This window comes from Gopherus flavomarginatus, chromosome 11 (genome assembly GCF_025201925.1).
Source record: "Gopherus flavomarginatus isolate rGopFla2 chromosome 11, rGopFla2.mat.asm, whole genome shotgun sequence".
Taxonomy (NCBI): domain Eukaryota; kingdom Metazoa; phylum Chordata; order Testudines; family Testudinidae; genus Gopherus; species Gopherus flavomarginatus.
The window spans coordinates 21,252,343-21,313,290 of NC_066627.1; the positions used below are offsets into that span (position 1 = coordinate 21,252,343).

General features: G+C 41.1%; 1 protein-coding gene across 3 annotated transcripts; it reads right to left on the minus strand.

Annotated features, from left to right (window-relative positions):
- Positions 1 to 4,155: 4,155 nt before the first annotated feature.
- Positions 4,156 to 52,870, minus strand: RBM39 (RNA binding motif protein 39). Of its 3 annotated transcripts, XM_050918627.1 has the most exons (18): positions 52,649 to 52,870; positions 46,124 to 46,240; positions 43,428 to 43,490; positions 41,583 to 41,632; positions 32,781 to 32,975; positions 31,335 to 31,400; positions 31,173 to 31,226; positions 29,365 to 29,482; positions 28,501 to 28,653; positions 27,576 to 27,713; positions 24,519 to 24,584; positions 23,085 to 23,289; positions 22,849 to 22,926; positions 19,271 to 19,303; positions 17,282 to 17,357; positions 17,039 to 17,144; positions 5,246 to 5,324; positions 4,156 to 5,166 (listed from the first exon to the last, which is right to left on the minus strand). In XM_050918627.1, exons 3-18 carry the CDS (start codon positions 43,476 to 43,478, stop codon positions 5,066 to 5,068), a joined length of 1,569 nt encoding a protein of 522 aa, XP_050774584.1. In that variant the 5' UTR covers positions 43,479 to 43,490; positions 46,124 to 46,240; positions 52,649 to 52,870; the 3' UTR covers positions 4,156 to 5,065. The 3 variants fall into 3 exon arrangements, with proteins under 3 accessions (XP_050774584.1, XP_050774585.1, XP_050774583.1); XM_050918628.1 differs by lacking the exon at positions 46,124 to 46,240 and having other exon boundaries at positions 31,173 to 31,223; XM_050918626.1 differs by lacking the exon at positions 46,124 to 46,240.
- Positions 52,871 to 60,948: the final 8,078 nt, after the last annotated feature.

The window sequence follows — 60,948 nt, forward strand, 5'->3', positions numbered from 1 at the left end:
ATTGCAGTTCTCACTAACAAAAAAATCACAATTAAAAATTTTAATAATGATTAATTGCAGTTTTAATCACTATTAAGCATTAAATATTTTTTGATGTTTTTCTACATTGTCAAATATATTGATTTCAATTACAACACAGTACAGTGCTCACTTTACTTTTTTGATTACTAATATTTACTCAAAATGATAAAAGGTGGTCTTTCAATTCACCTCATACAAGTATTGTAATGCAATCTTTATCATGAAAGTGTAACTTACAAATGTAGATTTTTTTTTATGTACCTGCACTCGAAACAATGCAAAAAACTTTAGAGCCTACCAAGTCCACTCAGTTCTACTTCTTGTTCAGCCAATTGCTAAGAAAAACAAGTTTGTTGACATTTATGGGACTATGAAAAGATAGCCGATGTTAGTATGGTGGGTCCTACACTTTTCTTGGTGGGGGCTAAAATGCCACCCTTGCCCCTGCTCTTTGGGCACTGAGGGCCCCGCTAGTGAACCAGGAAGGTGGTAAAAGAGGGAAGCAGGGGAGGGGTCTGCTCCAAACTCTGAGCCCCAGCCCCTCTCAACCCCTGCGGTTTCTTACCTTCTTCCCCCTTGGATGGGATATCTTCAGGCCTTAGACACTGGGGGAGGGTCTCTCTTACTTCAGTTCTCTGGTCTTTCAAATCTCACAGCACACTTCCAAGCTCCAGTCCTCTATCCTTCCTCCTCCTCCTCCCTGACTGCCCGAAGCCGGGGGGTTTATTAGATTCCTGACAGGGCCTTAATTGACTGCAGTTTCTCCAATTAGTAGCCACCCTCCCTAGTCTAGAGGAACCATACCTTAATTAGCCTAGGGCTTATATATTTCCCCTCTACTACTCTCCCACTGCTCCCTAGCCCTCCTGTATCACAAGGACATAATGCTGCTTGATTATTTACATTACCTGAAAGTGAGAACAGGTATCTGCACTTTTGTAGCCAGCACTGCATGGCAGATGAAGGGGTATATGAATGTTTGGCATATCTGGCACGTAAATATCTTGCAAGGCCAGTTACAAAAGTGCAAACACCTGTTCTCACCTTCAGGTGACACTGTAAACAAGGATCAGAGGGGTAGCCATATTAGTCTGTATCCACAAAAACAATGAGTCCGGTGACACCTTAAAGACTAACATTAATTTGGGCATAAGCTTTCATGCGTAGAAAACCCCACGGAAGCTTATGTCCAAATAAATGTTAGTCTTTAAGGTGCCATCGGACTCCTTGTTGTCCAAAACAAAAAGCAAGCAGCATTATCTCCTACAAATGTAAGCAAACTTCTTTGTCTGAGCAACAGGCTGAAGGACTGAGTGAATTTTTTAGGCTCTGAAGTTTTACATTTGAATGCAGGTTTTTTTTGGTTACATAATTCTACATTTGTAAATTCAACTTTCATGATAAAGTGGTTGTACTACCGTATTTGCAATGGGGGAATTGAAAAATAGCATTTATTTTGTTTCTTTACAGTGCAAATATTTGTAATAAAAAAATCAACTGAGCACTGTACACTTTGTATTGTTGTAACTGAAATCAGTATTTGGAAATGTAGAAAACCTCCAAAAATACATAAAACAGTATTCTATTAACTGCACTATTGACAGCCCAAATATAGAGGCATTATGATATTTTCTTATTATCTACCCCCTTCCTAATGGTTCTGAACACTGTTACCTTTTTTGACTGCTGCTGCACATTGAGTGGATGTTTTCAGAGAATTATCCAGTGACTCCAAGATCTCTTTCTTGAGTGGTAACAGCTAATTTAGACCCCATTATTTTGTATGTATACCTGGGACTATATTTTCCAATGTACATTACTTTGCATTTATCACCATTGAATTTCATCTGCCATTTTGTTTCCATCACCCAGTTTTGTGAGATCCCTTTGTAACTCTTCGCTGTCAGCTTTAGACTTAACTATCTTGAGTAATTTTATACTGTCTGCAAACTTTGCCACCTCACTGTTTACCCCTTCTTTCCAGATCCTTTAACAGCACTGGTCCCAGCCTACCATCTATTTCCTCCATTGCCACTAACCTGCAGTTTTTCCAGCAGGATCTGGATATTACCTCCATGGGACAGGGCTCCACTGAGGATCCGACCTGTGGCAAATTGCCAACACTGTTGAGTCCCACACTTTCTCCTCTTGGGGGGGGGGGGGGAATTCAGGGTGCCGTTTCTCACCCCTGAACTGGGCTATCAACTGTCCCACTAGCGTCCCAGAAAAGGGGAGTCGAGAGGGAGGGACCTGGGCCCACCTTCTACTCTGGGCCCCAGCCCAGGGGTAGCAGTAAACCACTTGAACTAGCGATGCCTTCCCGTGGGCTACTTCCCTCTTCGGCCCTTCAGCTTGTGGGGCTTCCTGCCCTCTCTCCGCCTGGGCCTAGTTTCTCCCAACCCCTTGTGTCTGTAGAGTCTCTCTGCTCTGCACAAGCCAGGTTTCCCTTTACCTAGGGTCTTGGTCTTCTGGCCCGCCACAGCACTTCTCCAAACTGCTCTCTGCTCCAACACCAAACTACTCTGCTTCAACTCCTTCAAACTGCTTTCTTCAAATGGGCCATCTTTATTATCACTACAAAAGTTTTTTTTCCTCCTGCTGATAACAGCCCACCTTAACTGATTAGTCTCATTAGAGTTTGTATGGCAACACTCATTTTTTCATGTTCTCTGCGTATATATTTCTTCCTACTGTATTTCCACTGCATGCATCCGATGAAGTGGGTTTTAGCCCACAAAAGCTTATGCCCAAATAAATTTGTTAGTTTTTAAGGTGCCACAAGGGCTCCTCATTCTTTTTGCTAATACAGACTAACACGGCCACCACTCTGAAACCTGTTAAAAACTAGTAACTCCTAAAACAAGGGGGAAAAAATAATGCTACTAAAGCTACAGTTAAAACCATTTATAACTGTAATCAGAGATAAGGACACTGAAGGTTCTGACCCAGACCTGTGATGATGAGAAGGGACTGGAGATGTGGGTCCCCATCCCTGTCCCCCCCAATCGCCTTGATTGAAGCACAAGGCAAGTCAGGGTGCATGCACAGATCTACCAACACTTTCAAATTCTATAACCCCGGGTGCACGGTGTGCATGCGTAAACCACAATGGAGTACAATAGGGACCATCACTCAAAAAAAACCCCAAAACAGTCCCCCTTTGCTCTTCCTCATCTTTCCCTCCCATCAGTTCAGTTTCTCTCTCATTTCGTCCAAATGAGTTTGCATCCATTTAACTTAAGGCTGTGGTTTCTTTTTAAACTGATTTGGTTAAATCAGTCCTAAACTAAAATCACTGTCCACACAGGTTAACACTGGCTTACTGTGGTCCAGCTTAAATAGATTCCTAATGAAGCAAGCCTGCTAGAAACTAAAAATAGCATCCACAGAGCCTTTTGCACCTCTTGCCTTGCATAGACGAGCCCTTAGCTGGAAATGAGGAGCACCTCTACTACATAACAAGCCAACTCCACATGCTCCAGCAGACCAGAGCCCAAATTTACTTCTATTGCATGTAATAGGTATCTAAGTTACAAAAAAAAAAAGGTCCAGTGACACTGCTACTTTTGGAATTTGAAATGCTACTCCATTTCCCTATGCAGTACTGCAGCATATTAATAAAAATTATTAGAGTAAGGATCAGTCAAAACCAAGAAAAACTACCATGTTGTTAGACACTCGTGGTGCCTTCAACTCAGTACATGAAAGGCGTGTTTGGTTACCAAGGTCGACTGTATTCATCCCTACACTTACAGCATGCTCTTCACTGTATCTTATAAACAATCCTCAACACTCCGACAACTAGTTACTCCGGGAGAAGAGAAATGTTAGCGACTTGCCTAAATCCACACACTGTGTCAGTGGCAGAGCTGAGATAGGAGTGCAAGAGATCTTGACTCCCAGACCATGCCCCAGTCTACAAAACCTTGAAGCCTCCTCAACTATAGGGTGGTTGCGTAATTAACACATACTAGTTGTTGACATACCAACTTACACCCAGGGAGAAAATACTTTTAGAGTAATGCTAATTTCCTAGCATTCTGAAAGAGAACGTCACCATCCTCATTCTAGTTTTTCAATTTATGCTGCTTATAGCTCTAAATCAGATTGAGCTGAAAAATAAAGCTTCTGGAGGCCTTTTTAAGAGAATTTTATTTTTGAGTGGTTCTTACAAAGATTGTTGCAATATGAAAGTCATTTGTTTGATAGAAATATCAAGCTGTCTTGTCAAACACACTGAAGTAACCCAAAAATATATTTCAGAGCTCACAGAGCTTAAAAAGAGCAAAGATTATATGCAACCAGACAAAACATCTTTCTGCATTTTCTACTTATTCTTAGACTTTGATGAGTATCATTGAACTGTGCACACTATCTCTATTCAATTCAACTTTTCTCTGGAAATGCAGAGAGTGTTTTGTTTGGAACCCTAGACACACCTCACACAGTATTTACAAAGAAACTTTTACAGATACATCAATCAAAAGTTGCCATCAAGAAATAAAATGCTTGAATCCTCCCATTCTCACCAACTGTTTGGCATAAAACAAGCTGTGTAGCTGACCAAAACCAGCTCCTTCAGTAGCCTTTTGAATTCTCCATTTATACAAAACACTAAATATGTCCCTTCATAAATTCTATCAGATATTGACCTTTAGCAGAGCACCTATATTTAGTGAAATGTAAAATGTAATTCCTGCATTAAAAGAAAGGCTTGTGAAACATTAAAAATGTCATTATGTCCCATCTGCCTTTTACAGAAAATTCATTTCTATGAGCTACTTCTCAGTTCCTACAGAACACCTCAGTAAATGTACAAGAATTACAAGGCAGAACAGGAAGTCAACAGCTTTGTACACAGTGGGAATGCTAGTCAGGGAGAATGAGCACACTGCATTCCTGCTTACTCAGGTTTTATTTTTTAAAGGTAACGAGAAGTGTACACAAAATGACATTAAACCCTTTCCTTTAGTTTTATCTAAATAAAAGATAACTCAATCTTCCTCCAAAAAATAGTTATATACAAAACTGTTGAAATCCACCTTCATCGTCGAACAGGAACCAGTAGCTGGGTTGCAGTCATGGAATCAGGGAAAAGATTGTGGTATGTTGGAAGAGGAACATATGCTGCTGTAATCATTTTACCTAATCAAAAGATAAAAAGATGTTTTTAATGTCCTGAGTCTATAATGAGAACTCAGGTCTTTTAGCAGCCTTTACTCACCTGCAAACCACCTTCCATGCAATGCATTGACAGCTGCAATGGCAGCAGCGATTGAAGGGCATTTGACATACACATTGCCCTAAAATAAAATAAAAAAAACACAAAACAAGTGTTAGTCTCTGAGGTGCATGACAACTCCCCCTCCACCCCCCAATGACATTGGTTTTTCACTGTTTATGTTTAAAGAAACCTCCCACACACCTACTGGAGAACTAGCAACATCAGTGTCAGCAGGGATACTCTTAATTCTTGGGAAAAACGGTTACCCACCTTTTTTGTAACTGATCTTTGAGATGAATTGCTCATGTGCATTCCATTCTAGGTGGGTGCATGCCCACGTGCACAGTTGTTGGACACTTCTGCCTTACCGGTATCCTCAGGGTCAGCTGTGTTGTGTTCACGCGTTGCTATATCAGGCGCCAGCAGCCTTATGCCCTCTCAATTCCTTCTTGCAGGCAACTCCAACAGAGGGGCAGGGCAAGAGGGCGGGGAATAGAATGGACATGAACAACATCTCGAAGAACAACAGTTATGAAAAAGGTGGGTAGTCGTTTTTTCTTCAAGTGCTTGTTCATGTCGATTCCATTCTAGGTGACTCAAGCAGTATACATGGAAGTGGGCTTGGAGTTCACAGTCTTGTGGCTTTCAGTACTGCTCTAGCGAAGCCAGCATCATCTCGAGCTCGCTGGGTAAGCGTGTAGTGAGATGTGAACGTGTGAATGGACGATCAGGTAGCAGCTCTGCAGATACCTTGCATGGGCACTTGGGTCAGGAAGGCCGCTGATGAGACTTGCGCTCTAGTTGAGTGAACAGTGAATCACCGGCAGAGGTGCCTTCGCCTGATCATAGCAGAAATGGATGCAAGCGGTGATCCAAGATGAAATTCTCTGGGTGGACACTGCACGACCTCCAATCCTATCTGCCACCACAACAAACTACGTCGACTTGCAAAACGGAAACAAACAAAAGGAAGTATTTCTTCACACAACGCACAGTCAACCTATGGAACTCCTTGCCAGAGGATGTTGTGAAGGCCAAATCTATAACAGGGTTAAAAGTAACTAGATAAATTCATAGAGGATAGGTCCATTAATGGCTATTAGCCAGGATGGGCAGGGATGGTGTCCCTAGCCTCTGTTTGCCAGAAGCTTGGAATGAGCAACAGGGAATGGTTCACTTGATGATTACCTGTTCATTCCCTCTGGGGCACTTGGCATTGGCCACTGTCAGAAGACAGAATACTAGGCTAGATGGACCTTTGGTCTGACCTAGTATGGCCATTCTTATGTTCTACATTGAAAGGACCAAACTGTAAGAAGACTAGCATACTCCTGACATCCAGGGAGTGCAACCTATGCTCCTCCTCAGACTTGTAAGATCCGGCCAGCGCCATTGGAGACTACACCAACAGGTCCATAAGTGTGCTGAACCAGTACTGGTGATGCCAAGCTGGGCAATCAGGATGACCTTGGTCTTGTCCTGCTTGACCTTAATGAGGACCTTGTGGAGCACCGGCACCAGTGGGAAAGCATATATCAGAGCTCCAGACCACAAGAGTAGAAAGGCATCTGACAGGGAGTCCCTGTTGATCCCCCGGAACAAGCAGAACAGGTGGCACTTCCTGTTCTGGCAAGTCGCAAACAGGTCCACACCTGGGGAAACCTCCACTTCTGGAAGATCTGATTGACCACACTGGGGTGGAGAGAGAACTCGAAGCAAGATGAGAAGATTCTGCAGAGGCAATCTGCCAGAAAGTTCCTGGTTCAGGTGCACTTCAAGATGAATGGCATGCTGCACAAAGAAATCCCAGAGCCGCAGAGCTTCCTGGCAAAGGGCTGATGACCTGGCTCTGCCTTCTTTGTTGATATAGAACATTGTGGAGGTGTCGTCAGTCAGGACTTGAACCACCTTGCCTTGCAACTGGGAGCGAAAAGCCTGACAAACCACCCTGAGCTCCCTGACATTTGTGAGTTGAACGGTAGGCCCTCCCACCCCACCCCGACCAGTAGCCTTGTGTACTGAGCCCTCCCAGGTGGGGGCTCCCCATCCTAGGCCCGAGGCATCGGACACCAGAGTCAGTGATGGGGATGGGGCCACAAAGGGAACTCCCTACAAGACTGATGCAAGGTTCAGCTTCCACGCCAGAGATGCCTTAATGTGGTCCTGCACCTTGATTACCAGGTCCAGGTTGTGCCTGTTGGGGATGTAGACCGATGCCAACCACGCCTGCTGCAGGCACAGATAGAGCCAGGCAGGGCACCACATAAGTACAGGCTGCCATATGACCTAACAACTACAGGCAGGTGCGGACAGTGGTGAACATATCCCCTCACATGGGAGATTACATCTGACATGGCTCAGAAGTGGGACTCTAGAAGAAATGCCCTTGCCCACCTGGAGTCAAGAACCACCCCGATGAACTCTATCTGTTGCAATGGTACAAGGATTGACTTCTTTAATTCACGAACAGGCCCAAACTGCGGCATGTGGCTCGCACCAGACCGAGGCTGCTCTGCATGTGATCCTGTGATCTGCCCTTAACGAGCCAATCATCAAGGTAAGGGTAGACCTGGACCTCCTGGCACCTCAGTTAAGCGGCTACTGGGACCATGCATTTTGTAAAGACCCGCGGGGCCAAGGATAGGCCAAAGGAAGCACCGCAATTGAAATGGTGCTAGCCACGAAGTGAAGGAACTGCCTGTGTCCTAGGAAGATAAGAGATGGAAATAAGCGTCCCTGTCTCCCAAATCTAGGGAAGGAATGATGGAGGCCAGGGATACCATGTGAAATTTCAACTTCTTGAGGTATTAAGCTATCGCAGATCCAGAATGAGACCCCCACCCCCTTTTGCCTTCTGGATCAGGAAATAGTGGGAGTAGAACCCCTTCCCCCTCAGTTCCTGAGGGACCTCCTATGCCACCCCCAATTGCAGTAGGTTGTTTCCCTCTTGAATGAGGAGTTGCTCATGAGAAGTGTTGCTGAAGAGAGACAGGGAAGGGAGGGGTGGCCAAAAATTGGAGGGTGTAGACTGATGACATGAAGTCTAACACCCAACAGTCCTAGGTGACCCTTGACTAGGCTGAACGGAAGGGCTGGAGATAGTTGAGATAAAGGCGAGAGATCTGGGGAGCTGACTGGGATGTCACTCTTGAGCACTCCCTCAAAACAACCGCTTCTGGCCCCTGTGGTGTCTTGCTGGGCCAGGCTGCGCTGGTGAGTGGGAGGATGAAGGGTGGCAGCAGCTAAAGCCAGCGTTCCTTCTCCTTGCAGGTCCCTGCTGAGGCTACCACTGCCCTGGCAATGGGAGTGGCCCAAATGTCCTTTAGACTGTGCAGCCTTGTGTCTGTTTGGTCAGAGAACAGCCCAAGTCCATGAAACAGGAGATCCTAAATAGAGGCTTGCATCTCCTGGGACAGTCCACCAGAGCCTCTAACTCTTGGGCTGCCTCCTGGGACATGAAGTCCTTAAACTTGAAAAGGGAGTTCCACAAGTTAAAATTATAATGCCTCAAAAGGGCCTGGTAGTTTTCCACCCAGAACTGGAGACTGGCCGTGGAATAAATTTTGCATCCAAAAAGGTCCAGTTCTTGGCCTCCTTATTTTTGGGGGTGGAACTGGCCAGTCCTTGGTTGTCCTTTTTGTTGGCTGCTGACATGACCACGGGTGGGTGTTTAAGTATTCAAAATCCTTTTGTGGGGCAAAATACTTCTTTTCTGCCCTCTTGGAAGTGGGCGGGTTGGAGGACAGGGTTTGCCAGATGGTCTTGGCAATATTCAGGACCCCTTTGTGCACCAGGGGTGGACGCAAAGAGCACACCAAATAACGCGTACAATTGCTCCACCATTTCCTCCCCCTTAAGGCCCAAGTTGGCAGAGCAGCGCTTGATGCTCTCTGAAGTCATCCGGAGAGCTAGCCCAGGAAGGCCCGACCATGTCTGGAGAGGAGGATGACTCGACTACCGGGGGAGGACCCGAGGAGTTTTTATCCACTGGATAAAGGATGGGTGGGCATCCGTTCCTCCACCGCAGTGCCCATTGGTGCATCCTGCACCAAGCCTGGTGCTGACTGTGGTTTGTCAGATGCAGCGACTGAGGACTGGTGGGACTGTGACATCGGTATAATGGATATGCCCAAGGGGTTCCAATAGGGCTATTGTGTTGGCCACTGGCCCTGCTGCAAGGTCTGCATCACTACAGCAGACGCACCTTCCAGAGCCCAGTCACAATGCTGTGTAGGTGACGGGCTGAACTCCCTCTCTGTGCCAGAGAAGTCCTCTTCCTCCAGAGACCAGGGTGGGGCTGTCAAGGCTGGGGTCTGGCGGCTAACTACCACCATGGGTGACCAGTGCCTGGAATGGTCCGACCAGTGTTAGGAGTAAGGGGAGCAGCGCCGAGTTGGGGAGCATCCCCAAGGTCTTGGTGAGGGTCGACGCTAAGACGACCAGTGTCTCTTTCTAGGTGAGTCCCAGTGTGAGGGCAGAGACCAGGAACATGGTGCCAGAGACCTGTAGAAGCGAAGTGACGACTTGGGCCAATGTGGAGACCAATGGTATTGAGACACAGGGCTCTGCAGCCCTCACTTGCCTTCTGGGAGGCCCTCACAATAAGCCTGCCTTTGTGGGGAGCCTTAGCCAGGTCCATCATCGCACATGGCAACAGCGAGAGTGCCTGTTGCTCTCCAGGCACTAAGAGCTGAGCAGGCACTGACTGTGCCATCAGCCTGGGTCCCCTACCACTCCCTGGAGTTGGTGGCAGGTCCCTTACGAGGGTAGTACTCAACAAGGCAAAGCCCCCTTGTGGCTCCAGTGTGGGTGGGCAGACGGCTCAAGCAGGGTTCTTTGCCCAGTGCCCCTTAATCCGGCTTGTTCAGTGTCAAGTCCCTCTTCTTTGCCTTCTTCTTGAGCACTGGCAATGGGGAAGTGTGCCGGGAAGAGCCCGGTGACACAGGTGCGCTACATGCCATAGCCAAAATAATGGGTGCTGCATCCGGCCGTGCCAGCTTCAAGGCTGTGCAAAGATCAGCCTCCATGAAGAGGACCCTCAAGTGAATGTTGCGTTCTCTCTGTGTCTTGGGACAAAAGTTCTTACAGATGCGACACTTCTCTTTTAAGTGAGATTCCCCATGGCACTTCAAACAGCTGCCATGCAGGTCAGAGCAGGGCTTAAAACCCAGACACCTGGGCATGGCCCGCCTGGGTCAAAGTCCCTGCCGAGCTCCTAACTAACTAAAAACACTTAACTACTTACTAAACTAAACTATTTACAGCTATAGTGCAGAGATCAAGTAGAAGAAACCTCTTGCAAAGCTAGGGAAAGAGGAACTCCTTGGGCGGTAAGAAGGAACGGAGAGGGCAAAGGGCCAGCGGTGCCCGATATACCAATGCATGAGCGTGGCACTCCAGAGGGTACGACAGCCGACCCTACGGATACCGCTAAGGCAAAAGTCTCCGACAACTGTGCACGTGGGCGCGCATACACCTAAAATGGAACTGACATGAGTAAGCACTTGAAGAATGTTAACTGCTAATTCAGAACTAGCACAAAATGAAAGCTAAAATAATTGATACAGTTCATTGTAGACATGCACTACCAGATTATAACACCTCTTCAGCATGAAGATACAGTAACTCCCAAAGAAGGATCGAGACCAGGCAGTACTCAAAGCAACAAGAAGTAGCATATAACAATACACTAGCTGTGGCCTTTGCACAAAGCTTTTTACTTCAAATTTTTAAGAAGTTGCCTAACCCCTTTTCAGTTACTTCTCAGAGTACACAGTTTAAGAGCCAGACAACCCCTGCTTCAGGATAATCACTAAGTTCTACAAATTACTGCCAACATTTCAAGGATAATGCTTTAAGTTAACCTGTGAGGATGTTCTGTTGGTTTAAAAAAAATAGTAAGTTCATGGAGGATTGGCTAATAGCCACTGATGGACCTAAAGTTGTCAGGGACACAATCCTACGCTCTGGGTGCCCCTAAACCTCTGAAGCTGGGCATGGACAAAAGGCGATAGATCATTCAATTGCCCTGTTCTATTCATTCCCTCTGAAAAATCTGGCACCAACTGCTGTCAGAAGACAGGATACTGGGCTAGATGGACCATTAGTCTGACTCAGTATGGCCACTGTGTTCTCATATAAGTACATGGTTGGATTTTCACCCACAGCTCCTAATCACATCAGAGCTTCATGGGAGCTCAGTGCTTCGAAAAGTGAGGCTGCTAATATAAGCACTTCTTCACAGATGTAGGTGCCTAATTTTAGACTGGCAAAAAATGGGGATGAAAGAGACTAGGGAGAAGTGCAAGGGTCTCAGGAAGGCTTTGGAGGTGGGGTGAACAGGGTAGACTAGAGTCTTATTTGCATTAACCATGGATGAAGTTTTCTACTTACAAAATTACACACTAGTCCAGCTAATATCAAAAAAGTACAATACTTTAAAAAAAAATACAACTTCAAAAAACCCAGTGCTGGAAAGTCTGGAAACAGATAAGGGATCCCAGTCAGTTCTCTGCTGCCATATAATCTATTCTACATAGCTGAGATCATCAATGTGGCCTATGGGCCACAGCCAGCTTGCCAGAATATTTTATTTGGCCTGCCCATAGGCAGGATCACAGTCCCAGAATTATTATTTTGTTTTAAGAGCTGGTTACTGAGGACACAGTTTTAGTGAAGCTGCTAATGCCTCAGACTGTTCTACTTGGCTCCACTTTCGTAACACAGACTCCAACTCCACCCCAGCCCACCTAGCTCCAGTTACTGCATTCCCATCAGCTGATTATTTGGGAGCTGACACCCAATCAGCTTCTGGCCAAACCTCCACCCCAGCAGTGGCAGGGCACACCTCCGCCAATGGGAGGAAGAAACCAGAGCTTGGTTGCATGGCACAAAACCAGAGCCTGCGTCAATGGGGAACAGACCAGGAGCTCATAAGCTCAGTCGCAATGACACTCATTGGCCTAACCACCTCTGCCATTCACATAGGGGAAGGGCACCACCCTACCTCACCCAGCTCTGGTTACTTGCCTTGCCATTGGCTCCCAGCTCCCACAGCCAAATTGTGAACAATCCCCCTCCACCCCAGCCTTGGGCAGGCACAGCTCTGCCAGTAGAGAGTTAATAACCAGAGCTGGGTGGCTTGATGGCAGAGTGCCTTCACTGCTGGCATGATGGACGGGCCAAATTTGAGTAGCATAGAATCACAGAATATCAGAGTTGAAAATGACCTCAAGGAGTCATCTAGTCCAACCCTCTGCTCAAAGCAAGATAAATCCCCAGACAAATTTTTGCCCCAGATCCCTAAATGGCCCCCTCAAGGATTGAACTCACAACCCTGGGTTTAGCAGGCCAATGCTCAAACCACTGAGCTATCCCTTCCCACATGAGACACAGCATGTGGGCTCTGTCTCATATAGTGGAGCCCATGACTACTACAGAGCGGGGGCAAGGTCTGGGAGCAGCAGAGAAAAAAAATGTTAAGAGTTTATTTCCCATTATTCCCCAACTTCTCTGCACACTGGAAGAAATGTTAGTGAAATATTTATGTTTAAACTGTTTGGATTTGAGAGTGCTGTAAGGGGCTGTTATATTTAAGAACACTTCAGTTTTACACTCTTAATATATGGTTTACTTAATATAGGTTAACATGCTGTATTGTACCAAATGCTGTATTTGTTATGCAATATTAGCCTCTTAAAACGACGTATGGCCTGCCAAAGAGTTTTAGTGGATTTAAAACTGCCCATTCCTGCTACATAGGTTTATACCATGCTCCTCACCATAGTATCTGAGTGAGGAATCAAGGCCGTGTTTATTCCTTGACTGCATAATGCATATATTAAACACCAGAAGAGACTATTATGATAATCTGATCACCTGCATAACATAAGCCAGAAAATCTCATCTAGTAATTAAAGTCTAACCACCACATGTGGAACTACAGCATATTCCATAGGGAAATTTCAAAGGACAGAGAATCCACCATCTTCCTGGGCAGTTTGCTTCAATGGTTAATGATTTGCCTATAGCTGCTTCTTGCTTTCAAGTTTTCCCCACAAGAGGGATGCACTGGAGCCAAGCCACAGGAATCAGAGACAGAGTCTGGTAAACTAGGCTGCCTGGAGAACAATGCAGCCATCCAAGGCCAGAAGCCAGGAAAGAATATTCTGAGTGGGGCTAGACAATGACAGGAGCCAAAACCTAGGAAGAAGAGCTGGGCCATCTTGAGAACCTAGGGAAAACTCATCCCCAAAAAGTAGCAATGGATTTTACATTGGAGTATTTTCATATATGTGCCATAGCTGAGCAAGGATGGTTATGAAAGGTATTTCACAGTGACAGAATAAATTAGCACTGTAATGGAATTTGGTCCTGTTCTGCTGCAGAGCACAAGAAAAGCAATGTGATGGACACAAAAATGCCATGTAATAATCCGAGAATAGAGAGATGCAATAATTTCATGAACACTGTGAGACCTGGTCAGTGAGGTGAAGTTACTGCATTGCTGTAGTGTAGCCTCTCTCTGTATTTGCACTACTTTTCCTTGCACATGTAGGAAGGCATTTTAGTCTTGTCAAGGAAGTTGCCAGGCCATGTGAAACTTCAGAGATTCTGACTTGATTGTCAGGTTTGGATTGTAACTAAGTCTACAGTTTAGTCCCAGGTATTTTTAGTAAAAGACATGGATAGGTCACAGGCCATAAACAAAAATTCATGGTCCTTGACCTGTCCATGACTTGTACTATATACCCCTTACTAAAACTTGTGGGGGGAAGAGGGGAGAGGGTGAGAATAGTGTGTGGCCCAACACCCCCGCTGCTTCTGGGGGGCAGGCAGGGCTTGCAGGCTCCCTGCCTGGCTCTTGGAAGCAGCCAGTATGTCCCTGCGGGCCCTAGTGGAGGCGCAGGTAGAGGAGCTCTGCGCATTGCTCCTGCCCCACGCGCCTGCTCCGCAGCTCCCACTGGCCGGGAACAGCAGCCAATGGGAGTTGTGGGGGTGGTGCCTGCATGCAAAAGGAACATGCAGAGCCACATGACAAGGCCTCCACCTAGGTAAGCTCTGCCCAGAGTCCTCACTCCTCCCACACACCAACCCGCTGCCTCAGCACTGAGCCCCTTCCCGCACCCAAACTCCTGCTGCTGCTGGTGGGGGAGGGGCATGGTACCCCAAGATTGCCCCAGCAGCCGTCGGCGCGGCTGGCCTGAGGGCTGCCCAAGCTGCTTTGGCAGCCCCCAGGCCAGCCGCAACAGCCACCGCAGAAGTCACGGAGGTCCCAGAAAATCACGAAATCCATGACTTCCGTGACAGACTCACAGCTTTAATTATAGCAGATGGGGTCCCAAGCACTTCAGAATGACTCACTCCAACTACATGTAAAATCAGCACAAAGAATGCCAAATGTTAACCTGTGGTACCAGTGGAACCACATGCTTTAGTTCTGTTACTGACAGACAGGAAGGGCTATGACTTTGGGCATATGCAGATTACCCATGGCAAGACACAGGACTCATCTGCAACACTGCCACCAAAGACCAGTAGTTTGGGAATGGGACTAGACAGTGCCTGCTGTGGAGCACGAGGGGATTGGATTGAGTCTTGACCCTGGGGCATTGCACATAGGCTGGCACAAAGACAGAACAGCCTCAATTCAATACCCTCATGTGCCAGAACCAAGACAAATAAGCACATAGGTGGTTATCCTGTGTGCTGGGGAGTGTGAATTACATATCAACTTGGGCTTCAGCATGTGGGATTTCCCTCAGTGCTGGCCACAATGCTTTCTTCTTGGCATCATGGGGTTTGCGATCTTGAAACCTGAGGATGTAATGTTGCTATCTCTGGTCTGAGAGGCAGAGGTCCTGGGGAACAATGGTGCTATTTTCTTTTCCACTATACTGAGAGGGGGAAAGAGTGCCTCAGAATCAAATCCGAGACTGTATTTAGCCCAAGCTATCAAGGCCTTCTCAACACTGAAGTCCATCTTCCTTGCATCTGAAAGTGAGGCTATGGAATTGGGCCAGACTCCAGACCCATTCTGGAAGATTTCAGGGCTTCCGCCCATCAGGACGGAATAGAATCTAAACTAGTGCTTTTTTCTCAGAGCCTGAATCCCAAATGGGGAGAGAAAAGCAGCCCAGGTGACCACCTTCACCCAGACAATTCAAGCATGGGCCATTGAGGATCTGAAACAGGACAATCTTTGAATCCCACACCATTAAGTAAGCTAAATTAGTGACTAAACTAAATGGTAAAAGCCTTCCTGTTTCTGCAACTGGAAGTAAGAGGCAGGTGTCCACATCCCTTTACATAGTATCACATAGCATGCTGAGTAGCTTGAGGCAATGGGGGACGGAGGTCCTCCTAAGGTTGGCCTTAGAGGGTTCTAGCTTGTGATCTGTGCAATAATATCTGCAAGAACAGGAACCTGTGATGAATACTCAGTTCACATTTCCCTAAAAGTCTTTGTTTTAAGCTGTTTGCAAAGCCAGGCAGACCCCACTGCATCAGTTCACATTCTGTTCACTTTGGAATATTCTCTTCACAATGGTACAGGCAAGTTTTTTTTGAAGGTGATAGTTTGAATTCTGGAATGTAATTCCATGATAAGAGTGAGGTTCTGGAGTTCATGGTAGCAAAACACACATGAAATAGATCCCATGAACAGGAAAAAGCAAGATTTGGTAGGAAGTATAAATCTGGTGAGGTGACAGTAATTAACAAAAAATTGGTTGCAGGATCCAACTCTCTGTCTTATCTTCTTTTTTTTTTTTGGTGAGGCTGCAGAATTTTGTTTCCCCATACCTCCCAAGAGCTTTTCCTCAACTCTACTGAAACTATAATAGATGACAGTCGTGTTTGAGGATAAAGTGCACACTACTGCCTTTTAAACCCCCCTCCTCCAAAGTTATTCAGTAACATCTGAGTAGACTTCCCCTAACCCTACCGGACAGCAGCTCCACTGGTATAAGGGAACAAAAGTTGTAGAGTGTCCTGCACGAATATCAGCTACATTAACCCAGGTTGTTTCACTGACATAATTCAGTTCATCTTTAAATTACATTGTTAGAATCCAACTAGATTAAGTTATGCTTGGAGCTGTCCAGTCACTATCTTCAATAACTTTTCTCCTCCTCCTAAAAGGAGCAGAGATTGGTTGAAGAGTCAGCCAACATCCCCATATCAAGGGAAGGGGTTTTCGAGCAACAAATGAACCCCTGAGCACTTATGTAGAGAGAACATCCTTCCTCAAGGAGAAGGCATTAGCCCACTGTTTCCATACAGAAGGCACATCATCCCCACTGATCTTCACCAGCCAGGGACACCCCAGTCCACAAAGGAGACAACAGTTTCTGTATTGCTAAAGAATTTTACCCCGTGGTGTTAGTGTATTTTTCAGGTAGATTACAGACTGGAGTATGCTATTCAATGAACTCACAATAAATATCACCAGTCTGAAACAAACTAAAGCTACGTGGTAGAGGGGTTCTCATTACAGCCCAAATATGTATTTCTGCAATATTCTGACTGTTTTGTAGATCCACAAGAACATGGTAAACTCTGAGTGAGAAGTCTTGAAGCTACAGAAAATTGCCCATCAACGTACAAAAGTAGATAATTAAAATAATTGCTGGAGTGACTCTTGCTCAGCTGCATTCAGCAACTCAGAAGATTTTTTTAAATTAAAATATTTCTATTCATGTCAACACAATTCTAACACTTGCAAAACAGCTCTGACCGTGAGAACTTGAAAAGAGGTTCTAAAATTTGTTTAATACCTCCCACAAGACGTACCTGAGCTGAATTTTTGTCTACATAAATGTGGATAACTCCTCCATGTTTGTTACATTCCTCAATAACATCATCCTTAATTTCTGTATCCCAGCCAGCTTCTTCTTCACTGCAAAAGGAAAAATTCAAAAGTGAGAACTTGGAACAAAAACAAGACCAGACCTATAAAAAACTAATTTTCACACTAATCCCACTAAAGTCAGAAACAAATGTGTAATAAATGGAAATAGACAGCAGGTAACTTACGTTTGAGGGTTAAACATATTGGAAAGCTGGAAGCATTGTGTTGCAAGTGGTTGTACAGAAGCAGCTGCAGCCAGAACTATTTAAAGAGAAAGCGACAAGTTTTTCTGTCACGGAAGCAAAAAGTCTTTTACATGAAATTAAATTTATAAGTAAAGCTTTTTCTCTCTGTACTTCAAAATCATAGAACTACAGGACTGGAAGCAACCTCCAAAAGTCTCTAAGTCCAGTCCAGTCCCTGCGCTTTGGCAGGACTAACTAAACACAGAACATCCCTGACAGATGTTTGTCCAACCTGTTTTTATCATATTCAGTTACAACATTAATATTTTTAATCAGGTGCAGAAACCAAAGGCATAGAGAAGTGAAGTTACATGCCTAAGATTAGACAAGAAATCTACAGCAGAACTGGAAATAGAATTCACTGTGTTCAGAACCACAGTTCTTGATAAACTCCCCTCACAAAATCAAAAACAACTTACTCTTACCTGATGGTAAGAGATTTGTTAAAATAATGCTTGGGAGCCACTCTGATTAACGTGCCCAGACAAACGTGGAACCCAGACATCTACTCCTAGCCTTATGCTCTAACTAAAAAACCAACACTTCTGAATATAATTGTAATTATTACACCAACTCACAAGAAATCAAAACAAAGTGTCTGAAGGAGATGCAGTTAACTTGAAACCAATCAATTTCAAAACCTGAGTTAAAAGTAGATTCCTTGCACCATACTTTCAAGCCTTCCCAGATAATTTCTTGTTTCACAATCAAGCATTTTCCTGTATTTAATGAATCTACTCCTCTGAGGTATTATAGGAAACAGCAAGTAAAAAGCTTAGACAGCAATAAGATTTTTTTTTTTAAACCTGATTATCTCTCTTTAAAAACAAACTGGAATTCACTGACATTTGATGTACGTTAGAACATAGAAGATGCAGCATGCCACTGAAATGCATGCAGAAGACAGAATCTCAGAAATGTCCCATTTAAAAACCAGTGCAGTTTAGAACTATTAAATCTATGCCTAAATTCAGTTATTCATGATTATATTAATCAATTTAAACAAAAAGCACAAGTAACCTTATATCTCTGAAAAAGCTTTGCCTGTCCCAAGCATTCCAACAGGGAACTGCACATCCTGCAGCTCAATTTTAAGTAGAAGAGACAGTCTAATGTCTAAACCAAAAGGCAGCTCCATATAGAGACAACAGCACCATTCACACTTATGGTGATAATGGAACCATGGACAGGCAATAAAATACTCTGAAAATTCATTAATATATTTAACTAGTTATACTGTAGCAAAAATACAAAATTTGCAGTATGATAGACAGGGTTAAATAGCAGTTTAGAAAGCTTTTCTGAATAGCGAAAAGGGATGATATTAACATTTAACCTGTAAGTTACTGAATGTTACAGTACTGCGCTAGGAATGGTTACATCACAGCTTGAATAAAACCCAGCGATCAGTAGACTTTTAGTGTGGCTGACTTATAACAGCCAATTAAATAATTGCCCCATTACAATTGAAATTTACATTTTATTCAACATAAAAAAGAATAAAAAAGTTCAGGTTATCATTCTGAGGCACAACTCCCTTTCTAGGTCTGTGGAAGTTTTCAGATGAATAGTGGGGTTTTGTGACTTGCCCAAAATCATAATATATTCATGACTAATCTGGGAATAGAACCCAGGAATCCTAACTCCCAGTTCCCTTTTTCAACCACTCCCTATAAGATATATAGCTAGAAAAAAAAATTAGTAATTAAATACAGTTTAACAAGAGTTGTCTTTCTTAATAGTGCAAGATTTAGGGAGCGTCAAGAATACTAGGGTTGTCTTAGCTTTCTAAAGGCCCTATAGATACCAATAAAACAGCATTTCTGGGGTGCTGGAAGAACTTTATACACAGATGTAAAGTGCTTCTGGTGCAAAGAACCCACACTTTCAAACCTATTTGCCAACAGTTCATGTTAAATCCAACCGTACCTTCATTCTGCTGGGTAAGTCTGGTTTGCAAATCTAAAGAAAAGAATGTACAGAAAATTAAATAAAAGAACACTAAACACTAGATCTTAACTGCCCACCTAAATCTAGGTTGGGCAAGATCTTCATGCAGATATACAACACACTCACTCTACTTCTTTACACTTCTTCAGATAGGAGAATAAAGATAGCTTTGTTCCTTCTAATTTATCACATGGGAGGTGCTCAGATACTAATAACTGGGAGGGCTTATAACTACCTAGATAAATATTTTCCAAAGAAGTAATATTCAATTAATGGAGAGGAAGACGAACATGAAACTTCTCTTTGGTCCACACTCTTGCTTTACCATAATCTGTTCTTGATAAAGTACAATTTAGACACCAAAATAGTAGAGAGAGCAGTTTTAACAGGCATTATATACAAACTATTTCTGTACTAATAGTTTAATCTTCATTAGCTGAAATCTTAATGTAATTTAACAATAGAGGTTATCAATTTTCATTTAAAAAACACACACAGAAGTTTCAGCTAGCAACCTTTTCCTGTAACAGAAGTCAATGCTGAAATATTACTTTAGTGCTTTCCAAGTTCAAAATAGTTTGCAAATATCTAAGTAAGCATCAAGGCATTTTACAAATGGGGGAAATAACATTACTTTAAGCATCACTAAGGAGCACAATGCCATTGCCAGGATTAAATTTGATGTTCAAAGTACACCTCTTCAAATCAGCAGGAATGGTAAACTGTGGGCTGCAAGTGATGTAAATATAACTTCCAGCTTTCCCTCGTGCCCAGATCTTCCATTAATTCACACAACACACACACAGGGAATTGTCATACTTTAAATGTGTGAGAATGAACATTTCAGAGAAGGGTGCATGAAATCTCAGATTTTGTTTTATTTTGTTGACTAGTCAGACACTTCATTATCTCCTCATGGGACAGTTGTTGTACACCTCTAATTATTTTTGTCCAGTATCTGAAACTGGTCAATTGTGATAGGTGTCTGGGAATAGGTGACCAGAACTCACAGTGGTCTAGGCCCACATCCAGACTAACCCGCTGTATCGGCGGGTTAAAATCGATTGCTCGGGGATCAATATATCACGTCTAGTCTGGACGCGATGTATCGATCCCCGAGCGCGCTTACATCGATTCCGGAACTCCATCAACCCGGAGTTCCGGAATCGACACAGAGAGCCGCGGATATCGATCCCGCGCCGTCTGGACGGGTGAGTAACTATCTTAGAAATTCGACTTCAGCTACGTTATTCACGTAGCTGAAGTTGCGTATCTAAGATCGATTTTCCTCCCCTAGTCTGGACGTGGCCTTAAGAGAGGGATTTATATGACTAGCATTTTCTGGATTAATTTGCTCTTTCAACCTATAACCAGACAGTGCACTCATTTCCTCTATAGTCCGCCCTCATCGATACAGATATTCACTATAGGCCCATGTACCGATTAGTCTCATTTTTATGTACAAAAATGTATTAGAGTTAGACTGTAAGTAGATTTGAGGATGCATGTGTATTGTAGCCGGCTTTGTTATGACACTTGTGTGAACGAAGGCTGCTTTACCTGAGTTTTAGCGATTTCATTCATTGTAAACGCAATGGAACCACTTTTTTTTTTTTTTTTTTTTAATGTAAGAAAAGAAACCAAGAAATTCCCAGGTTTCTAAATAAATACAGATCAGCGAAGATACTCACATGACAACTATCAGGAGTGATCTGTACTATTCCTTCCCATGACCTAGTGTTCACTGCAAAGTCCCAATCCCTTTGTGATCCCTCGCATAGCTTCTCACTGCACTGGCATCCCTTCACAATGTCCCCTGATTCACAAACCAGTTAACTGCCCAAAGAAGATTAAGTCCTCATTGGTGCTGGAAGCTGTACACACTCCACTTAGGAGACCATCCAAAGGACACAAACAGACAAAGGATTGAGGGATAGAGTATTATGCAAGTAAGTGAACATGGCAATTGGCAATTTTGTTATTTTTTTGCTTTTTTAATATAACTAACTATTTTAATGGTGACAGATTGGGTGGAGGGAAAACTAGAATTGAGATAAGAGTAGGGGAATAGAAAAAAGTAAAGGGGGAAATAGACAGTCACAGTTCCTCATCTGCTTAGCCACGATCAGCAGCCAGGGTTTTCTTGGTATCACAGCCAAAGTGCATCTTGAGGAGGAGAGAGTTGAAGGGTGATATAGTAGTGGCTCTTATCTGGGAGTCTTCCCCATGAACAAGGAGCTACTTGGTAAAAAGCACTGAGATGTTTGACAGAGAAACTCACTGGATGGTAAAAAGCAGGAATGCAGATGAAATAAAGGCAGATGTCACCACTGCAGTAAGTTGCTAGATCAGTTAGGCAGGGCAAAACTAAGTTGTGAAGAATCTTAAAGATAAAGAAAAGTGTGTGTATAATGTGGAGTTGAAAGGGGAAGATAGTGGAAGGCCCTGAAGAGGGCTGATGTGGCCAGAGCAATGAGTCAGAAAGATGACCTTGGCAACGTTTTGCATGGATTTTTCAAGGGTAAGGTTGCAGCAGTCAATGCCAGACAAGAGGAGGTTGCAAATGTCAAGACATAAGAAAGAAGCATGTGGTTGAGAGATTTACATGCACAAATGGAGAGGAAAAGTTGGATCTTTAAAGCATAACACACAAGAAACTAGGTTTAGTCACGACTTGCATGTGCAAACCTAGAGGTCAGTCGAAGACATCCAAGGTTACAGACTTGAGAAGGTGGCACGATGGTATGATTGTACACCATCAGTTTGGGACTTGTTGACTTTAAACCCTGCAACTGACATCCATGAACAGGAAATGTCAAAGCATGACTATGGTAATTCCACATTAACAAGATACTACTGATCAGTGCCTAACAGCACAAAAAAAAGTTGTTTCTCCACTCCACTCAGGAATTTTGTATCGGAGAGAAGCAGTGATTGCTAAGAATTATCTAATCCAGTGGTTCTCAAACTAGGGCCGCCGCTTTTTCAGGGAAAGCCCCTGGCGGGCCGGTTTGCTTACCTGCCGCGTGCGCAGGTTCGGCCGATCACGGCTCCAACTGGCCGCAGTTCGCCACTCCAGGCCAATGAGGACTGCAGGAAGCAGCACAGGCCGAGGGATGTGCTGGCCACCCTTCCCGCAGCCCCCATTGGCCTGGAGCGGCGAACCGTGGCCAGTGGGAGCTGCAATTGGCCCAACCTGTGAACGCGGCAGGTAAACTAACCGGCCTGGCCTGCCAGGGGCTTTCCCTGAACAAGCGGCGGACCAGCTTTGAGAACCACTGATCTAATCTGTACAATGCACTAGTAAACGTGCTACAGTGTATTTGCAAAACACAGCGCAAATTGAACCACATGTCAAAATAAATTAAGAATATTTTGTGATACGTCTGTTTGCTTGTCGATTTGCAGAGTTCAATCATTCACCATGACTGGGAGCCCTGCTGTGAACTACTACAGTTTTCATGTTAAGTCACAAGATATAAAATATTTTCACCTCCCTGAAGCTATAAACATGTTAAAAATAACATGCCAAAATAAATGGATTATCAAATTCTTACCTGCCACAGCACCAAATGCTAAAGATCCACTCATCTGCAAAGCCTGTTGTGCAGCTGGGGGAATCTGCAAACCAGTACCTGTGACAAAAAGTACTAGTCTGAGTTCTTCACTTGGCAAGTGGTCTAGGAATAGAAGCTTAAGAAATCTTAGCGTTCTCAAACATTAAAGGAAGTGAAATACTTCCTACTAAGTTAACGCCAATATTTTCACATGTAATCTATATTACCACACTTACCCTCTGCAAGTCTTGCCATCAACTGTAGACGACCAGTTGTTCCCAAGTCAATTCCAGTCCTTTCCAGTTCATCACTGTCCAAAAATGAACTAGCACTGGAAGCATCAGTGCGTTCTGTTACATGACCTACTTTCATTGGCCTGCCAGCTAGCTCAAATCCATTTAGTTGTTCCAATGCTTTTTTGGCACACTCTGAATCTGAGAACTGTAGAATTATACATGGTCAGTGTCTAGCAAGTTCACAAGGTACTTTCTATCAAACGCATTATCTGTAAGAATATATATCTGAGATGCCTTTAACTTTAAAGAAGCAACTTATGGGTTTTTTGTTGGACAGAGCTAAGAAAGCACAGCAAACCCTGTTAATTACTAAACAGTATAATATTCAGCTCTGGATATTTACTTCTGCATATCTATTCAATTTTTTAATGCTCATCTTGTGTTCTAGGCATCTATTCCACAAATTAAAAATTCCAGCATAAATCAAGGCCATAGCTTCAGCTTTCCTCCAGTGAGCTGTCAAGACTACCATGAAGTCATTTTTCTTGGGTCTTGCCCGTGTCTTGAGATCTCAATTACTGTAGCATGCTTTACATGTAGTTATGGGCCAAACGAAGCTTCAGGCAGTGCAGCATGCATGTCTACTTAGCCAGGTGTTAGCCACAGCATGCACATATAAGTGACAGAGTTGTGGCGATTTCCCCCCCGTTTGTTTCCATGAACAATAATCCACAAACTCGACCAACAGCTGAAAGCTCTTCCTTCCACCATATATTGCTGTGTCATTTTAAATGCCTGATCTTAGTTTCCAGGTTTGAACATCTGGGCCTGGCTAGAAGTTGATCTCCTCAAAAAGTCCTAACCCCTGCCATTTGATTCTTCTGACAAAACCCAAGTCTGATGACCTTTGGGACTTTGTGCATGGCCTATTTCCACTCAAGCTTTTCCTTGAAGGGGTGGTGATATAGCTTACTGGGGTATTTGGTAATACTGGTCATATGTGAGCGTTTTTTGTTTTTAAATAGGGAACTTAATCTCCAATTTGTTAATTATCCATCTGTGATCGCCACAGAGACCACCAATCCAGGATTGACAAGCAGACTAAAGAGACATAGCTGCATGCCCCAAGTGTTGGAATTGTCTAAAGTGAATAAAGCATTTCTAACAGTCACTTGTGTGGCTGTAAGAGTGCTTTAAGGAGCTGCAACACAAAGAGCTAGCTCATCCTTGGAGAAAAGCAATCAAACAAAAAAGAGCTTTGTGTAACCAATCACACAGAAGCCATCTGAAGAAGTCTTCTCATCTCAGTTTAAACGCTTGATTCTGAGCAGTTTGTTTCTGCCCGGGCTCTGAAATGCTCAAGTTCAGTTAGTTGGATTTTGGGTCATCAACCTAACCCACAACTCTGCTAACTATTACAAGTTAAAATCTTACCGTAATAAATCCATATCCTTTGGAGCGTCCAGTTTCACTATCCATCATCAGCTGAATGCTTTCAATCTAAAAAATGGAAGGGGAAAAAAAAAAAAAAGACTATCACACATTACATCCCATAAAGTCCAATGAGCAGTTCAAATTAGCCTATTCCCACACAAGTTTTTCGAATACATCATAAGATATCAAACAATACAAGAACATAAAACAGCTGGAATAAACACATGGTCCATAATGGGTCTTAAAAAACTGTTGCTGGAAGTTTTACCAGCTCTGTGTTTAAGTAAAAAAAGTGTCTACATTAGCATAAAGGTAACTTGCAATTTACTAAAGGTGAGACATGCAGGGTCCTCTGTTGAGTGCACCAAACAGCCTCAGGTATATTCAATTTATTCTTTATGGATTATTTTAGACTCCTCAGTCAGCTTATGACTTCCACTCAGATGTGACCTCTTAAGCACAGGGGTTCTCAAACTGGAGGTCGTGACCCCCTAGGGGGTCGCAAGCTGTCAGCGTCCATCCAAAACCCTGCTTCACTTCCAGCATTTTTAACAGTGCTAAATATTTTTAAAAGTGTTTTTAATTTATGGGGGGGGGGGGTCACCCTCTGGGGTTTGCTGTGTGAAAGGGATCACCACTACAAAAGTTTGAGAACCACTGTCTTAGCACATATTATGATAGCACAGCCATCATCAGTTGCTGATTGTTACATCAACTCAGATACCAGCAATTGCAATATTGTATAATATATCAAATTATAAAAATCATGCGACAGTCTAGTCCGAGCCAACTAAAAAAAGAAGTATAAACAAACACTGGAAGTCTTATATCTCTGCCTGCTGCTATTTTGGAGAGTGAACAGAATTTCTAGGAAAAAAAATCTGTAACCATAAAGTATTAGATAGTTATGCATACATAAGGGATGGGGGAGGGGAGGAGAGTATAAAGGAGGATGACTTTAAAAACCATATCTAAATCTACATTCCATTTTCTTAAGTCTTTCTTGAAGACTTCATCCCTATCCCCTCCTGGCCTATGCTATTCCTCTTACCAAAGCTTGATCGCGATAAAACAGCACGGTTTCAAACACAATTAACAATTTCCTGTAGTTCTCCGAAAGATATTCTTTTAGCATGGCTGTAACTTCAAGGAATATATGTACTCAGATTTTACTTAATAGGCATTTGACTAGTTATGACAGAAGTTAAGGGGCAAAGTGTTCCACCAAGTAGTAAATACAGGCAGTACACAAAAATTTTGAGAAGCCAGATAAGCAGAGATGGAAGTGGGTTGCAAATTACATTCATTTGGTCTTTTTTTTTTTTAAATATAGCACTCAGACTGTACTACATTATTGCAGACCTCTCTAAGAATCATTATACACATGCCCATCTGTAACTTTAATTTGTGTGTGCAAAGGGACACATTTTAACAGTTTCATTATATAATCCATGAAATACACTAGTTAGCTTAGTGTTATCCAAAGATTTAGTCCATATGTGTACATTACAAGGAGTTTAACTATAAGGGTATGGTTATGAACTAGTATGCAATGAAAGACGTTTTGCCCAGAGTACCCATAATTTCAAATTCTATATTTTATTTGTTAATTTCAATGATTTGTTTAAATTTCATTTACTCAGCATTAGCAAGAACCTTTCCTATAAAGGGTTATTTTGTTATAAGGGCTGCTATTACAAAAACTACTCTGAAGAGATGTTCAATTTGAAACAGTTAATTTAAGAGAGTGTGAAATCTCATTTATTACACCTCCCTTGGAATTTCTGCCATGGTCTGTTTTAGGATCACATAAAAGGAAGATTGGTTGATGCTGGCGAGACATGTGATCAAGGTGAGTTTATGGTGGGAGAGACTAAAGCATGTTTGTACTACAAGAGGAAGGATCAGTGAAGAAAGGTGAGAGTAGGGATGAAAATGGTAGCAAGGAAGATCAGGCGACAGGATGAGAGCTGGAAGCGGTAATGGGAGGAGATCTCAGAAAAGGCAGGAGAAGTAAATGGAAGTGAGAGGAGGTCCCATCAAATTTCTAAAATTTTCTTTTGGAAGAAGTCAGCAAGATCCAGAGCAGAGAGGTAGAAAGGAGCAGGAAGTGGAGGAGAAGAGGGTTTAAGGAGGGACAGGAAAGTGGCAAAAAGCCATCCAGGGTTACCCAGACAGATGCCTGATAGGGATGTGGGGGTCATAGATTGTAGGTCACAAATAAGATTCTCTGGTTGAGATAAAGCTTGGGCTTAGTATGACTTCTGCTGGTATTTGATTTTGTTGGACATGTATCTTACTGGAGGTTTACATAGTGAAAAGTTGTATCTTTTCCTTTTAGGAGAGAATACACAACTCCTGGGGCCAGGATGAAGGATACAAATGGAGATGAAGACTACATCATTCAAGCTGTTAGCTGCAACACAGAAAGCATCAGAAGAAATTTATGTATACAGCTTTTAGAAACTCTGGAGTAGGTGGCTGACTGGATATTCGTGAGCTACTGAATGGCTTGTTTGGTATGTACAGGAGGTAGATTGTTGCAACAATTTGAGATTCCACCGCTCAAAAGATCTTCCTAACTACCTCCTCAACCTCATGATCCAAAAGATCACAAAGGGAAACATTTGCCTCAAAAGGGGAGGCAATCATAAGATCTGACAAACCATAGCTAGTTTTTAAGTCCACAGAATTCCTTAAACATTAAAAAGTGTCACCTAATCTTAGCTTGACAGGTTAGTCCCTGAATTCTCAGCTCTCCACATCACACCTACCTGTTCAATAAAAATGGTTGAGTATTATTGAAAATATCTTAATTTTAATACAAAATCCCTGATTTGTTGTCAGATGTAATCAGAATATTTAATCCCTAACTGGATTCATAAACACGCACATACATATGAGACTAGGAAGAGAAAACAATTTTTGTAGATATGGAATTTATATTCAATCAGGATGCCATTTTAGTCCTTTGCATTTATTATAGGAAACAGGATCTAAAATAAGAGTAATCGCAACATGCACTTCATAACACCTCTGCCATCAATAAGAACTCACCCGACCAAATGGTTCAAAGATTCCGCGAAGCATATCTTCAGTTATGTTGAAGTGTAATGATCCTACATACAGTCTCATGGGCCCAGCACTGCCTTTTTGTAGGTTATTGGCCATTGCTGCTGCTCTGTTTTTCTCTGCCTAGGGAAAACAAAATTTCCATTGTCTGTAAGAGCTTACATAAAAAAAAAAAAAAAAAAAATCTACTAAACTGAGTAAACTCACTGAAAAGTAGCTCTATAACTCTCAGTCAAAATGGCTTGAATGCAGCATTTAATAACTTAAATGCTATGAAAAGTCCATGCTCTTGATTAGAATTATGCAACTAGAAATATGCTTCAAATGGAATGAATGAATTCATGTAGATTACTGGTTTCTCTAGTGAACAGAATGCAGTTTGTTTGTTAAATATGCATGACTTCTACATATAGGATATGTACTACTGTATAAATCAGTTAACATTCCCCTTCTTAGCCTTAATTCCCTCATCTACCCTCTACATTTCAGTCTGCATTGATTTGTCTAGTTTTATTTAGACTCAGTTTTCTGTGCCTGGCAATATTTATTAAAACTGAAGCAACCACTTCAGTTAAGGTTACAGAAATGTTTCAGTTGTAACTCAATTTTCAGCTACTCAATCATAAAACAGGTGAAACAAAAATGGCATTCAGCCATCCCTTTGAATTCTCTGGCCTTTTGCGTGATTTGTGCTATCCCTTAACATAATTAAAGGAAACAATATTAGTACATCTGCACAAATACGGAGAAATCAATTATGAAATGGAATGTGTATCTCTGCAAATTAAGTAAGTCTCACTGAAATCAATGGTGCTTCCAGAATTTGTATATTACCCTGGTTAAGCATCATATGCTGCAGAATAAATGTTGCATAATTCTATGTACTAGTATACAACCAACCACAACTTACTTGCGATGCTTGTACTATGATTGGTACTCCCAGAACACGCTGTCCAGTTAGTCCTATTGCCAGAGGCACTGAACTAACATCGACAAATTCTACATAAGCAATTCCCTTGGAACGTCTTGAATTTCTATCAGAGATCATCCGCACATCACGAACCTACAAGAATGAAAATCTCAGGTTTATCATTAATCTCTATTTAGTGCAATTAACTTTTATATAGTTACTAAGGGACTTCATGAATATGTACAGGAAGTTAGCTATTGTTTGACTCAATACAAGATTCTTAATGATTTCTTAACTGTGTAATAACTCTACAGACTAGATACACAGTCACACTACCTTCTAAACCAACACATCCCGAAAAGTTAGCGTTATGAAAGTCATTTTTTGACTGTGACAATTTTGCCATCAAACTGAAGGTAGTAAGGAAAAAGGGCTGCAGATTCCAGTTTGCCAAAATTGTTGCATCGCTACAAATTTTCTAACAGCTCACCAGAACAGCTACCATATTAAAAAGGGACCTAAACTTAGAATTCCATCTTATGCTGCAGACCCACACGCAAGGATAACATCTTACTTTTTATTGCAACAATACACGGAGGACCTAATCAGAATTACTTCCATTGCATTGGTCATTGGACAAATGTATGACAACTGCAAGTCCCATGAGCTGAAGCATTGATTTTGCAAACCAGTTCGGACACAAAAACTCCTGACTAAATAGGAATTCCATGTGCAGAGGGCCTGCAATAGGGGACTGCAAGGAGCTATCTACTTACAATTTTGCAGAGGGCTTCAATATTGGAAAAGCCATTGACACTGCACACAAACAATATTTATATGTTCATTTAACCCACCCTCAATTACCTTTCCTACAGTAGAGAAAAATTCTTCCAAGTCTCTTGGCCGAATTCTTGCAGCCAACTGCATGCAGAACACTGTTCGAGCATCTCTCTCTTCAGGGGTCAAATTATCAATTGGCTCTCTGCAAAACAAGGAGAAACTTGGTTCTGACTTAAGGCAACTGACAGTTTGAGCAAATGTAGAATTTTGTCATTTAAGCCTGACAAGAAGTCAAAACATCTACCTAACTTTTTAAAAAGATATATGCAAAATTTAAAAAAGAGAGAACCTAAAGGTAGTCCTTTAAATGGATAGTCACAAGTAGTAGCACACAAATATCCCCGCTAACTTTAAAGGGAGGTGCTTAGCACTTTGTTAATTAAAAAAAAAAAAGCCACTTGTTTAAGTTTATATTGCAGAACTGCCTAGAAAACTCAACCACATCAAGGCCCCTTGTGATAGGTACTGCATAAACACTATAAACTCTTTGGGGCAGGGTCTTGTCATTTTACTATATAAAAGACAATATGCAGAAGACAGAAGATAACTGTGGGGAGTGAAAAAACAGGTAACAAAATAGGATATTTTATCACAGACTGTTCAATTCTTAAGACAGTAGAAGCAATAATCACATCATCATATAGGGACCTAATTTTAGGCAATTATTTTTAAAGCCATGCAAGTGACTACAGCCAAGATTCCAGAAAATAAGAGTCCCAGCTGGCTGAGTGGCCATTTTACACAAGTACACTGACTATCACTGTTGTATCAGTCAGTAATGCCAACATGTCCATATGCACAAAGTCCCCAATGCTTAAACTTGGTCATTTGATATTTTAGTTTCAGCATTTGTTACCAACAAAAATTTAAAAAATCCAAAAGATACAAAGAGTAGAAGTTCTAACAAAACAATCAAGTAAACTGCTAACTGAATAATTACTATAGAATTGAATAATTACTGTAATTTCTTGCCCTAGCAGGACTGTTTTAGTAGCTGGGAATGTGTCAAAGTATAGTATGTATAGTATGTGTGAAAGTATTAGGGCTGCACCACTTTTTTTTATTTAAAAATAAAAACTTGGATTTTGAAGAATATGACTGTGCCATATAGGCCTCGTATACATTGTTTGGGGACAGATTCAGCCCAGATCATGGGTGTTTGACACCCATGTATTAATCTGACTTTCCACTCTGGAGCTGAACTATTAGTAACACATCCAGTGAAACTAAGGTTGTGGAATTTAGGATTTGACACCACAGGGTGTAAGAAAAGAAATATTTAGGCTAAGTATGAGGAAAACCTTCCTGACAGTGAGATGTTAGACTGGGAAACAGTCACTCAGTTTCATTGTGTTACATGCAATGTAAGATACTGTAGAGAAAAATCACACTCGCAGCAAGTGATGGACTGGATGACCAAAGTAGTATTTTTCCATCTCAGCTTTTATGATTCTATAAATGAGATTCACAAGAAAAAATGAGCCAATTTCAACTGAGTAAACTATAACCTAATTCAAATAGTCTTAAAAATGAAAAACAAGGCAGGATTGATGCATAACAATTTTGCAACAGTGAACAAGGTGTTTACAGTAATTGTGAATTCATTAAGTGTCATGGATATTCCCTCACCAGAAAAACAAAATAGATTCCCCTCCTTCCATCCTAAGCAGCATGGATACCTATATTGATCAGACAGATTTGGAAACTGGCAATCCTAAAACTAGCTTGCACAGAAAGTAATTGTGCAATTCAAGATGCAGCAGCATCTCACATAACATTCAGCATAACAAGACTAATTACAAGTTAAGAAATAGTAATGTGAAAATAGCTACCTAACAGGGCTCTTGTCTTTTCTGAATGGACTTTTGCTTCTGGAGCGCCGTCTGCTGTAAACATTAAAAAATATTTACTGGATTATCAAAAAAAGTACAAAGTAGCTTAATTTTTAATACTGACACTTAAGTAGCCACCAAAAATAGAAAAAACTCAGAAACCTTAATTTGATGCTGTGAGGCAGACCAATCTTCCCTCTGATAGCACTGTTGAATTTTGGACCAGAACTAAGGTAAAAGCAAAGAAGAACTTGTTATAAATACAGTACATGATGAGGAAAAATATAGTATCCTCCCAACCTAATGCTTACTGACGTCCTGATTTTTAAACAGTTATATGGGCAAAAATACAGTCAAAGACAAGTAGTGCTACCTGAAGAATATTAGTTTGACACAAATTATAAGTAAAGGTTATTTGATCATTCCAGGGATCCTCTATTTTCCTATACTTAATTTTAATACTATTTCTGCATATACATGCGAGTCCCATCTTACGCGGGGGTTCCGCTCCGCAGTTACCGCGTAAAGCAAAAACCGCATATAGTCAAAATTACATTGAGTTGAATGGCAGGCGGAATCGCTCACACTACAGTTACAGTGTGAAAATTGTTTCTCTTTTTTGGGATTTTTTTTTGCCGACCGCATACAGTTGAAATTGCATATGTTAAGATGCAACAGACCTGTACATATATGTAATCAGAGGCTTTAACATACATTAAGCACAACTGTGAGCCAACCTCTTAAATGAGCATCTCTTGTTAACTAAAGATCATTTCATCTACCATTAGCTACACCTTGCCACCAAGCGGCAATGATGCAGCTCAGGCAGAATGCCATCATTCACAAAGATCACAGCTAAACTCAAAAACTGATTAGAAACAAACTTTGAAAAAAATATCTTCCATTGCTTGCAAACAGCTTTTTCATGTAACAAATAGTCCTTAGCTACCAACTAGGTATCTTCTTTCTGGAACAGTTTTGTCCATTTTTTTCTACATACCTCTGTTTACTTCCTGCTTTGTGCACCAGCATCAGCGATGTCAGCAAAGCTCTGGGAATACAGTTTGTTAGTTAACGCCTGATGCAAGTTTGTTAGTTAACGCCTGATGCAAGCCCAGCAGGAAGAGGGTAGTTCATATTTTTTTTTATGGGTCCCATAAAAGTTTCTTTTTAGAAGCAATAGCAATAGACTTAAGAACTGCACCCTACTGGAAACTATCATCCAGTCTTTTAAGTGTTAAACCTTCAACTTGACCGGTTTAACTACTACTAAGCGTCTCAATAGACAATTTCCTTTCATCCTAATCCTAACTAAAGTTATATTCTGACTTTATGCTATTTGTTTTTCCATCAATTTTTAGTTCAATTTAATCAAAGTATAGGTTATTTGCTTGTAGTTAAGGATAAAAACAAAATTATTAAAGTAGTAGCTGAAACATATTACGTTATTTCCATTGTTCTCCTTACTGCCTTGCAGTATTGCAACATTACTTTGAACAAGTGTTCAAAGTAAAAAGTAAACGGACTAGTTTAGAAAGTACATAGTTCAGTTTAAACCTCTACCATATTAATGTGAAACATGCTCAATTGTACATTAAAATAACCTACTATGGACTTCTATAGCGGCCTCTGAATCTACGTTCTCTACTTCTAGAGCGGCTACGTCTGCGTTCTTTGCTTCTGCTGCGTTTCCTTTCCCGACTTTTGCTCTTTTTCCTCTCACGATCACGGCTTCGTTTGCGCTCTTTACTTTTGCTCCTCTTCCTCTCATGACTGCGACTTCTGCTCTTGCTCTTTTTTCTCCTAAAAAAATACAACTTATGTTACAGATGTAAAGAAACTTCAATGTTGGCTTCTGTCATCATGCATTAACTTTCCTCATCTAATTAGTCAGTCTTCTCCCTAACAATGTACTAATTTTATTTCCACAATCTGTAATGCCAGACACTAACATAGGAACAATAACATTATCGTTTTTATATGCTTGATCAGCCATTAGCAAAAAAGACCAATTTAGAACTCTTAAAATTTGAGCATGAATGCTCCCTGGTTTCAAGCACTCATCTTTTGGCTTTGTAAATATTAAAAAATACTAAGCCTCCAAGACTGGTAGTGGGGCTGAATGTAAAATAGTACATATCAAATTCAACACGTCAATTACTATGTTATAAAAGTATTTTCAATGAGCATCCAAGCTTTCAACATCTGCTAAGATGAAGAGAGTCAATTGGGGATGACTTTTCACAGTAAAAGTAAGACAAAGGACAATTACCTATTTTTTTTTTTTATCCTGACAGATATCTTGGAATTTTGCAGCATTACTGTAACAGCAATAATATGCAAACTGTCTTCAGTTCCTATTAACTACGGAATTCCAGAAGAACTGTTTGAATTTCACAAGGATGAAACTGCACATTGCTTATACACTAAAATAGCAGTTACTCTTCCAAAAGAGAATCACTGTACACAGAGCCCCAAACAAATACTGCTGGACCGAAAGGAGCAGAACAATAAAGTCAATAAGTCCGCCACACAATTTGATCCCCCTCCACAAAAGGCACAAACTTAAGAGGCATCAGGAGCTGAAGACTGTCCTACTGTCTCCACAACAAACAGAACACTTCACAAAGTGATCACTCTATTTATCTGACCTATCAGTCCTCATCTTCAGAGGAAACCTGCAGAGATGAGAGTGGGAAGTTAAATTCATAACTTTGCTAGACAATAAAAATAGGACTGAAGACACACATTGTTGTAATAAGCCATAAATCCAATCTATAACCCACTAACAACCTCCCCTTAAGACTGAAAGGGGATTAATGGGCCGCTTCACAGCGAATGGTCCCTTGAAATGTGTTAACTACTGATGCTAAACCAATCTGTCCCACCTTGTGTTTAGCTATGACACTATGATTATGGTTCGTTCGCATGAAAAAGAGATCTATGTAAACTTTTCTCACTCACCAACAGAAGTTGGTCCAATAAAATATATTACCTCACCTACCCTGTCTCTAATAACCTGGGATCGACACAGCTACAACACTGTAAATTAAGGGACACCAATCAACTTAAAAAAAAAAAAAAAAAAACTCAAACGTTGGCTTGATTTTTTTTTTTAAATTTGTAAAAGTAACAAAGTAAAAAGTAACGGGGACTTTGGCCCTATCTCTTCCTTTCTGGCTCTGCTGGGGGGAGGAGCTGTGTCCCACTCTCCCTCTCTATACCCCTTCATAAACTGACCCCCTTCTCTAGTGCTTATGAACGAATATATATTGTAAATATTTTGGATGTTTTTCTTCCTTTTCATATATACTGTATTCGGTATTGTAATTGAAATAAAAAATCAAACTCATTTTTTATTACAAATATCTGCACTGTAAAAAACAATAGTATTTTTCAATTCACCTCATACAAGTACTGTACTGCAATCTGTCGTGAAAGTAAAATTTACAAATGTAGATTTTTTTGTTACATAACTGCACTCAATAGTAAAACAATGTAAAACTTCAGAGCCTACAAGTCCACTCAGTCCTACTTCTTGTTCAGCCAAACAAGTTTGTTTACATTTACAGAAAGTGAGAACAAGCATTTGAAAGGCACTTTTATAGCCGGCATTGCAAGGTGTTTACGTGCCAGATATGCTGATCATTCGTATGCTCCTTCATGCTTTGGCCATCATTCCAGAGGACATGCTTCCATGCAGATTACATTTGTTAAAAAAAAAAATAATGTGTTAATTTTGTGACTGAACTCCTTGGGGGAGAATTGTATGTCCCTGCTGTTTTACCCACATTTTGCCATATATTTCATGTTATAGGAGTCTTGGATGATGACCCAGCATATGTTGTTCATTTTAAGAACATTTTCATTGCAGATTTCACAAAACGCAAAGAAGGTACCGATGTGAGATTTCTAAAAATCGCTACAGCAGTCAATTCAAGGCTTAAGAATCTGAAGTGCTGTCCAAAATCTGAGCGAGACAGGGTGTGGTGCATGCTTTCAGAAGTCTTAAAAGAGCAACACTCTGATGTGGAAACTACAAAACCTGAACCACCAAAAAAGAAAATCAACCCTCTGCTGGTGGTACCTGACTCATAATGAAAATGAACATGCGTTGGTCCACACTGCTTTGGATTGTTATCGAGAGAACCCATCATCAGCCTGGACACACGTCCCCTGGAATGGTGGTTGAAGCATGAAGGGACATATGAATCTTTAGAGTATCTGGCACGTAAATATCTTGCATTGCCGGCTACAAAAGTGACATGAGAACGCCTGTTCTCACTTTCAGGTAACACTGTAAACAAGAAGCAGGCAGCATTATATCCTGCAAACTTGTTTGTCTGAATGATTGGCTGAACAAGAAGTAGGAGTGGGTGGACTTGTAGGCTCTAAAGTTTTACATTGTTTTATTTTTGAATGAATTTTTTTTTGTGCATAATTCTGCATTTGTAAGTTCAACTTTCATGATGAAGAGATTGCACTACAGAACCTGTATTAGGTGAATTAAAATACTATTTTTTTATTTTTATTTTTCTACAGAGCAAATACTTGTAATAAAAATAAATATAAAGTGAGCACGGTACACTTTGTATTCTGTGTTGTAACTGAAATCCATATATTTGAAAATGTAGAAAACAACTAAAAATATTTAACTAAATGGTATTCTATTAACAGTGCAATAAATCATGATTAATTATTTATCCCTTGACAGCCCTACTTTCTGTTTGAGCATTTCAAAACCCTGTAGTCTGTTTCAATCTCTCCTCTTTTGTAGACCTTTCATGCAGCAACAAAGAAGAGAAAAGCCATTGGGAGACAGGACAATAATAAAACCAAGAAGAGTGATTTCACAGGAAGATCCAAAATGAACATTTTTTTTGAACTGTCTAGATTTTTTAAGTTCATTGTGTCCTTTTAAAACTGCTCTTAACTTATACCTCAGTCATTACACTCTCCTGCAATCCACACTCTCCAATATCTTCATGAAACCACTGACAGCTAGTGAGAAAACACAGCTGAAGTGACAATGGCCAGCTCTATATCAGACAAAGAGTAGTCTCCCATCTTTTTCCACACTTTGCCAAAATCAGCAACTGGATGAAGACCAATTGGCGAAAGCTGAACCCAGGCAACACTGAGGTGAGGATGGTAGTCAGAGGGAAGCACTTTGAAGAACTCTACCCTTATAACATCCCCCTCTATCACGGTCACACATCCTCAGATACTTACCTGAGCTTGGGTGTCTTACTTCCAGTTCTAATGAATGGCTAAGTAGTAATCATCCTGAAAACAGTCCCTTCTATCTATTTACAGCCAGAAAATTAACCTCATTCGCACAAAGATTCAACTACTGTGATCCACAGTCATGACTGCTGCAACAAACACCATTCTGGTCAGGTGGTCGGTAATACCTCCCTACTGCTATATTCTTATTATTATAGCATGGAAATACTACCCATTGAGAGTCTGGGCTACAGTTTGGTTCATTTAAGATTTGATGCTACACTTTAATTAACATATAGTGCCACTCCCCCAAAGAGCATGACCTGTTCTGTCCTTCTGAACTATTTTGTACCCTGGTATTACTGTCCCATTGATTGTCCTCATTCCCCCAAGTTTCTGCAATGCCTATTACATCTAGATTATCTTTAATACTTCCTGGACTTATTTCTCACCACTGTCCTCTCCCCGGCCTCGCCTCTTTAGAACCCACCACAGCACAGGATTCAGAAAAAGGCCAGATTGTTTTTACAAATATTTATACCATGAAAACCGCGCTTTATTAAAACTCCCCTCCTCGCCTACCTTCCTTTTCCTCCCTTCACTTCCCAAGCAACAAATCTACTCCAAAACAGAAGGACTCTCTCAATAATGCCAGACATATCTAATTATCTATAAAATGATTCTGCATAGAAAGAGACAAAGGTGGATTAGAATAATAATACCCAGCTCTCAATTACCACTTTTCATCAGTAGATCTCAAAATATTTTACCAACAAGGTCAGTGAATTAACTTCTATCTTAACTATGGAACAACAGGGCAACTAACCCCTCCCTCAAAAAGCCAAACACAAACTAACCCATGCACTCCCACACCCCCAGGGAAACAGTGACACTAGCTATATGCAAAAAACCACTGCCAAATGCACAAAGAAAAATGGAAGAACAGCAGCTTTAATTTTTAATTTACAGTAATCTCAGGTGTTATAAATAAAATCAGAGGGCAGTGTGATTATTTTAAAGCTGATAGTGTCCTTTCAGTACAAATAACTATCTTGGATTTGATCAAGAAACTTGACTACTCATTCCATTCTTTCACGTAATTAGGTGAAACTAGCTGTTTCTTTTTACTTTAAAACAGAAACGCTATAGGTTCAACAGAAGGGTACATCAACCATAATGGTCTATTTTAAATTAATCAAATCAAGTGAAAAATTGTTGTAAAAACTTTACTCAAACGTGCTTTGTTAAAGGGACCAAAAAGAAAACCTCAGAGGAGCAAAACCCACAGGAGTTGTTGGAGGCAAAAGAGGAATTTTCTCAAATAGTATATAGCAGTAAGATCAAAAGTGCAAACATGAAGCAGGAAGAAATGAGAGGCTGCAAAGTATGGACAGCTCGTCTGCTGCCATCAGAAGCGGTCACCAAACACGGCAACAGAACTGCTAACCACTAGCAACATATCCAAATGTATGAAATGCCAAACTGTCTCAACTGTTTCATCCTCTCCTCTATCAACATCTTTACCTACATTTTCTGGCTCCTCAACATATTACTCTGTCTCAGACAGAATCCCTATGAAACAGTAATAAACTTCCCTGTTTAATTTTCAAGCTAAGAATAAACCAATAAGGAAGCTATGTAACAAATCTCCCCCATTCCTCCCTCAGATGAAAATGCTACTACTCAAGGAATAGTAACGAACACTGAGTGGGCATGCACCCATCACTTCTACCCTCTCTTTCCCTCCCTCTTAAATACACTGCCTCACATTAGGCACTGTTTTCAGCACATATGATCAAGCAGCATCTTCATCTTTCTGAAACTAACAAAATACTATCATTCCTAGTAGCTACTGCACTGTTTCACTCTCAACAGCAGCTTTGACTGTTAAATAGTACAAGGGCTTATTTCCAAAGCTCTCAGTAGGGAAACTCCCCACTGTCCTTCACAAGTGTGTAGAACATGGCACACAGCAAGAACATTGGGAGGAGAGATGCTCAGTGGTTTGAGCATTGGCCTGCTAAACCCAGGGTTGTGAGTTCAATCCTTGCAGGGGCCATTTAGGGATCTGGGGCAAAATCAGTACTTGGTCCTGCTAGTGAAGGAAGGGGGCTGGACTTGTTGACCTTTTAGGGTCCCTTCCAGTTCTATGAGATAGGTATATCTCCATGTATTATATGTTACTGCACTTCAGAAAATCCCATCCATTTAGCATTAGTCACTTTACTTCTCTGTAGTGATGTTTCTCATCCCATTTTTTGACAGTCTTGTCTATTTAGAATGACTGTAAGCTCTTATTGGGCAGGGATGTCTTACTATGAATTTGGCTACGATACAATGCAATGAGGCCCCGCTTTAAGTATGGGCCTCCTGGCACTACCATAATACAAAGCAGCAGCACATTCCATTACCACCCAGCTACTGCTGAGGCAATAATTAAAGCAATATCTCTGCTTAAAAAAAGGAAAAATAGGTTTCATTAACCCCCCCCCCCAAAAAAAAAAAAAAAAACCACACACCCACAAGCTCGCTCATTCAGAATATCATCAGGAGCAGAAAAACTTAACACTATTTTCCAATTTTTTTTAAAAACTTATCACTTAATACCCAAAATTGTTACAATCAAGAACAGACTAAAAAAAATGTTTCCATATACTTTGTGCATTTAACAATACTGTGGTATAAACACTGTTGTGGAGTGATAGCTGGTAGAAACATGTGCAGATACAAAATTCGTATCTGCACCAGATCCGTGATCAGCAAACATAGCCCATGGATGCGGATATCAAGCGGATATCTGCAGATTTGCCAGGCTCTAATAGTTGGGTTTGGTTTTTGCAGTAGTGCCTACATCCATACGGCACTTTCCAGATAGAGAAGGCATGATTTCAGTTCTGAGAAAATTAGTCTATCCCATCAGTGATTTTATTCTTTTGTCCAGGTGAGTCTTTCACACTGCAACAAGAAACAGAAACATTCTAAGACAGAAAAACCTGACAGTAATACTCACAAAATAGACAGAGGGCCTCAGGGACAAGTTTTGTACCTGAAGTTGTTTAAAAATTGATTAGATTGAGTTGAGTGTCTCTTTATTTCTCTATTGAGAAAAAGAGGGATGGACAAATTGCTGTTGTGCTATCTTATGTACAAAATGAACGTTGAGAAGTTTCTTACTCTGTCCAATGAGGCAACATTGATCAACACACACTGTGGCCTCAGATCACAGAAGTTCACTGTGATTTTAACAGTTAGCGGCAGCAGATTGTGGGTAGATCAGACAAACATGTTCCACCTACAGCTCCATCAGTTGGCAAAGCTCCATTCATGTCAAATCCTTCGCTCCATGGTATATTAATACTGTTATGCTTCCAAAGGACTGTTACACTTGTCCACACCAAACATGTGAACCACTGAGCAATATTTGAGCTAGCCTTCAATAAGTATAACAAGTATTTTGTCCACAGAATGGCACCTAGCTTACAAAGGAAATCATTACTGTAGTTTTGGCCCAAGCTCCAGAAAGAGATAGTGAAGGCTTGTTCATCTGGAAGTTGGACATTCAATCACCGCAAAGGACTATTGGCCTGAACTTGCTCTAGCCTTGTCACAAGTCAGAATAATAAGACTCCTCAGTTATCAGCATCCTGCTGATTGCATGTGTTGTACTGGGTCAGGTTCTGAGTCCCCTCTTATTTCTCTACCTTATCTCAGTCTTCAGTACCAAAGGACCTGGACTCAAACCAGAAATATCTAGTTGAGAATTGCCCAAACCACTTGGGGATTCAGGTCTGGCTATACAAAGCCCCAAAATACTATTCACTGTCAATTTGGGTTACACTGGAACCCCTTAAAGTGTGGCTTAGTCAAAAGAGCATCTATGTAAAAATGGCACTTTGACTCAGCCACAGCAGTTATGGGACAGCAAGCTGGAGACTGTTCCAGCTCACACAATTAAATTTCTAATGCAAGGCCAATTTCTGCTGTTACACAGGTACCTGGATTTAAACCAATGTATATATTTTAGCAATAAAGATGTGCAATACAAAAAAAAATGTAGCTTAACTTTCAGATCCCAGGCTCAGCTGGAAGTTAGAAAATCCATCTTTTTACTTGTGACCTATGCACATTTGACCTCAGAGTCTGACACACAAAGATGGAACCCAATGAAGCCTTTAAAAGAAATATTTAAATGTGTGTCCAAATTTCTCTTCAGAATAGAGCCAAATTTCAGTTCTCCTACAGCAAATATCAAATATTTTAATCAAAATATGTGTAATTTAAGTAATCTTATTTTACATATTTGAATTTTTAAGTATTTTCTGTTCAACTCCAAATGCTTGACTGTTTTGTAGGGGAAGCTTTCTTTGGGTTTCTCTCATTGCAGAGTGCATGGTCCTTGCCTACACAGGTCAACAGTAACTGGTTCAAAAAAAGGAAAAAAAAAAAAAAATCATAGTATCAATCAGGATACTGACCAGGCAGATATTATAAAACAAAACACACTGGTAAGTCTCTCCTGGAGGAGATAAATACAATAATTTCTCTCCAGATTTGTTATACTTTAAACAAGTTTGTTAGTTATGTTGGATTAGGGAGAAGAGAGAGAAAATTCATTCAAACAGTAGCTTTGTTTTTTTTGTTTGTTTGTTTTTGTTTTGTTTTTTGTTTTGTTTTTTACACACAATACTAATTCAAGGAATAAAGTGTTGAAAGGAGTTAAAACTGTATTAGCCTGATACTGGCCAACAAACAACCACACTTCTATGAGCTTTCCCAGTTAGAACTTGAGGCCACTGAATTTCTCTGAACCAGAAGTCTTTTAAATTCATATAATTAGTGCACAAATGTAATTACAATTATTTCAAAAATTAACCCAAAATATATAAAACTCACTGAGACAGCATAGTATCTTATACCGCCAGTGTCATTATCTTTAAGCCCTCAAAACTGTTCTAGTTTACTTTAAAAAAAAAAAAGGGACACTATTAATTGAAAATTTATACCACGGATATCAACTGCGTAAGAGGTAGTCATATTTGTTTGGAATGCCATAAACAGCAAAAGACAAACACAGAAGGATTTCCATTTTATTGTCTTGGACAGTACTACATACACTAAAAAGTGAAAATAAAGAATACTTGACAAGAGTTCCCTAGAAGCGTCAATATACAGATATACACTTACTTCTTGCTGCGCTCTTCATGGCCATTGGCACTGCTCAATTTGTTCTCATCCTAAGCAGGGTTGATAGAAGAACATCGTGAGGACGAAGTGGTAACATTTCAAGTGGTCAAAGGGTAATGGGAATAGGAATAAGAAAATACAAAACAAAAATTTTAATACTAAATTACGTGTTTATAGTTTAATATGGAAAGCTATAAAAATTTAAGTAGTCATGTTTAACCACTTTGCTGTTTACATTTAAGACATACAATTATAAAATACAAGAATTACAGTTTTTAAAAATATATTAAATTGTAGATACTTCCTTACATGATTTAGATAGTAAATTATCCTGTAGATTTCAGCACTCAAGTGGTTAAATGTTATTTCTATAAAATGTAAGAGGAAGTTTCAGGTTTAAGCATTTTTCATGTGCTATGATCCCTTTGATCAGTACCAAGGCTATATCTCTGCCTAAGCCCCAAGTGGCCATGCTAGCAGCCAGCCACTATCGATTTCTTGTGACCGATGCCATTCCTGAGATCTTCGCTCATTTTCGTTGGAGGGTTGTAAGAGCTTGATGCCACCTCTGTCACACATCTCGCCCTGAAGCAAACAGGGATTCACACTGCTTTAGTAACGTCGACTCCCAAGAAAGTCATCAAAAATCCACCAGTCCAGCCTAAACATTCCCTATTTCCATACCTGTTTACATGGAAAATATCCATGTTAAACTAGGACACAAGAATCTTAACATTTTAAATTATGACTATCTCTTCAAGATTTTACGTAACTGCTAAATATTACATAAAACTAAACATAGTTTTTAAAGCTTACAAATGCTCATCCAAAACTGATACCACATGGTTGTGCTAAACACTCCAAAATAAACTAACAGTAGCTGTTATTTTTTTTCTATAGTTTAATCACTCCAGCTACACCATGAGTACAACTGCTAAATTATTTCAAGTTTATACACATTTCTTGTGAAACCAGTGCTAATGCATGCACAATGTTAACACTTTCACCACCAATTGGTGAAAAAACGAAAAAAAAGACAGTATACATTTGCTGCCTGTTAAGGAGACTAAGTACATCACTATTCTAGTCATTCAGAAGTTAACAGAATTTTGTGTCAAAATTGGCAGTTCCTAATTGAACAACTAAAACAGAAGAGTACAACGGCTATTTTTAGAATGACACTGCAGACTGTGATACTGTCTTTTACTTGCTAACAATGTATCTATTCAGGGATCCAAGAATTTTGGAAAGTTCTTTCACTCAGCAATTCATTTCCATCTGCCCTGTTAAAAGATTAACCATCACCAGTCATCTATGTTAAAAATAATGGTCACACGCCTCTTGCACTGAGCAGACTATTTAAAGATTTACTTGCCACGGACTGGTGAAAAGGTTATTCTTGGAACCCTGCTATTTTCCCAAACACTGCATTCACCTTGTTGCTATACCAAACTGGAGCTGGCAATTTTAGGCGAGTAATTGTTTTTTTGTTTGTTTGTTTTTTTACCTAGGGGACCACGGTACAGCGATACGTCACTCAATTACTACCTTATGATTGACAGTTCACACTGGAATCAAAGGTGAATTCATGGGAGTAGAGGTGAGATATCGTTAGGCAAGTCTACAAAGAGAGATAGATGGGCATTTATTCATCACGCTGAAGTGAAACTACTGCACAATATAATTACATTAACAGTATATATTTATTTGCAAGTTACATGTAATGCATCTCCAATAAGATAAATCATGAGGGCTCCAGGGATGTTAGTTTACAGTTCAGCAGTAGTTTCATGAATAAGGCTAAATTAAGGTAAGTACAACACCTCACTGGCACATTTTTCTCACCTTCTTGTAAGGAGCCTCAAGCATTGCTTCAATATCAATATCGTCAGCCATTTTTCAGGACACCTGAAAGGAAAAGCAAAATCCATCAGACAGGAAAAGAGCCCATAAACTATATCAATCTCTAATAGCTCCCAAGGCGCTTGTACTGTTGGTGACAAGGCCAATGTTGGGAAGATGCCAAATTCACAAAATGATTTTTAGTTACAATACATACTAATAGGCTTGGTAAGCTGGTCAACTGACTGCTGTCAAATACTGCTAAGTATTCCATCAAGAATGCCCTGAGGACTACCTTTTTGACTACACCATGATGTCTGTTATCGGTTAGCAAGCCTATACCAATGTCTTTGATCACTTTACTAAATGCTAATGCCACATAGTCGGGGAAAAAGGTGAACTAACTGAAAGCTGAATATCTTGATTGGCTGGAATCTTCTAGAACAAACATTGTGCATACGTACGAATGAATACCTTCATTTGTCTGCAAGGCCATCACTGCATATGGCAGTTTACAAAGCACATTAAGCAAGTTAAAAGGGCATACAAGCTAAACTGACTAGACAAAAACAGAAATTAACCAAAAGGAAAAAAGGTGGAGAAGGGCTCACAATAATTAAGCTTCCTCTCCAAATGCAAAGAGAAAAGGCGTACTGCCACTGAGCTGCCTACCTAACATAAGTGCATTTAAAATTTTTCTTTTATAATTGTTATACTGGGTGGATGAAAGCCAATGATTTTTTTTTTAAATAAAAAAAATCAGTTTTTGATTTAAATTGGATTTTTCTGATAAAATGCTTTGAGAAAAAAACCTATCTAAAGATGGTTTTAATTAAGATACATTAGAGCTCAAAGATATCTCATCATGGAATAGGAATTATAAATTCTATAGTATGAGAACATTCATGTAATGTTTAAGAAAAGTTTTGTAAATGAGTTCCAACAGCTCGTGGATTAGGGACCCTACCGTATGCAGTTCCAGGGCCTTCTGTATAAATTATTTAGGTCAGTGGTTCCCAAACGGGTTTGTGAAATGTTACAGGGAGGTTGTCAGAGAAAAATTCCCTCATGGTGGACAGAGCTGTCCCTAGAGACCCTGGGCAGCACAGGGCCAGCAACCCGCAGTCCTTGGATGTCCAAGAGTTAGCCAGATCAAAGCAAGCATGTCTATCACACTGAGGAGATTTAAACTTCAAGACTTCTTATAAGAAAAGGAAAGGGAGATGGATATTTTTTTGCTGTTTTTAAAATTAAATAGGCAGCTAGTATTGTTTGTAAAATTATGAAGAACAAGTTTAAGCTCTGTTGTAACGTGCATTGTTTGTCTGGACTGCTCAAGACCTTAAAGGCTTGTGTAGGAGGAACTCTTTGAGTTGGCTTCTTAAATACCTTTATGCTGTTTCACATCCGATATGAGATGAACTATAGGTCCCTTGTCTTATAAACAGGCTTATTCAAAGTGATACAAGCTATGAAAGTGAGTTCTTGGAAGAGTGTTGCCATTTTCATAATATAATAAAAATATTGTAATGATAAATAATAGTGTGTATTAACCATGTCATAAAAACAAATTTTATATTTCCAAGATCACTGCTTTAATAATTTATACTCAGGTAAAGCAGAAAATCCCCGGAAATATTCATTTTTAGGAGGGAATTCGCGAGATTTGACATTTTAGCGAAAGGGGTTCACAGGTTGTTAAAGTTTAGGAACCACTGATTTAGGTTGATCTTTCCATCTACCCAATGGGACTCAGTGCTCAGTCTAGAAGGCGCCATCAGAGATGCTTAGGTTTGCAGTTCTCAAACTGGATTTGCGTCTCCAGAGATAATATGTTTGTTAACAGCAAAAATGTTTTTAAATAAAGAAATATATATAGAGGTGAGAAACAACAGACCTCAACCCTATTGTCCCTCTGCAGATTCGTGTACCCAATCAATCCCTTACTACTCTCTAAAAGTGCAAAGTTTCAAAAAGTTCAATTAATAGAAGATTGTTGGGGAGGAATAGATCTGGACAAAGAGAGGTCATCTGGAGATAAATGTGAGAAGGTAGGGATAGGGAGCAGAAACAAATGTGAAACTTTTTTAGCAGAATATTCCAGAAGTCTGGAGGTCTTTATGAGTGTAGCTTTCATAGATTTGAGATTATATCATTCTCTCACTAGAAGGGAAAACCTACAAAGACAGCCAGCCATAAGAGAGACTCAGTTTGAGAATATTTTAGAAGAAGTTCCTCTACTTGTGGGTAAGACAAGCATGCATGCAAAATGTAAACAGTGCAACCAAGAAATGCAAGGCCTGGTTGCCCGAATGAAACGTCATGAGAAGTGTTCCTTCTCAGGAGAAAGCTGCCTTGAAGATGATGAAAGGAACATGTCTGAACATGCAGGATCTTCAGGTTGGTTAACTTTTATTTCATACTTCTTTCTTAAGGACTGCCTGTCTTTCTTCTGCACTATTCTTGAATTCTCATATTTGAGCAAAAAACATAGCTGTTACTCTATGGTACTTTCATTTTAGATGCAGTTGTGATAAAAAATAAATAGCTGAAATAGGCGGTTCTTCCTTTTACAATTTCATCTTTAATGCAGCACTGAGTGTCAGTGAATGCAATGGGTAATACTAAATGAGCAGTATGGTAATAATTAAATAACTGCATTGACTTATTTTGTTTAGGAGAATCCATTCTCAACATACAGGATTCTGAAGACGATCCACCTTCAAGATCACCATCATTTTCTAAAGTTTCAGAGTTCTCTGCCAAATATAGTGTTTCCGTCACATCATGTATGTCACATAGCCACAGTATACCACCTGTAGCAAAAAGAAAAAAAAATCTCCATCATCCAGAAACAAAATTTGTGATAAGAACCAGCAGATTACAAAAAGAGGTAATTGATGAAAACATTGCCCGGTTTGTTTATGCAACAAACTCTCCTTTCCTTATGACTGAGAACCCACACTACATTAACATGGTTCAGTCATTAAGATCAGGATACAGTCCACCCAAAAGAGTAGATGTCGCAGGCAAATTGCTGCATAAAGTGTATGAAAGAGAAATTGAGCACTGTGCAAAAGGTCTAGAGGGTGAAATTGTTAACCTGAGTCTTCATGGGTAGAGCAATGTCCACAATGTGCTTGTGTGACAACAGAAGAAGGGAACGTCTTCCTTACAGAAACAATTCATATACCAGGAAATGCACACATAGCAGAATACTTACAAGTAGCAGCAGTAAAAGCTATAACAAACTGTGAAAAAAAAATTCAAATGTCTAGTATGCAGCCTGGTCACAGACAATGCTGCAAATGTATCCAAGATGAGAAGAAAGTATTTAGAAGAGTCCCGAGCTAATATCATGCAGTTGCAGTGCTCATTTGATGCATCTCCTAGGCAAATACTTCAGTGTACCAGAAATAAAGGCTAGTGTTGTTGAAATTGCAAAATACTTGCGTAACAACCACTTTGCAGCAGCTGCCCTGAAAAAAGTGGGAGGAACCAAGTTAACTCTCCCACAAGACGTGTGATGGAACTCGGTAGTGAACTGTTTTGAGCACTATATCAAGAACTGGCCTAATCTGATGACAGTTTCTGAACAAAACTGTCAAAAAATAGATGGCACTATCAAAGTTCTCAATATTTCTCTTAAGTCCAATGTTGAACACACGCTGAGTACCTTGAAGCCTATTTCTGTAGCCTTGAACAAAATGCAGGGCAATAGCCGTTTTATTGCTGACTCTGCTGAAACTTGGAAGAAACTGAGTGAGATCTTAAAAAGAGAAATATGCAATGACAGAGTTAAATTACAAGCATTAGAAAAATGAATTGGAGAAGCACTGTCTGCAGCTCATTTTCTTGCATATATTCTCAATACTCGGTACCAGGATCAAACCTTAACTGCTGAAGAAGAAGAGTTGGCTATGACATGGACATCCAGCAATCACCCCGCCATAATGCCAACTATAAACAAACTTCAGAGCTAAGGGTGAACCATTCAAGAAATATATGTTTGCTGATGTTTTAAAGAAAGTCACCCCAGTGATATGGTGGAAGTCACTTAAGCACTTGGATTCAAAGACTGTTGAACTGATAATCTCACTTTTAACAGCAGTATCTTCTTCTGTTGGTGTAGAAAGAATATTTTCTTCTTTTGGACCAATTCATTCCAAATTGAGAAACTGTTTGGAACCTGAAAAAGCAGGAAAGCTTGTTTTTCTTTTCCAGATTATGAACAAACAGGAAAATGAAGGTGAAGATGACCAAGTTTCTCATGTTGACCTGGCTGACATGGTCGATTTAATTTTTGTGGGTTTTTTTAAATATATATTTCATTTAACTATTTTAGTTAAACAAAATTTTAACAAAAACAAAACTGATTTTAAAAAAACTTGAATGTTTAACTAAATTCAAAAACTCACATGCTTGTGTTAAATTATATGCTTGCTGTTGAAGAAAAACATCGTTGTTTAAATTAAATAAAAATTTAAATGTCTGTCTGGTGATGTTCTCCTCCTAATACAGCATGGCAAGAAAATCCTCCAAATATTGAATTGGAGATATTTATGAAGTCATTGGGAGGTGAACTATCCGCTTCAAATAGTCATTCATTTTCTGATATAGCTGTAAAACTAATCTGAAATATTCTCCAAAAAATCAATTTAAAAATATATGGCGTGTACCTTCTAAAAATGAAACCTACATCCATCTGAGTTGTGAAGAATATGTATTAAGGTTATAACAGCCAACAAGAATGCACTTTTATGTAGAAACCCATGATTAAAACTGGTCTTCCTAACTAATGACTGAAATCATGATTTAAATCAATCTGATTTTAATTCAATCCACCCTGTTGCTATATGTGTGTTTCCCATTTAATTTCATTCTTTTGTAATTGTTCAGTCTTTTTCACATTTATATATGAAGCTAACATTGCTTTAAAAAGTAGCAATGATTATTTCATTTTTTAAGAACTTCATTTCATTGTTTCACATTTTCCAAGTTAAGATAATTATTAAATAACCTGTTTCTTGTAATCAGGCATATGTATCAAAGGCTAAGCCTGCTGGAAACCATAGTCTTACTACTGTTCTAATAAATTAGCACTTTAAAATATTTGACCAATTATTTTTGGACCAGTCAATTGACTGACTCTACATACTAATAATGACCTTGTTAAAATGATTCTGAGTGAGAAACATCATAAGGAGAAGAATCAGGAAGGAGCTTGCAGTGGGAATGCAACCTGCATGCTGACTGTACAGAATGCAATATAAGCACCAGCTAAGTCATGGCTATGAATGGAAGAAGTTGTTCAAAGAAAAGAACTGTGTGCCATCTACTTCTTTATGACAACTAATGTCAGAAAGATTCTCTCTACACCCAAATATGCTTATTTATTAGAAATTCAGGTCTTACACCAAACTGAAGAAAGGTTTGATACCCGTTACCAAAAGAAGCAAGACCTAAGCAACAGAGAAGGGACATGTATGCAAACTAGTTAAAACTTGGATTTTTGCAAATGTTCAAGTTTCATAGATTCCAAGGCCAGAAAGTGCCATTATGCATGGCACAGCCAGAGAATGTGTCCATGTGTTTCCTGAATCAAGCCCAATAATTTGCAGATGATCTAGAGTTTCTCTTTGAAAGACATCCCATCTTGATTTAAAGATTTCAAGTGATGAATTCAGTTCATCCCTTCGGAAGCTGTTCAGTGATAATTACCCTCACTGTTAAAAAACATGTGCCTTATTTCCAGTTTGAATGTTGTCTAGATTTTCAATTTCGAGCCGTTGGGTCTTGTTATGCTTTTGTTAGATTGAAGAGCCCTTAGCACCAGATACTTTTAACCTGATCAAGTTGTCCCTTAAAACTTGCTCTTCTGCAAGCTAAAATAAATTGAATTCCTTAAATTACTCACTGCAAAGCAAGTGTTCCAGTCCTCATACTTCCAATCTTCCCTGAAGACTCCTCAATTTTTCCAATATCTTTTTTGAAGTGAGGATATCAGAACTGGACATAGTATACCAATCGCAATCTCATCATATACAGAAGTAACGTTACCTCCCCATTCCTATGCCATATTCTCCTGTTTGTACATCCAAGGATAGCATTCGCTCCCATCCACAGCATTTCATCAACCGCTCATGTTCAGTTGGTTATCCACCATGATTCCGTCTATCTTTTTGAGTCCCCACTCCTGTAAATATGGCCTATGTGTTTTTTCTAAACATATGCACTTTTGCCCCCCTCCATTTACCAGTATTAAGAGAAATTTGTTTAAATTCAACTTCCCAACAGATTCAAATCTGTCAGTGCGACCTATCCTTATTTCCACTTCACCAATCTTTGGTGGTATCTGCAAAGTTTATCAGCAATGATTTCATATTTTCAACCAGATTATTGACAAAGAAATTGACTAGCACTTAGCCAAGAGCAGATTCTCGTGGGACCCCACTAGAAACACTTCCTTTCAATGATGATTCCCATTGAAATGTGGATAAGGGTGATCCAATGGATAGTGTATTTAGATTTTCAGAAAGAGAAGGTCGTTCCATGGTTCGCTGAAATGGTTAAAAAGACAGAAAGCAAAGGGTAGGAATAAATGGTCATCTTTCAGAACGGAGAGAGGTAAATAGTGGTGTCCCCCAGGAGACCAGTGCTGTTCAACATAGATGATCTAGAAAAACAGTAGGTGACAAAATTTGCAATTACTCAAGATAGGTAAGTCCAAGCAGACTGCGAAGAGTTACAAAGGGGGCTCATGAACTGGATGACTGGGCAACAAAATAACAGATGAAATTCAGTGGTGATAAATGCAAAGTAATGCACATTGGAAAACATAATCCCAGCTACACATACAAAGTGGTCGGATCTAAATTAGCAGTTACCACTCAAGAAAGATCTTGGAGTCATTGTGAATAGTTCTCTGAGAAAGTCTGCTCAATGTGCAGCGGCAGTCAAAAAAAAGTAACAGAAAAGGAAAGAGATAGAACAGAAGATACCATAATGCCTGTATATAAGTCCATGGTTCGCCCACACCTTGAACATTGCATGCATATCTGGTCACCCCATCTCAAAGATATACTGGAATTGGAAAAGGTACAGAAAAGGGCAACAACAAATGATGAAGGGTATGGAATAGCTTCCATGAGAGGAGAGATTAAGAAACTGGGACTGTTCAGCATGGAAGAGAGACAATTAAGGGAGGATATGATAGAGGTCTATAAAATCTGGACTGGTGTGAAGAAAGTAAGTGAGTAAGGAAATGTTATTTACTCCCTCTCTTAACACAAGAAATAGGGGTCACCTAATGAAATTAATAGACAGCAGGTTTAAAACAAATAAAAAGAAGTACTTCACACAACACATGGTCAACCTGTGGAACTCTTTGCCAGGGGATGTTGTGAAGGCCAAAACTATAACAGGGTTAAAAAAAGAACTAAGTAAGTTCCTAGAGGATAGATCCATCAATGGCTATTAGCCAGGATTGGTAGGGATACAACACCATGATCTGCGTATCTCTAGCCTCTGTTCCTGAGAAGCTGGATGTGTACGACGGGATGGATCACTTGATGATTGCCTGATCTGTTTCATTCCCTTGGAAGCACCTGCCATTCGCGAATGCCAGAAGATAGGATACTAAGCTAGATGGACCATTGGTGGGGAACAGTTTCACAGACCTGAAGACAAGCTCTGAGTAAGCTCATATGCTTATCTCTCTCACCAACAGGAGTTGGTCCAATAAAAAAATATTACTTAACCCATCTTGTATCTCTTGATATCCTGGGACCAACACAGCAACAACAACACTGCATACAATATACAGTACCAAGTCAAACACAGAATTATAAAGTTACCTTTACCAAATTTATAATCTCATGAAAAATAGGTATTGTGAAATAATGTTATTTCCCATAAACCATGTTAAACGGCACCTATTAATTTAATGCTGGAATAAGAATAGTAAGGACTCAACATTCCCCCACTCTTCAATTGCAGAAACTCAAAATGACCCAACGTAAGTCATCCAAACAGGGGAACAAAGACTCTAAACCACTAGTATTTCTATACACAAAAAACCCTAAAGTCTTTTCAGGGCACCCAATCACAACGCTGCAATGGGTGCAAACCCTGCCTATACTGTTAGTATAATCTTTAATTATAAACTGCAAAGTAATTTCTGTATTGTCGTCCTACCCTTTTTTGCTTCTTCATGATGTACAAAGGAGGCCTAGATGATGTTCCCTACCTTCATTTTTCACCTTAGCAATTTCAGAAATATTAATTCTAATCCTTCCCAGTTTTGCTGAAGTCCTCTGGGAGGCCTCTGGGGTGTTTACTGTGAGCTGTAGTATCTTCACCAAATTCCCCAAGAAATAAATGTATTTTCTTACCACGTGTTTAGTTAACATGGTAAGACACTAGTCAAAGCAAAACAGTTCTTAGTTTTCACACGTGTTACTATGTCAGGAAAGGCACTAGGGTTGAGTGCAGGGTTTACCTCAAGGGGTCAAAGCTCCACTTGCCTTAACTAATACTGCTAACACAAGGTAGGTAACAGTGGATACAAACACACTTCGTCCTGGTGTTCCTGGCCAAGGCCAGGCCAAACCTGCCTTTCCCCAACATGTTGCCACTTCAGTTCAATAGATGGTGGTAAAACATAATTTAATTTTAGACTATCCAGCATCTGAGCTCAGGTTTGGCGCCCATGGCACTCGCCCTCCCGCCGCCAGCCCACAGACCCGGATTTAAAATCCCAATCGGACAAAAACAACTTTCCGGAGCGTCCTTCGCGCAACTTCTCCCCACAGGGAGGCACAGAGCGCTCAGGCGGGGGTGCCCCGTGTGCTCCCGGCCTTGGCGGCAACAGCTGCACCCGGGACAGTCTGGGCCGAGGCCCAGCTCGCCAACTACGTGGCCATAGGAACAGCCAGGGTGCCAGCCAGGCCAACCGCTGCGGCCTTCCTAGCACCACCTCCAATGCGGGGGGTAACAACGGTAAGGCCCCACCGCCCCCGGGATTTCGGGCCAGGGGCCTCCCGGAAGGCGGGCCCGGCTGGGAAGACGGCCCAGAAGCCTCCCGGCGAACACTGGGTAAAAGGGCCCGGCCAAGAGGGGAGGCTCTGCCCGCGGCCCCCCTCATGCGGCGGCGGGAAAGGCCCCTGGGCCGAGCACGGTCGCGGGACGGGACGGCCATGAGCGGGCGGGGGCCGCGCGGTTACCTGCGCTGCTGTGGGTTACGCTTCTGGCTCAGGTGCCCGGGATCCGGTGGCGCTAGGGTCGGGGATAGGCCCAGCGGCGGCGAGTCCCTCAGAAAAGTGGGCCGTTCGGATACTAAAGGCCGCTTCGGGCCAGCTCTGGTGGCGGCGGCGACTGCTCCCTGAAATGGCGCCCGCCGCGTCTGGCTGCTCGGGAGCTCCGCGCACTCACGCACGGGGTCGCCCAGAGCCTATTGCACGGGCTCTCGCGACACTGAGACAAAACAAACAAGGCTGAGCGTGTCCTTGACACACGAATCTCGCGAGACACCACACCCGGAAGCAGCTAAACAATCGCGAGAATAAGGAATAGGCCCCGCCAAAGTACGCTCCCTTCCCGTAGGCACAAAGTCTCGCGACATTCGGGTCAGCAGCAACCGCAATAGAGAGGTCAAAGGTTAAATGTGGATATTTAAACTAGAAGTAAAATGTCTTATCCGGCTCTTCTCCCCAGTAGCCCTAGGTTGCGGAGGAAGAGGGGTTTTCGATGCTGAGCAGAGGGGTCCTCACACCCCTGAGAGTGCTTGGGGGGGGGGGGGGGGGAATCAGCACTGGCTAGAAGGGTCCCCATTCCCTCCTGGAGTGCAGGGCTGGGGGGTCCCCACCCCAGTGCCATGACTGTCACTCAGTCATGCCCACCTCTCTCTGCCCAGCTCTAATAAAGGACTTGTTTACAGTGGAACATTTTCTGCCATGGCACTGGCGTAAAGGGTTGCCAACTTTCTTAATAGCACAAAACCCAAACACCCCTCTTCTCTAAGGCCCCCCTGCCACTTGCTCCATTACCTGCTGTCCCCCACTGTCACTCACTTTCACCAGGCTGGGGTAGGGGTTAGGGTGTGGGGGAGAGGGTAATGTGCTCTGGGCTGGGGGTGTGGGCTCTAGGTGAGGCCAGAAATGAGGGGTTTAGGGTGCAGGAGAGGGCTTGGGTTTAGATTAGGAGGTTGGAGTGGGGCTGGGGATGAGTTTGGGGTGCAGGAGGGGGCTCAGGGCTGGGGCAGGATTTGGGCATAGGAGTATGGGGTGCAGGCTCTGGTAGGGAGTTTGGATATGGGAATCTCTACCTCGCTACCTCTTGGGGGATATCAGAGACAGAATCTATGCAGCATCCGTCAGAGCTGTCTTACCTATTTTAAGGACAAAGCAATAAAGGACTTCCTTGAGGGTTAGGGCAGAAGGGAGAGAGAGAAAGGACAACTATAACACCTCACCCTTTGAGTACCTAAACAGAAAGGGATAGTTCTCTATGGTTATGTAAGTGTTGGTGCATCAGTCTGGATGTGTTATGACATTAACATTGGCTGGTCAGAGAAGGTCCACAATGCATCCTTAGGACTTCAGGAATTTTTGACAAGCTGGAAGCAGGGACATATTCCTCTATTGTGGTTGCAATGCCAATTGTGATTCGCTAGGACCCAGCCAACCCTTTACTTTTTTTGGCTCAGGAAGCCATACACCTGGACAACAGCAAGGAAAAATTTAATATCACCTGTGCAGATGCAGGATGACCAGGCAGCATGCTGCTGGAAGACTGAAGGACAGATGAAGATGTCTTATGACTGGGCTTCATCTCAATGAGCCACATATTCTTGTTATTGCTGCATGTTGTGTTTTGCATAATATTTGTGAAGTCAAGGAGGACATGCTACTGCCAGGGTGAGGGATGTGGGTAGCTGGCTGGCTTTGTATAGCCCAACTGTTACTAGAGCCCCTCAAGGTGCTGTGCAGCTCAGGGAAGTTTTCTAGAGCACACTTTGATAGTTTGCCATAGCCAGTGTGTTATGTTGTGTGATTGTACATAATGTAATGAGCTGGTTTATGAATTGTTTGGTAGCTGCAAGGGAGGCTGTTGCTTCAGCGGTTGTATGTCTATAAGACAAAGAAAATAAAGTTCTAGTTTGTGGAAAAACACTTTGTTATTAGTTATTAGCACAGGACACTACTAAAAAAGAAAATGCACAGTGCTGGCTCCTCTGTGCTACATCACAGCTCAGGGTAGGTTTAATCAAAGCAGTTCTCATTACAGAGTTGAGTGAAAGGAATACAGTTGCATGGAGTGCTGCTGTCTGGAAAAAGGGTAGGGAGGGCAGAAAGAAGGAATTGTTTACTGAGAGTAGTGGCTGCTGGATGCTTTGCTCCATAATGTGTTTGAGCATATGTGTTTGTTGTGTAAGGAGATGTATGATGGCTTGATGCACCTCTCAATCCTTCTGTCTCTCTTCCAGGATGGGGTCTTACCCTTCCTGGGTCTCAGGTTCTAGATTATCAATCTTAAGCAAGAGAAGAAACCTTTCAGAACTGGTCATTTCTTTTTCCTCCTCATTGAGGTGAGTTTCTCAACATGTGTGAAAAGGATGGTCCTTAAGGGTATTGCAGCCAAGGCCACTGATGAATACAACCAGACAGAGTGCCATTGCTAGATTTTTAAGGGCTGGTCTACATTACTGAGTTAGGTTGGCTTAACTACATTGCTCAGGGCTGTGAAAATTTTTGCACCCTGTACAACATAATTAAGCCAACCTGAGTTCCATTGTAGACACTGCTTATCAACAGAAGAATATTGTCTCTTGGAGAGGTGGATTTACTACAACAGAAGAGCCCCTTCTGTTGTTGTAGGGTTAGCAAACATAAGTAGTACAACTCTCTAAACATTTTCACATGTAAGAACAGGTTCACAATCACTACAGTTTCACAACCATTTAGTAGCATGGTAAATATGTAGGGGTGTGAGACATTATTGACATGAACTGTGACTGTATAGATCATTGTTGTCACCAAGGTCCTATAGTTGCACCAAATCTTGTACAAAGGAGGTCAAGTAAGGTGTCTATGGAAAGGTTGTAATTTGCTAGTTATGATTATGCTATCATTTTTTGTATTTGAAGTTATGAATATTGGTTATGTACTTGTATCAGTGTGTTTGATTCTAAGTAGCATCAGTGAAGCATTTGGTCACCTTCTTGAGAAAGGACTATTCTGAATAAGTGCCCAGTCAAGAAACACTTAACTGACAGTGGACTTTGGGAGACACCAATCCACATCTGAGCTTTCCTGGGAACGTTCAAACTAACATGTAAACAGTGGTGTTGGCCTGCAAAAAGCTGAATCATTCATGGACCTATGACTTGCCCAGGTGACTACAAACTTCATCTTGTTGCTGTGATTTTGCACAGAACAAAGGGGTTTCTGCCCACAAGAGAGAATATAAAAGACCCTGGAAGCCTCTCCATTATGTCTTCAGCTGGCTCTCCAACCCCAAGAGATGCCTGAAAGAAACTGGAACAAAGGACTGTAACTATGGGGGTGAGTGTGATTGCTGGACCCAGACCATGAACTACAACGCTGGTCTGAAAAGGAGTGGGCCCAGACTAGGAAGGAGTCTAGTCAGTGAAAGAAGCTTATTGGAACATCTGAGGGTGAGATTTACCTGTATTCAGTTTCCTACTGTATTAGGCTTAGACTTGCGTGTTGTGTTTTATTTTGCTTGATAACTTACTTTGTTCTGTCTGTTATTACTTGGAACCACTTAAATCCTACTTTTTATACTTAATAAGCAAAAGTGATTTTTATTAACCCAGAGTAAGTAATTAATACCTGGGGGAGCAAACGGCTGTGCATCTCTATCAGTGTTATACAGGGTGGACAATTTATGAGTTTACCCTGTATAAGCTTTATACAGAGTAAAATGGATTCATTTGGGGTTAGGCTCCCAGAAAGACTATTGGGTGCTGGGAAAGTCCCTGTTAACTGAGAAGCCCCTGGGCCAAGTGAATTTTAGTTTCTGTGAACTGCAGTGGAGCATGGCCCAACCTTTTGGGGTGTGCTGTAGCTTACTGGAGTGTCTAACTCAGCCAGACGAAAGGGGAGGCAAGCCTTCTCTGGCAGGGGGGGTTTGTTCTCAGTGGTATCCCAGCACATCTAGTGACAAGTCTTGATGGAGTCTCTGTGACCAAACCCGTCACAAGGGGCACTTCTTCAAACCCAGTGAGTGGCAGAGGAACTTCAAGGATAGTGTAATAAAGACTGCAAAAAACTTATTACAGGCAATAGTGATCTTAGTAGACATCACTTATGATGGTATCGAAAGCCCACGGACTGCAGCTGCTCAAGAGCCTTTGTTCAGCCAGGGCTGTATGGTACTGGCCTCTTTGCAGCAATGATACCCTGAGAGGTCCTTGTAGAATGGAATAAGACAGTACCCTACCCTGGTGGGAGAAACAAGGCTGGTTTGCCTAGAAATGTCCAGGCAAAGATCAAACAGTATTTGCTTGAAAAGTTCAGTGAAATGCCAGAAGACTGGAAAGCTGTGTGGGCTAAGATAAATGCTCTTCTGCACTGTTGGCAGAAGTGACTGCTTGTGCAAGCTAATCACACGTTATTTCTGCCTCTTTCCTGAATCAAACCACAGCATGCAAGTAATGTGTTTTGGACTTGAAAGCCTGCATCCAGTCAGTTTACACTGCATTTGCAGAAAATGCGTGTTGAATACTCACTGCTCTGTGTGTAGCTTACAGTTAGTGCAAGTGCTTTTTTCTATTCGCAGAATATTGAATTTTGTTTGGTTACAGGGTAGTCATGGCCTGCAAAAGTATGTACTTTGAATGCTTGTTTGCAAAGTATTGGCAAACATATGCATTTGGGAATACTTGTTGGCTGCTTTTTCCTATTTTCTTTCTGTTGATTTTGGCTAGTGCTGCCAGTTCATGCTCTTAAAATAAATTGGCTACTTTAAAAACAGAATCTTTGTTCATTGTCCATTCACAGTCAGCTGTTATTTCGAAAGGGGAAAGGGCCCTGGAGAATGTAAAATAAAGGCATGCATTAATGGGCAAGAAGTTACAACGTACCTTAGCCCCTAATTGCTAATCCATTCACTCTCCAAGTCCAGCTGAGCCTCAAAGAAGTCCTGGCTCTTGAGCAGCCTGACATAATCCATGTCCCTCACCCCAATCCACAGGTCCTGGGTGCCCTCCTCTAGAGCTTGCAAGTCTGGCCACTGTCACTTGGTGAGGGGATCCCTGCTCCGTTTGGCATCACACTGCACATAACAATAGCTCTTGGGGAAAGCACCAGACTTTGTTACAGTCCTTGTTTGTCTTCTGCTAAACCTGCCGCAGTTCCTTCTGTTTGCCTGGGTTTGGCCCTCATCCTTGCTGTATCCAGGCTTCTGCATCTCCTTTGCAATATCGGTGTATACATCTTTGTTCCTGCAGGAATTCCACAGCTTTGCCAGCACTGCTCAGCTCCTTCTTCCCCCCACCCCTCCCCAGCCAAGGAAATCCAGGACCTCAGCCGGAACTGTGCTTGTACAGATGCACTTCATGAGGAGACAAGTGTTTCCAGGACACACTGGGGATTTTAAGTAAGGAATGGACTTCCAGATATGAGACTTCTTATCTGCAAGGTTCAAAAATTTAACCAAAGGTCCCTGCTGCAGTGACAGTTGCACTGTGCACTTGTTGCTGGAAGACTGTTTGCTGGTACAGGTACTTCTGTGTTCCATACAGGCATTTTGTCAGCAACACTATCCTACTAGAGGACTTACATCACTCATGGAACTGGTTCAATTTTGCCAGTAAATGTTCAGAGTTTGTCAGAAGGACTCAGTTTTGAGCATGGATGCATGTAAGCTGTGCTGACAGAGTTAAAATTTTGCTGCCCAAGCTTTCAAGTATAGATCAGGCCAAAATAGCTAGTTTTACCTGACCCAGAATACTATGTGAAGTGTTTGGCATATCTTCTGTTAATATACACATACAATTGATCAGAAAGCCAGGATCACTGTAGTACAACTATTCTGAGCCAAATCAGAGTTTGTAATCTATGACATTGTAAGAACATTAAATACATATCCAACAAACATATGTTTTAAATTTCAGTGCATGAGTAGTTTCAGTGAAACAAGAAGTTATGGTCACAATCCTGAAGACACACCTGCATGCATAACTTCTCGTTCTGGACAAGAAGGGCAAAAAAACAAGTCCCCAAGGTTCAGATATGTCTGATATTTCTGTGAAACAATAATTCCATTGATAGGTTAACCTCTTTTGGATCAAATTTTTATAGACAGTTTGCCAAAATCTATGCGCTCTGGACAGTGCTCAGAACATTTGTGAGCTCCGACAATGACATTTTTACAATAATTATTAAGTGTCTTATGTCATATGGATAAAAAAATGTATATTTATTTTAAAAACACAGGAGATAAGTTTGTAATTTTACCCATAGCAGGAAGCCACTGAGGAAAAATTAAAAGACTTAGATATTTTCATAGACAAGGCATATTAAAATGCATTCTAGCTCCTCAGTATTTTGAGGATTGGCAAATTAAGCATCTAGAACAGGAGTTCTCAAACTGGGGGTCAGGACCTCTCAGGGGGTTGTGAGGTTATTACATGGTTGGGGTCACGAGCTGTCAACCTCCACCCCAAACCTCAATTTGCCTCCAGCATTTATAAATGGTGTTCTAAATTAAAAACACATTTTTATATTAAAGGGGGAGGGTCACACTCAGACTTGCTATGTGAAAGGGGTCACCAGTACAAAAGTTTGAGAGCCACTGATCTAGAAAGTAGGTAATGCACAAGAAACACTTTTCATAAATTTTAAGGCCATCTAGCCTGATCCCCTATATAGCACAGGGTAGAGTTTCCCAGTGGTTCCTGCATCAAGCCTGTCATAAACAGATAAGTAAGAGTTAATAGAACAGAAGTACTTCATATCTCTTTTGCCTGTAAAGGATTAACGATCAGTGAGCCTGGCTGTCACCTGACCAGAGGACCAATCAGGGGACAGGATACTTTCAAATCTTGAGGGAGGGAAGTTTGTGTGTGTGCTGTTAGTGTTTGGTTTTTGTTCTCTCTGGGTTCTGAGAGTGACCAGACATGCAACCAGGTTTCTCTCCAATCTCCCTGATACAGGTTCTTATAGATTCAAAATAAGAAGTACTAGGTGATAAGGCGAGTTAGGCTTATGTTTGTTTTCTTTATTTGTAAATGTGTATTTGTCTGGAAGGATTTTAATTTGTACTTGTATACTTAGGCTGGGAGGGTATTCCCCATGTCTATAGCTGAAAGACCCCTGTAACATATTCCATCTTAAATTTACAAAGATAAAGAAAGAGAAAAAACAGTAAAAATTAATTAAAAGCTTTTCTTGTTTAAGAACCTGATTGTTCTTTTTATTCTGGTGTGAGACCCCAGGGAACTGGGTCTGGATTCACCAGGGAATTGGTGGGGAGAAAGGAGAGAAGGGGGAGAAAGGTTAATTTTCTCTCTGTTTTAGGATTACTTTCTCTCTCAGGGAGAGTCTGGGAGGGGGAGAGATAAGGAGGGGGAAGGTGGATTTTCCTCTGTTTTAAGATTCAAGGAGTTTGAATCACAGTGATCTTCCAGGATAACCCAGGGAGGAGAAGCCTGGGAGAGGCAACGGTAAGGGAAAGGGTTTACTTTCCTGGTGTTAAGATCCAGAGGGACTGGGTCTTGGGGGGCCCTGGGCAAGGTTTTGGGGGGACCAGAGTGTACCAGGCACTGGAATTCCTGGTTGGTGACAGCGCTACAAGTACTAAACTGGTAATTGAGCTTAGAGGAATTCATGCTGGTACCTCATCTTTTGGATGCTAAGGTTCAGAGTGGGGAATTATACCATGACAAATCCCCACAGCTTGTGGTTGAAGTAGAGCTTCTCATTTAGTAAAACATCCAATCCGGATTTAAAGATTGCAAGGTACAAAGAATCCACTACTTCTTTGGGAAGTTGTTACAATAGACAATAACCCTCACTATTAAAAGAAAAAATAATTACACCTTATATCTAGTCTGAATTTGTCCAGTGTCAGCACATTAGCAATTTTACAGTCTTCTGGAATTATACTGCTTCTTTCCAAATATAACAAATGAATTATTGAACATATCTGCCTTTTCTGCATCAACAACAATTTTACCATCTCCATCTACTAATGGGCCTATACCATTGCTAGGATTTCTTTTTTTCCTAATTTACTTTAAGAACTCCCTTATATTGTGTTTAGCCCCTGACATTTAGAGATTTTCCCCTGATGTCTTTAGCTTCCCTTATCAATTTTCTAAACTTCATAACTTATGTTGATTTGTTTCCCCTTCCCCTCATATGTTGCTTCTTAATTTCTAATTGCTACCTTCACTTTGCCACTGACCCACGATTGGTTTTAGCCAAAGTTGTTTTTTTTTGGTAGATTGTGGAATTATGGCTTTTTGACCATCTGAGAACTCATCTTAAAGAAATTC

Bases quoted from the DNA above. Each gene is read 5' to 3' on its own strand.
- RBM39 (XM_050918626.1), bottom strand. From the start codon at position 43,478: ATGGCTGACGATATTGATATTGAAGCAATGCTTGAGGCTCCTTACAAG. The intron at 41,633-43,427 runs GTGAGAAAAATG...AACCCTGCTTAG, and splicing joins TTGAGGCTCCTTACAAGAAG to GATGAGAACAAATTGAGCAG. The intron at 5,325-17,038 runs GTACGTCTTGTG...ATTTTATTTTAG, and splicing joins TAGACAAAAATTCAGCTCAG to GGCAATGTGTATGTCAAATG.